Source organism: Hydra vulgaris, chromosome 11 (assembly GCF_038396675.1).
Source record: "Hydra vulgaris chromosome 11, alternate assembly HydraT2T_AEP".
In the NCBI taxonomy this organism is placed as follows: domain Eukaryota; kingdom Metazoa; phylum Cnidaria; class Hydrozoa; order Anthoathecata; family Hydridae; genus Hydra; species Hydra vulgaris.
The window spans coordinates 9822364-9894452 of NC_088930.1; the positions used below are offsets into that span (position 1 = coordinate 9822364).

At 27.9% G+C, this 72089-nt stretch overlaps 1 protein-coding gene across 1 annotated transcript; it reads right to left on the reverse strand.

The window, feature by feature from the left end:
* Positions 1-23559: 23559 nt before the first annotated feature.
* LOC136087183 (uncharacterized) lies at positions 23560-51753 on the reverse strand. Its single transcript, XM_065809678.1, has 4 exons — positions 51607-51753; positions 51219-51315; positions 37525-37704; positions 23560-23838 (listed from the first exon to the last, which is right to left on the reverse strand). Exons 1-4 carry the CDS (start codon positions 51721-51723, stop codon positions 23609-23611), a joined length of 624 nt encoding a protein of 207 aa, XP_065665750.1. The 5' UTR covers positions 51724-51753; the 3' UTR covers positions 23560-23608.
* Positions 51754-72089: the final 20336 nt, after the last annotated feature.

Sequence of the window (72089 nt, forward strand, 5' to 3'; positions counted from 1 at the left end):
TTTAAAACAAAGAGGTTTTTTAAAAGTAGCAAAGTTGCTCATAATACCCAGACCACTTGGTAATATGAGCACTTTAAATTAGCTCAAAATATAACATTAATTAAGTAATTTGAGCATGCTCAAATTACCCAGCGTTTTTCACAAATATGACATCTTCAATTAAAGTCAAAACAAAATGTTTCTATTGATTGTATTTCAAACAAAAATGGATTGGATTTTTAGCTAACATATTTTATTTTATGAAAAAATTAATTTTAGCACCGAAATTTCGCGCCACAGATATATTAATGTGTGATGACTTTTTTTAAAAAACGCAAAAAATTTAATAGCATTTTAATTAGTTGATAGCCGTTAATTACTGCATATGAATTTACGCTAGTTGTACTGATTCCTGTTATCACCACATTAAATCGAATTTTTTTTTTTTAATTTTATTTAGGTGCCCCAAGAAATCCTTATGGTCTTAAAAACCCCTGTTCCATCTGTGGTTCAAACCCCACCTCTGGGCAAAACTTGCCCAGAGGTGGGGTTTGAACCACAGATACTTTGTTTCTGAGGCAAGTGCGCTACCGCTCCGCCACTGCTGCTCATTTGAAAAAATTTGATTGAAAAAATAACAAAGCAGCTTTAACTTCCTTGCTTACATCTAAGAAATCTTTCGGTACGCTCATATTACCCTAATCTATATACATATATATATATATATGTGTATATATATATATATATATATATATATATATATATATATATATATATATATATATATATATATATATATATATATATATATATATATATATACAAAAATTTTTAGTTTAAATAAACATAAAAAGTTTTCAAGTTAGTATATTAGCAAATTGAACTTTAATAATAAATTTTTAGTAATAAAAGTAGAACTAGATTTGATCATGTGACTATAAATAAAGCGAAACAAAGCTTTTCTAGACCAGGGTTTATATATAGTGATATATATAACAATAGTGATATATATATATATAAATATATATATATATATATATATATATATATATATATATATATATATATATATATATATATATATATATATATATATACATATATATATATATATATATATATATATATATATATATATATATATATATATATATATATATATATATATATATATATATATATATATATATATATATATATATATATATATATATATATATATATATATATATATATATATATATATATATATATATATACATATATATTAGGGTGGGTCAAAAAGTATAAAATTTTAGCTGCAAAAATCAAGCATACTATAAACGGTGGTCCCCCATTTTCTGAATAAGATAGTATAAAAATTTTTCAATAAGAAATTTTTTTAGTGGTCCCAAGTGACCCTTGAATATTTAATGGGCCCCTAATCTTATCTTACGAAAATTGTATCAAAAGAATGTCAACCTGGTACTAAAAAAAAGCGAAATTTTATAAAATTATTAAAAATAGTGGTTATTTTTTATAAAATTTTTATTTAAAAATATTTACAAAAAAAAACCTTTAAAAACTTACCTTTTTTCAAAATTGTTAAAAAACAATCATTTATATGCAATAAAATTTAAAATAGTTATATTTATAAAAAATAACAACAAATTTTGAAAATTTTATAAAATTTCGCTTTTTTTGTGTACAGGTTGATGTACTTTTAAAATAAATTTTGTAAGATAACAGTTATTTAAAGAATATGCGAAAACAGTTATTTAAAGAAGTTGCGAAAACAGTTATTTAAAGAAGCAAAAGATTTGAGAGCCAAAGGTAAATATGCTAAAGTTGTATATAATAAACTTGTAACGCGCGACTTTTAAGAAATTCTTTTATTTTAGAGTTATTGCTTTTATCTTTATTATTTATTTATTTTTAATTTTTATTGATTTTAAATACAAAAATGGATTCAAGTCGCTCTAAAAATTTTGACATTTTTAAATTTAATGATTTTATACTTAACAAAAACTCCGATCCGGATCAAAGTTATTTTAGTGAAACAGATGCTTTACAAAGCAACTGCAGCTATTTTTATACTTTTGAAATAAAAGAATTTCTTGAGCGTGATAAATTTAATGCAGTTCATATAAATATAAGAAATTTAAATAAAAAATTTGAAAATCTTTGCAATAGTTTTGAGGAAAATCTAACTATTTTTAGTGTAATTTGCCTAACTGAAACCTGGTGTAGTTCTGCTGACTCAAATTTAGATAATAATTTTAAAATACCGGGCTATAATTTAATTTCATTAGGGCGGAAAACAAACAAACGCGGCGGTGGTTTAATTATTTATGTAAAAGAAAACCTACGGTATTTTGTTAGGCATGACATGAGTATTTCTGACGTCAATATAGAGGTTTTAACGATTGAAATATTAAGCAATAAAACTAAAAATATTGTAATTAGCTGTTGTTATCGCCCACCTACTGGCGAAATTAATACATTTAGTTCATTTTTACATGACGATATTGTAAATAAAATCAACCACGAAAAGAAATTACTTTACATATTAGGTGATCTGAATTTAAATTGCTTTGAGTATCACGTCAAAAAAGACATTAATGGGTTTTATAATGGCCTATTTGAAAATGGAGCAGTTCCTCTAATAAACAAACCAACAAGAATTACTCAAACAACAACTTCCTTAATTGATAACATTATAACCAATGATATTTTTAATAATTCGCTTAAAAAAGGCATTATTAAAAGTGACATATCTGATCATTTCCCTATTTTCTTTTCAATAGATATTTATGCGAAAATTTTATATAATGAAAAAAAATCATTTAAAAAACGACTTTTTCATAATAAAAACCTAGAATCTTTTAAATATCAACTTTCTTTAGTTAATTGGGACATTATTAACTTTTCTGAAGACATTAATTTAATATATAAATCTTTTTTTTAAATTTTTTATGAAATTTATGACATCAATTTTCCCAAAGTAGAAATAAATTACAAACATAAAAAAATTAAATCGCCATGGATTACTAAAGGTATTCTAAAATCATCTAAAATTAAACAAAAACTTTATATTAAATATTTAAAATTGAAAACAACTGAGAGTAAGACCAATTATAAAAATTACGTAAGACTATTTGAACGCCTAAGGAAAAATTCAAAATTAATATATTACACTAATTTACTTGAAAAATACAAATTAAACTCTAAACGCACTTGGCAACTAATAAACGAAATTACGGGTAACACTAAAAAAACATCGCAATCTTTGCCCTCAGTTATTAAAGTAGATGATAATTTTATTCTTGATCAAAAAACAATTGCTTCCGAATTTAATAAATATTTTGTATCTGTAGGACAAAACCTAGCCGAAATAATTCCAAACCCTAAAAAATCATTTAAGGCAACATATGACCCTCTAAACTCGTATCTAAATTTTTTTGATTTGTCTTTTGAAGAGTTTGAAAGTGCTTATAAATTGTTAAACTCAAATAAAGCAGTTGGTCCAGATGATGTCAATGGGAACGTTATTATAAACTGTTTTGACGTTTTAAAAGACATACTTTTCCAAATTTTTAAATGCTCTATTAATCAGGGAGTTTTTCCTGATGATTTAAAAATAGCAAAAATTATTCCTATATTTAAAGAAGGAGAAAAAACTAATGTTAAACACTATCGTCCAATTTCTATCCTCTCTGTTTTTTCTAAAATTTTAGAAAGAATTTTGTACAACAGAATATACAATCACCTTTTATCAAACAAATTATTATATAACATGCAATATGGATTTAAAAAAAATAATTCAACAGAGCATGCAATTATTCAGCTTACAAGAAGTATATCAGACTCATTTAATAATTCTAAATTCACATTGGGAGTATTTGTTGATTTAGCGAAAGCGTTTGATACCATTAATCATAAAGTTCTTGCTAAAAAATTAAAATGTTGTGGTATAACAGGCAATGTTTTAAAATTGTTAAAAAGTTATTTAACTAATCGCAAACAACTTGTTTACGCCGATGAAACATTATCATCAAATTTGTTAAATATTACATGTGGAGTTCCTCAAGGATCCATATTAGGACCTCTTCTTTTCCTTATTTATATTAATGATTTATACAAAGCCTCGGATTTAATAACAATTATGTTTGCTGATGACACCAATTTATTCATGTCACACAAAAACATTCCTACTTTATTTAGTTGCTTGAACATCGAGTTAATCAAAATATCTGACTGGTTTAAGACTAACAAATTATCTCTTAACATTGATAAAACTAAATGGGTTCTTTTCCATCCTCTTATCAAAAAACATAAACTGCCAATTAACATGCCTCATCTTGTTATTGACAATATACAAATTAAACAAGTAACAGTAACCAACTTTCTAGGTGTTTGTATAGATAAAAATCTTACATGGAAAAGTCACATTAAAAACTTATCAAGTAAAATTTCAAAAAGTATAGGAATATTGTACAAAGCAAGAAATGTTTTAAATAAACGTACTTTAGTACAATTATATCACTCATTTATTCATTGTCACATAAACTATGCAAACATTGCTTGGGTTAGTGCAAAGAAAACTAAACTTAGACCTCTTTATTGTCAGCAGAAGCATGTAGCACGTCTCATATATTTTAAAGACCGTTATACTCATGCCAAGCCTCTATTATTTGAAAATAAAGTTTTTAATATATATGAGCTTAACATTTTTAATATTCTTTGTTTTATATTTAAATGTAAAACCAATTCATCCCCTATTTCTTTCCATAATTTGTATTCATCGAAAGATAAAAATAAATGCATTTTGCGGAATGATAATTTTATTAAGCAGCCCATTTTTCAAACAAATCTTTTTAAATTTTGTATTGATTATCGCGGACCATTCTTATGGAATAAAATAGTTTTAAAAAATTTTACTAAGGACTTTATTCATCAAAGTAACTACTTTTCTTTTAAACGAAAGCTTAAAGAACTCATTTTTACAATTGAAGATGTAACAATATACTTTTGATATATATATATTTTTTTTACCCCCTATTTAACTATTGATTTATAAAAATTATATATGCATCATTAACAGTTGTAATATATAATAATGTATCTTGTATTTGTAACGGAATATTTTAAGTTTCTTACTTCGTTAACTTATTTCTTATCTTGTATATATTTTATAAATTTTAACACGATCATTTCTTAGCGGTACTCGACGACAAGACCGTATGGTCTTCTACGAGTTCCCGCGTTCTTTTATTATTTAATAACGATTATTATTATATATATATATATGTTTTTATTATTATATATTTGTATTTTAAATATTGTAACGAAATGCTTATTTATAATGTAATAAAAAAAAAAGAAAAAAAAAAAAAAAAAAGATAATATTAGAGGCCCATTAAATATTCAAGGGTCAGTTGGGACCACTAAAAATATTTCTTTTTCAAAAATTTTTATACTATCTTATTTACGATATGGAGGACCACCTTTTTTAGTATGTTTATTTGTGCAGCTAAAACTTTGTACTTTTTGACCCACCCTAATACATATATATATATATATATATATATATATATATATATATATATATATATATATATATATATATATATATATATATATATATATATATATATATATATATATATATATATATAATGTATAGTTAAATATTATCACAATGTTATAAACTTATATAATTACAGATACAACTTATAGTTATATATAGCGTTGGATATTTGTAATTTATAAAAATAATAACATAATTACTATAGTGCTAAAGAACGTTCAGTTTTTTCGCACTAATTGATCCAACTAATTGCGCAGTGCACTTGCCTCAGAAACAAAGGATACGTGGTTCAAACCACACCTCTGAGCAAGCTTTGCGACATCGGTTAGGAAGAAGGCGTGAACTTGCTAATAAATGTTTCTCCGCAGTGCTCTGTGATAAGACTATAAGGACTTCTTGGGGCACCTGATTAAATTTTTTTTTTTTTAAAAAGTACAATTTATTGATTCTGCTATTTGATTGATCGCGAATAATACCTCCAATAAATTAACGGAACGTTAAAACTTTATAGCTAACTAAAGTTTTGAGGTTGACAAGGTGTAACAGTAAAAGCGAAAAGAAAATGCCGAGAATCAGTGGACAAGGAATTTAAAAAAGACGTCTTTTGAACGTTCAAAAGACGTTCAAAACGATTAAAAGACGTCTTTTTTACTTCCCGAGCCCACTAGGTAGCAACATCAGTAAAAGTTCTAAACGAAATAAAAATATCTTCACAAAAAAAAAAATACATTTGTCTCAACATATGCTTGCTACATTTAGATTTTAAAATTGACTCTAAAAATAAGTTGGGCGTCAGTATTATAACGGTTGAACAGTAAAATTTGAGATTTTTTTAACGGTTTTTATTTTTGAATTTTTTTTTGTGCACTGATTCATTTATTGTTTCTATTTTAGAGCCCACTCTCTGTAGCTGCTGCTGGCAAAGTTTTATGAAATATTCTTACTATTTTGTAATCTACATCAAAATGAATCGTGAAAGTTTAATTGATCGTGTGTACAGGTATTGTGATTCGCTTTTCAAGGAAGGTAGAAAATTAGCTTAGTAAAAAAATTTTTCCTAATATCGTGCAAAAAATGATTTCTTATTTGAAGCAAAAAAAGCAACTTGTTTTAAGCAATTTTTTACTTAAAACAAGCAATTTTTTACTTGTCGGTATAATAAGCAACTTTTTACAAATGAAGAATTTTCTTACCAAGCAAGATTTTTTTCACGAGGCAAGAATTTAAAAAAGTTTGACTTTATAAAAAATTCTTATTTAGTAAAAAATTCGTGCTTAGTAAAACAATTTTTCCTTTGTAAAAAAACCCTTTGTTAGTAAAAAATTGCTTAACATACTGACATGAAAAAAACCGCTTGTTTTAAGTAAAAAATTCCTAAAAACAAGTTTTTTTTTGTTCAAAATAAGAATTCATTATTTGCAGTGCTGCAACTTTTATTAAAAAATGTTTTTTGCAAACTATAGTTATACCAAAATATAATTGAAAATATGTTAATATAAATTAGTGTAGTAAGTTATACTTATACCACATACTAATGTGATATTATAAAAAAAAAAAATATTGTTGAATTATAAAAAACTGAAACATTAACTATAAAATATATATATATATTACGTATAGTTTCACAAGTTATACTTGTCATTATTTTTAGTTCTTTTTTAACATTTTGTTTCGGAGCCTAACCTGCTTGTTTGGGAAATTTCCAGTCGTTGGCACCCGAATGTATGCAACTTAATGTAAATTAAAACGTGAAAGAGTTTGCGACAAATTTTATTGTATACCTTTGTCATTGATAACGAATAAGTTTGAACTCAACTTTTCTTTATCTTTTATTTTAACGTTGATGCTGTTTCCCATTAATCCTGTGCAAACTTTAGTCTAAAACAATGCGAAAAAATAAATCTTACCTAATTATTGAAATTTTTTTGTTTTCATATCAATTTTAAATATTAGGAAGAAATTTAAGTTTAACAATTAAACTTAAATATTTAAGACTTTAATTTTAAATATAACTTTATTACTTTTTTTTTAAATATTAAAAAAAAAAAGTCGTAGGTGATTATCTACATAAAACCTACGTGAGTATCTACATAAAAAATAAAAGCGTCTTTTAAGTTAATTTAAACGTATTTAAAGTTCGACTTACTTTAAAGTTGGCATTGATCTGCGAAACTCCGCACGAGTAGTAGGGCAAAAAACTACAGAACAAGTCTGTCGAAGTTAAAAAGATGACAAACAGACCAAAAACATAATTCTTTGGTATTGGTGACATTTTTCGAAATCTCGAATATCTTTTTCAATTCACAAATTGCACAACTGATGTCAACAAAAATATTTATTTGTCGCGCATAAATGATTTTCAGTACAATAATTATGTTCTTCAGCGTTAAACAAAGAAGATACAAAATAGACTTAAATAGCTTAGTCTATCCAATCAATTTGATTGTCTCAGTGTAAACAATTCTGCTGAGAGTCTCCTAAGTGTAGAACAAAATACATTTAAATAATTAATCAAAATTGTATATATATATATATATATATATATATATATATATATATATATATATATATATATATATATATATATATATATATATATATATATATATATATATATATATATATATATATATATACATATATATATATATATATATATATATATATATATATATATATATATATATATATATATATATATATATATATATATATATATAATATTTTAATTTAAGATTCTCAATATTTGGATTAGCGTGTGGATCAATATTTGGATCAGCGTGGATCTCAATATTTGGATCAGCATAATTTTTCATCGATAAATGCTAACTTACCACCGTTTAATGAAAACTTTTTGTCGTTTTCTCCGAGCCACTCCTCGAATAGTTCAGTGGTCAACCAGCATTTTTTTTGTGCACCGTAATGGCATGGAGAGCTTCTGATTCTTTTAAAGCAACTGGTTTTTGATTTCCCAATAACAAACATTAAGAGTTTTTCTGCACACACGTTAGCTGCAAGTGAGTCGAATCTAGCAATTTTTACCTCCTTTACATTTCTCACTTTTAATTTGCTTTAATTAAATTAAATTTAATCAAAGCTTAACAGAATTAAAGATATCTTTAGTTTGTTAAATTATATTTGAGGAAGAGTAATTTTCAAACGATTTGAGTTTTGAATTTTAATTAATAAAAAAAATTTATTAATATAAAAAATTTATTAATATAAAAAACTATAAAATTAGTGGAAATGTTTATTTATGTTTAATTATATTGATATATATGACGCAAAGGTATTTTACGCAAGGTAATTTATGCAAAGGTATTTTAAGAGCGTTCAAGAATTTTTATTGAAAGCTTTGCTATCATATGCTTTTATATGCGAATAATAATACAAGCCTATATAATGCGATTGACAATAATAATACAAGCCCTATTTAAGTAAAGTTTTTCTTGTTAATTGAATCTAAGAAATTAATACAAATTAATAATTACTTCGACGTAACCAGGGTACGACAAACGGATGATTTATTAGTAAGTTGATGGAGAAAGTCTAAGTGAAATTGAAAATCCGTTCGGCTTATCATTATTACATTATTCCCAAGATTTTCTCATTAATTGAAACTCAATAACGCTAAAAAATTCAAGAATTTCGCTTTAATTTTTTAAAAAATTTGAATAAAAATGCCAAGTGAAAAATAACAGCTTAGAACTCAATTTGTTAATACTTTTTGACGTTTCGGAAAAAAAATTGAGGGTTTAAACTGAAATTCATGAATTGAATTTTTTTAACCACATGAACCTGTTTTAATTAAAATATACACATTTTTTTAAAAATAAGCAATTTTTCCATTATTAGTAATTGATTTTAAAATTACAATTAAACTTTACAATTAAAATTATTGAGTTTTAATTGTTTTAGCAACTATTTAAATTTATTGTCAAAACAAATAATTAAAATTATTAATAAAAATTTTGAACAATTAATGAAGTTTTTAAAAATTGTAAACAACCTGTGAACTGCATAAGCAATTTGACGAGTTCTTAAAGGCGACATAAATGTTTACATTATTGAAAATATTTGCCACCCGTAGACGCCGCATGCAGAAGTCAAGAAGTTTTACCATTGCTTTTTGTTTTATAGTTTTATATTTTTTTTAATTTATCAAACAAATAAATTGAGCTATATAATACAATATCTCAAAAAATAGTTGTTCTGGACAGAAATACAATAATAAAAAACAAAGGAAAAGCAACGTGCCGTAAAAATCTTTCTAAACAGTCCGGATGCTTCAACTTATTTTTATAATTTTTTAAATATTTTTTATTTTTTGTAACGATTTTCAAAATGAAATGGACTAAAGATAATATGTAAGTAAAATAAAGTTTTGTTTTAAAACTATGATTTCTACACCTTTTCAAGATGTGATTGAGAACTTGAAAGTTGCTATTAAGAAAAGTAAGATGTAATTAAGAAATACAACATGTAATTTAGAAGTCGCAATACGTAATTCAGAAACACAACATGTAATTAAGAAATTTTAATATGTAATTGAGAAACCTAACATGTAAATAAGAAATCGCAATATGTAATTTGAAAAACAAAAGTTGTAATTAAGAAATCGTAATATGTAAATGAGAATACATTATTTGTTATTGCGAATTCAATGTAAGCTTAAAGATCATTAAAAAAGATCTTCTTGGACATGCAGTTTAATAAGTTAATAATATCAAATTACAGTAATGCAGTAATGGAATGGAAAGATCGTTGTGTTATTTGTCAATACACTACGAATAGAAAGTCTGTTATTAAATTAAATCCGTGCAAGCATTTATATCACCAAATTTGTTTGCAACCACTTCTGGAAATACCAGAACCACCTTGTCCAATTTGTAGACATGAAATACATACAACTGAACAAGTTGAAAGAAAAAACTTTTAGGATGTTTTATCTTTATCGAATGATAGAAAAAGAGTAATTGAATGTGCTGAGCAAAATGACGATTGGGTGACTCTGGCGCAAACTTTAGGTGTCAAATATTAGACAGCATACAATTGGGTCCGCAGCGGAAATTTAAACTTCATTGGAAGAGGTGGTTTTTGAACCAAAAAAAAATTAACCGATGATCAAATCGAAGAAACACTAACATGGATTCAAAGTGACCGTCAGTTGACATTGGTAGCCATTAAAACAAGGATATTAAGACACTTTAATATTAGCGTCAGCAAAACCACAACTGCCAATTACCTCGAAGGTAGACTATTTTCATTTAAAAAAGTGCACAAGGAGCCTACTGCAATGAATAGTAATGAAAACAAACAAAAAAGAGCTGAATATCTTAGAAAATTAACGAAAACATCACAAATGGTCATTAGATAGTTTAGTTGGATGAAACAAATTTTAATCTTTTTTGTAGAAAAACGCAAGGACGTGCCAAACAGGGGAAAAGAGCAAATGTTGTTATGATGGAAACTCGCAGAGGATCATTTAAAGCAGATTCTTGTAGCGAGTGAATGTTGGCTTTGTTTAACCAGTGGGTTACGTCGGAAATCGTTTAGAGGATTTGGTCGTCGTAACAGACAATGCTCCATGTCATGCTCGTTTGGAAAGGGTGTTTGAAAATGCACCGGCTCAGTTGTTACGATTAGGACCCTACAGCCCAATGTAAACCCTGTGGAAGTTATCTGGTCCAAAATAAAAATAAATGTTAAAAATGTTATTTGCATTCCACCTGTATTCGGTGCTGGGATTATGGAACAACAAATGCAGTATTTAGAAAGAATTGTTACTGCGGTAAATAATACGAGAATGGGAGGTGACTGTGCACGCACTGTACAGCATACGACCACGCATTACGCAACGATTTTAAATATGGAAGACGTCCAAATTGGTGCTTAACTGAATATTGCAATGATTTTTAATAATGTTAATTAAATTTGAATTTTAAATTTTTATGTAAATAAATTATTTGTGTTTTATTTATTATTCATCTGAAACCTCAATTAAATTTTTTACAAACAAAAATAAAAGAAAGTTTTAATTGACACCCAATAAGATTTTTTCAGTTACCGCCTAAACCTCAAATGCCTTTTTCTTGAATTTTTATATTTTATTGATATCATAATATTATTTCCAGCCTTAAATTACAAGTATATTAGGACTACAAAGTTCAAAATACAAAAAACTTTGTATTCTTTATACCTTTCTTAATTACAACTTTTATCTTCTAAATTACATCTTGCGGTTTCTTATTTACAACTTTCATCTTATAAATTTCATCTTACGTTTCTTAATTACTTTCAAGTTATCTTAATACGTTTCGAAATAACTTTCAAGCTCTCAATCTTGAAAAGGTGAAGAAGAAAAGCATTTTTTATAAGTTTTGAAGTCAATCGTAATTTGACTTAAATAAAACAAATAAATTCACAATGGGGCCCATGTGGGATACCCATGCGGTCCCAGTTGCGTTAAAAATACATTCTTCTTCTTCCATCACCTTACTTATGAGCTTAACAATACATTGCAAACCGCTCCGATCAATTCAAAACGTTGATACAAAATAAAACCGTTTATCATGGATAGTTTCACTGTTTAGGTATGTTTGATTATTTTCAAAAGTTGGGCAAATAATAGATACAATGGGCCTTGACTTCATCTCAAGAAGGCTTTGTTTTGTCAGAGTTTGTTGCTCCCACGACTAATAGATGACCCTGAATATTAAAGAATAAGCATATATACAAAACATATTTATTTAAAATGCAAAATAGCCCACCTCCAGCTCCTATCTCAGACATTTTCCAAGCAATGATATTTTCCGAAATGGTCAGAAAAAACAACATTGACGAAGTCCAAAAGTTTTGCTAAAATTAAGCAGTAACTGAAAAGTGGCTGTTGATATTGGTTTCTTTAAACAGAGCTGGTATTGTAATTGCTCAATATTTAGCTCTTGAAAAAATTCTTGGAGTTACTTTTAGTTCATATATGGATGAGTAAGACAATTTAAGCAAATAGCTTATATTGTCTTACTCATCCAAATAAGAGCTTTATAATAAATAAAGCAAATGTAAAATAAATAGATTTTTATTTTTATTTTTTATATATTTCGTCGTTAATAGTATTTACAATAACTATGTACTAAGGGTGTTGTGATTAATCATTTTGAGAAATTTTTGATTAACGATTAATTGGTTTCAAAAAAAACGATTAATCGATTATTAATCAATTAATTTATGAAAAATAAAGTTTCCCTTTAATTACACAAGAAATAGTATTATTTGAGTTTTTTTTAAATATAAATTAATTTTGTTTTAAAGTAATAAAACAGTCCACTGTAATAAGAATGGTTATAATATTATAATGGTTAAAAGAGGCAAAGAATTCTAATTTATATAATTATTGAAAACATAATAAGTTTTATAACTAAATCGTAATACATTAGTGAAAAACGTTTCAGAAGTTCAAATATAAGTTTTATAAGAAATTTTTAATATAAAAAAGTTTAAATAACATTTATTTCATGTCCATTTTGTTTCTGTAAAAGATATGAACGAAGAAAGCATAAAGAATCATTTCAATAGTTTCATCATTTAAGGATGTTCTCAATTTAGTTACAAAAAGCCCTGCCGCACTAAAACATCTTTCAGCTTCAACCGACGATGGTGGAATAGTTAACAAAGCATTGTACATTTGTTCCAATAAATGACTTCCACTTCTTTTGTTAATTTTTCAAAAATGCTCATTTCTTTTTTAATAGATGAAACGTTGTTTTGAAAATTTACTATAGTTGAAACATAGGTGTTTTTTTTTGACAAAATGTGATTCAATTCTTCTTTTTTTGTTATATTTTCAGTACATTCATGAGTAGCCTCATCTTCTTGATTTAAACTATTTTCATTAACATTCTGATCAATGAGAAATAAACGATGAACAATTTCTTTAATTGTTAGAGCAATTTCGTTTCTTGTTGGTCATTTTAATATTGCATTTTTTTTGTGTAAGTGCTTTTAGGTAAGTGTTGGGATCATCTAAATATTCTAACAGCCCTTCTACATTAATAATTCTACGTTCAAATATTCTTTTACTTACTGCTTCATAGAATTTCATTCCAGTTTCACTTGGTTGAGTTTTCAATTTAGAAAGTAAAAATTCAAATATTTTTAAAGCATCAATTATATTGCAATCTCGCCTTCCCAATGCAAGTGAACTTACCTCAATGATTTCTAATGATTCTACAATTTCCTCAACCTGCTTAATTTCACAATTTGTTGGATATAAATGAATAACTGACAAATTTATTAGTACTGATTTTATTATTTCTTTTAACTCCAAGAACCGCTTTAACATTGCCAACATTGAGTTCCAGCGTGTACGTACATCAATTATCATCACTTTTTCCTTTCTCAGTTTTTCTTGACACTCTCTTTGCAGGAAATCATTTTTTACAGGTGATTTTCTAAAAAAACGAGCAATTTTTCTAATTTTATTTATTGCTGATAAAAAATCTTGAACAAATTCGATTTCATAATTGAAAGGAGCTACTTTAACCCAACTTTGTCCTTCGCTTTTTTCAAAATCTTCCTCATCATCATCACATTCGCCACTTATTGAAGAGTTATCAAGTTCTGTTATACTATAATATTCAAAATATTCGTCATCAGGTTCTACTAAATTTGTATGATTAGCATATAAAACATCTACCACAGCCAAATGTTTGCCATGACTATGACAAATTTGATGATAAATACCCATCAATCGTCCCGCTTTTTTCATTACAGACGAACCATTTGTTATAACAGCAATTATATGGTTTTTGAGCTGCAAACCGAACTCGCCTAGTTTTTTAATAACAATCTGAACTGCCTTGGTAGCTGGCATTGTGTCTTTTACTCTTATCATACCAATACTAATCACAATTCCGTTTTTCATATGGATATTCATACACATATAACGTCTGTTTTTTTTGGAACTCCACTCGTCTAATGATAATGAAAATCTCTCATCATCTTCTATTCTCTTTTTTAAATCACTTTTTAATTTTTCTCTAATCTGGTCAGCATACTCAAGTGTAATACTTTTAATTCCTTGTCTTGTTGATGGCATTTTTAAACCTTGAGCTTTCCATCCTTTGATAATTTCTTCACTATTTGCTAAAGTTGAAAATGGTATTTTATCTATCTTAACTTTGCAAGAATTAACCCAGGACAAGAATTTTTTTTTTGAAAATAGGATGAAACTATCTTTTGAGAATTACTTTGTGCAACTAATGAGCTTCCTGAAGCAGGCTCTAATAGAAAGTCGTGTTTGTGTTGCATGTGGTACATTAAGGATGTAGTTGATAAATGCGATTTAAATTTGGTGTCACAATGCTTGCATTTTAAAGTTCGTGAATCGTTTATATTTTCTAATAAATGAACCCAAACCTTAGACTTTCTTTTTTTTGGCTTCACCCATATATCATTGCTGTTGCATATATTGTCAGATAAATCCTAAAACTATAACATACTTTATAAAAATCTTTCTAAGTACACTATAATTCAAATCAGAACACACACTCCCACGAAAATACATTAAAAAAGATTATTATCAACATACCATTATGAAGAAAAACACGAGGATTCAAGTTTTTCTAAAAGTAATAAATGTAAATATTCAAGATGTTCTTGAAAATTATGGCTTATTTAGTTAGTTCCGTGGTTTAACATGAAGCAATTACTAAATCCAGTGTCGACGATCCGGTGTTTAAAGACGGAAAAACTCTGAAGTGCTTATTTTTATATAAAACCAATTCCTAATATAAAACGTCGATTAATCGTTCTAATTTTTCAAATAATCGATTAATTAATCAATAACAAGTACAATCCTTATAAAAAAATCTTCACTGACGTTGTCTATCACGGCGTCATTGTCGGCATTGGCACAGTAGCATTAGCTGCTATTGCTAAAAAGGTTAAACTAACAAAGCGCCCTGAGTTTGATTTTTAATCGACAAACCTTGGCAAGTTTGGTCTTTTCTTTATTGGGGGTAAACTCATTTGACAGTAGCATTAGCTGCTATTGCTATAAAGGTTAAACTAACAAAGCGCCCTGAGTTTGATTTTTAATCGACAAACCTTGGCAAGTTTGGTCTTTTCTTTATTGGGGGTGAACTCATTTGACAAAGTGAAGTTGATATGGGATGGATACCAGCCACCATTATGAAAAATGATCCTCCTCCAAAACAATACGTTAAATAAATATAAATATCATATATAAAGAATATGACAGGCATCGAAGCCATTTTTTTTGGGGCAGTTGCAAACGTTGTTAGCTTTGTCGGAGCCCTAGCGATTTTTGCGCCATGGTTGCTTGACGAAATAAAAAGACATAATGAAGCCACAGAAATGCTTCAAAAAGTGCAAGCTGGATGTTAATATTTTTCCCGATTACAAAACATTTTATTTTAAGTTTAAAATATCTCCATTCCACAAAAAATTAATGGAACATATCTGTTCCCTTTGTCAGGTAGTAAGACAAAGATTGATATTTTGACCTGCGTTGAAGATGGTGCCAACTGTGAGTTTGGATGTCACCTCTCTGGAGTCTTCGTTCCTTGGAAATAAACAGGATTTCCAGTTCTAACCCTCCATTACCTGAGTGACAATGTTAATTAGTTTGTAGAATAGTACATTAACCTGAGTAAATCTGAGAAAAAGGTTAGAGCTAGCTATAAAGCATCATGCAAGAAGTTAAGCACTAAACTTGAACCTAACAAGTTGCAGTCTAGTTATCTCTGTCAATATAAAACAGTCACATAGTTCAATCAAAAACTTTTCTATTGTTTGATTTTATAAAACCTCTCAATTAATTGAGGAAATAAGTAAAAAAATGTAAAGTTAACTGGGTTAATTACATTTGCTTTGATTATTTTTTAAAACACATACTAGTATTATTAGTTTTAAAAAAACGGTTGTTTTTATGAAGATCAGTTTTGGGCAAGTTTGGATATAGATCTCCTGAAGAGAAGTCTGAAATTTAGTAGGTTAATTAAAATATAGGACAATTTGGATGATGAGGCCTTTATTCGTGATCAGATGACAAGCAGGGAGATGTTGGTTGGTGAAGTTGATGGAATGTTTGAGTTTGTTGCGCAGAGATCAGAAAGACAAAAGAAGCTTGAGGAATCTGTTTGTGTTAAAATGCTCCAGGAAAAGACTTCAGAACAAATTTTAATTATCTCTTCGGATATTTTTTATAAATTTCCAGAACTGCGATTGGCATAGGCAGTCAGTTCTCATCAAGCAAATACTTTAATTACTTCTGTTGTAGAGCAGTCTGGTGCATATACTACTGTGATCAAAAAGTAAGGTGAATTTTTAATTTAAACTTACCGCCTTATTCGAATCGTCCAATCTTTTTTATTTTTAAGTTGGTAGGAATGTCATTAACATTTGCGCCAAATTACATGTCAAACTCATAATTATTTTTTTTTGTTTACGCTTGTTTCTGAAGTACCAAAAGTGCATTCGGCGATTTTCACGATGTCTAATTTTGTTGAGCAAAGAAGTGCTATTAAATTTTGTTTGCGGAAAGATATTTCTGCTGCTGAAACGTATCGAATGTTGCAAAAGGCCTTCGGTGAAGAGACTATGTCTCAAAAAAATGTTTACAAGTGGTACAAAGACTTCAAAGAAGGCCGAGAACGTGTTGATGACTTGGAACGCTCCGGACAACCATCGACTTCGATTGATGATCGCCACATCAACAAAATCAAAAAATTGGTGCTTGCAAATCGTCGGTTAACCATTCGAGACCTTGTTGACATGGTTGGAATATCATTTGGGTCGGTGCAAGCGATTTTGAAGGATCATTTGGGCCTCAGAAGACTCAAATCACGTTTGGTGCCGAAATTTCTCAATTTCTTTGAAAAAGAGCGTCGCGTTAAAACGTGTGAAGCAATGCTTTCTGACTATCAAGACGTCTACAAACAAATTATTACTGGCGATGAGACTTGGGTCTACGCATACAACCCTGAAACAACCGACCAATCGAGTGAATACTGTGAAAAAGGCGAGCCGAGACCGAAGCAACCACGTCAAAGTCGCTCAAAAATTAAGGTCATGTTGACTGTTTTCTTTGATTATTGTGGTGTCGTGCACTACGAATTCCTTCCAACTGGCCAAACTGTCAACAAGGAATATTATTTAAGCGTTATGCGACGTTTGCGTGAAGCTATTCGCAAAAAGAGACCGGAATTATGGGCCAATAACTCTTGGATTTTGCACTCTGATAATGCGCCTTCGCACACAGCACTGGTTCTTCGTGAGTTTTTCGCCAAAAACTCTACCCATGTTGCTCCACAACCACCGTATTCGCCCGACTTAGCACCGTGTGACTTCTGGCTGTTCCCAAAGCTCAAGAGACCACTCCGGGGAAATCGTTTTGAATCCATTGAAGAGATCCAACGTGAATCGGCACGCGCATTGAAGGCTATCCCTACCGAGGACTTTTCGGCATGCTTCGAAGACTGGAAAAAACGTTGGCAAAAGTGCATTGGGGCCGGGGGGGATTATTTTGAGGGGGACGATACAGATTTGGAAGAATAAATAAAGTTTTTCATTTTAGAAAAAAATTCACCTTACTTTTTGATCACAGTAGTATAGACAAATTAACATTATCTAAGACTTCTGGAAAAATAATCTCAGACAAGATTATACACCAGGGCGCTGCTGCACTCAGAACTAACCTAGAAAAAAAAGTAAAAGAAGCTGATATGTACATTTTTTGATATTTCATAATTATTGCACATCTTGACGGAAAAATTGTCAAGGATTACACAGGCTTAACAGATGAAACTAATGAATCTGTGTTCTTATAAATCATGAGGGAGAGACACATCTTCTTTGTGTTCCGGGATTAGCCGGGATGTGACTGGTGAGAGTTGTTGGATTCATATAACATTAGTGATTGGATATATGGAATATGTTTTGACACTACAAATTCAAATACTGGACGCCTCAAAGGGACTTGCACGAAGTTAGCTTACTATCATGACCAACAACTGCTTATGTTGGCATGCAGACACCATGTTGGAAAAGTCTACACACACACACACACACACACATACACACACACACACACATATGTATAAATGAAAAAACTTGAAGAACAAGAATATTCTGAGAAATAATAAGGTAAATTTAAAAAGATTTTGTGTGATTCAAACAAATCAATTGCCAAATTTTGTTAAAGGTTTGCAAACATACAAATTAATTTTTTCAGACATTGGATAAGAGAGGGGAACAGATCGGAGGTGTGAACCTGCTCTGTAAAAGTTTCACAAACCTGGAGCCATATCCCATGTTGCTGAGTCAGTACTGAAGTCGTGGAGAAACCATATTTGTTATCTAGAATTTTCCTTGGCATTAGTAATCTTGGCTTCTAAGGAAGTAATAACTTTGCGCAGATGGAGGAGATGAATAAAGTTATGTTTGTCACAGAAAGAAAGCCATTCGGAATAGATAAAGTAATGGTTGAGATGCCTCCAAATCATGTTTATTGGAAGGAGAAGAAGAAACCTCCCTTATTAACCAATTTCATCAAAAAGGAGATTTAGAATCTGTTCAACATTCTAGACCTTACTACGGAGCAGTGTAGTTGGATGGAACTACCGTATCAGTTTTAATATCCGTTTCTCGGATAAATCAAGTTTTTGTAACCGTTTCTCGGATAAATCAATTTTGTTAATGATTGCTCTGAGCTGGCTGTCAAACTCATCCAGTAGAATGTGAAGAAGGCCAAGAGTGAAGATAAACTGTAGAATCTCCTCATGGTCAAGAATGCTCGGAATAAACCAGTTTTCAGTGAATTTTGGTTCAGCAAACTGGTTTATAACATCATACAAAGAATCCGCTAACTCCGTGCCTCTAACTCTAAAATTCTCTATGGTCGGCGCGATAGGAGTGTGTGAGAGGTGTGACCCCCCCCCCCTCCCTCCTTCAAAGATTTTATTGTTTATTTAGTCGACAGATTTGACCCTTTTTGACAATTCAGTCAGCAAATGAAGATATATATATTAATGATTTTAATGTATCAAGTTAAGATACAAAGTTTCTTGTTCGTTTAAGAGTAATCAATATAATGTAAATTGTTTACAAAATAGATCAGTATTAAATTATATACTGTTAGATTATTTGAAAAAAATACGACTTTTTGATGCTACTTAAAGTTTCATACCTTTCGACAATTATCAGTCATATTTATTCTTTAAATCAAGAAAAAACCGTTTAAAAATACAAAATACAGAAAATAACGGAGAAAACAACAACAAAGCAATGGAATGAGATCTGACGTCAAAACAAAACAATTTGTCAAATTGGGCGAGGATTTCACTTTATTTGTTGAACAAATTTTGATTTTAGAGAATAGAATCAGTGGCATCCCAAAGAGAATGGCATTGGGTGAAATATGAACTTTTGCCAACTAGATTTACATTTTATTAGAAAAAGACTAAAAAAAAAAAAGGTCCCTGTTTTTAAATATTTGCCGACTGAAAGTCTACATAGGTAGATATAGCTGATATTTGCCGACAGGTTTTTCATAGTCGGGGGTTAGACACCCCCTCCGCCCCCCTCCCCTAACGACGGCTCTGAACAGAATTTCATATTTTTTGTTTATGCATAGTTTGCAGAACTTCATGGTAGTGTTGTAAGCATTGCACAGTTTAAATATTTTCTATTTAACAACTGGATTTAAATTTGCATTTTTTAATTTCCAAAATTCTTTTTAATAGTTTAGTGTCATTTTTGTGTTTAGAGTTAAACCAGAAGATCCGGTTTTAATCACAAATTTTCACATCGCCTTAATTTAAATTTACCTAATATCAAGAACCGAAACGTAACATCGTTTGGTTTAACTCTTCTTTCAGCAAAAACGTTGGCACTAATTTAGGAAACACCTTTTTAACCTTAATCAACAAACACTTCCCAATAAATCACAAACTTCACAACATTTTCAACAGAAACACGACAAAAATAAGTTATATCTGCATGCCGAATAAGAAAATTATTTTAAATGCACACAAATCAACACATTATAAACAACGAAATTCCACCTAAAGCCAAATGCATCTGCCTTAATAAGAATACCTATCCTTCATCAAACCAATGCTTAACAAAAAACATTATACCAACCTAATATAAGTTAAAATGGTCCTACTAACATCTGTCAATAAATTTTACATTAATACACCATTTAAAATTAGATATGCTAATCATATAAAATCATTTAACATTATTAAATACAAAAATGACACTGAACTGTCGAAATTAATTTAGGAAAATAAAAAATGCAATGTTGTTAAATGGAAAATAGTAAAACAGTGCAATGTTTACAACCTTACCACAAAGTTCTGCAAAATATGCATAAACAATAAATATGAAATTCTATTCTTCAAAAATCAAAATATCTATTAAACAAAAAAAGCGAAATAGTATCTAATTGCAGACATCAAATAATTATCTTCTCGCCCAATTCTGTACGAGTAATTAAGCAATTTTCTAATTAAAAACTGTTTTGTTTTGACGTCAGAACTCATTCCATTGCATTGTTTTTTCCGTTATTTTCTTTAATATGTATTCTTTAACGGTTTTCTCTTGGTTTAAAGAAAAATATGACTAATGATTGTCGAAAGGCATGAAACTTTAAGTACTTCACAAAATTGTATTATATATATATACATATATATATATATATATATATATATATATATATATATATATATATATATATATATATATATATATATTTTATATATATATATATATATATATATATATATATATATATATATATATATATATATATATACTACATGTTCTACAAATACAATCAGAGCTTCTAAATCAATCATTTATATATATATATATATATATATATATATATATATATATATATATATAAATATATATATATATATATATATATAAATATATATATATATATATATATATATATATATATATATATATATATATATATATATATATATATATATATATATATATATATATATATATATATTCTCAATCAAACATATATATTCTGAAAATAAATTTTCACGGCTATTTACAAATAGTATTGAAATACTAATCTCAAGTAAATTCCTTAAAATAATAGTTTATTTATATACAATTAATCTTTAAAGTTAATTAAAGGAAGATCACAAAGATCTTATCCTCAGAAGCCTTCGTATTTAGTGACAGAATCTTTTCTTATTTCAATATGGTCAAACTGGAAATTTGCTAAAAGGGTAGAACACGTTTTTCGGGAAAGCGGGTGAAAAAAATCCATTTTGTTAACCTGACATTTAATGCTAACTTGATACATTTAAATCAATTAGGTACAATTTGAAGTTCCTTGTGCTCTTAGAAGTTCTTTCGTGCAATAGATGGAGGCAATGAGGCAAGGGCTAACGTATCTAAACCTCAAAAAAGTTTGGCATGCTGGACTTCTCCGTAAGCTTGCTTCATATTGTGTATCTGGTAAAGTTTTTGAGATTATCAAATCTTTTTAACCGCTTTATTAAAGCCATTTTTGCTGATGACTCAATTTTATATTTCTGTCTTGACAAAAAGTCTTCTCTTTTCGATTGCTTAGAACAGGTTTTGATCAAACTTCTGTAACAGATTGGGGCTTGCAGCAGCTTGTGAATTTTAACTCCAAAAAAAAAGTTGTTTACTGCAAACAACTTTCGCAAAACATTCCTATAATAATGAATGACAAGCCTCTCACTGAGTCCACTTCTTTAGGTCTTCTTAGATTATTGCTCATTGCTGACCATATAAAAAAACCATAGATACAAATGATTAAAAAGTTGGCATCTGCTAAGGTTGTTTCTCTTTAACGTGGTTGCCACTATCTTACTGGTGATTCCATTATTTACAAAGTTCTTATTTGTCCTAGTGTAGAATACTGTTGTCATGCTTAGACTTATTCTTCAAATAATGCTCTTTCTTTTTTAGAAAAGGTCCAAAAACGAATTGTGTATGCAGCAGGACCAAGAGCGGATCAAGACCATCTAGAAAAGGGACAACTTTTGGGATTTTTATCGTTTAGTGGATTCAGCCCATTTAGTAAAGGTCGAGGCGGGCATTTTTAAGGAGTAAAAGCTTACATTTTTCAATTTTATCAAAATCCCATATCACTTTTAAACACGCTGTTTAAATTACTTTTTTCAAATAACATGTCTTGTTAAATTTAAAGTAATTAAAAAATAAATTTAATCTTTGGAGGAAAGGGGCAATCGCCTCCTGTAGACCCGCCCCCGAGTTGGAACTGCTCTATCTGTCAAGTTTAAACCTCTTAAGTTTTTTACCCACATTTCAATTCTTTGAAATGTGGGTAAAAAATCTCCTCCATCATCATGTTTTCTTGACTCATACAATCTGTTGTGTTAGTTCACTAACTCACAAGCCAGTTTAGCTTCTAAGAGAATGCCCGCGAAACTGCAGTATTTAAGTAGTAGTGGCATGTACTGAACTACCTATCACTCTTACTCTCTTGCTCTTAATTTAGTTAGACTCAAAAGTTATTCCGATTATTATAAGTTAGACTAAAACGCTGACTAAATTTAGACTTATAAGTTAGGTGACTAGTTTTAATTATGTTTGTTTATGCGACACATGGTCGCAATTTTAATTATACTAAATTCCTATTCGACTGCTTTTAGTTTAACTTAAGTTAGTCGAATAAGTTTAGTTAAACTAAAAAGTTAGCCGACTAGTTTAAGTAATTCTTAAAAGTTAGCCGACAAAATTTAGGAAGACCAAATTCCTTATTGACTAATTTTAGTTAAACTAAAGAGTTAGTTGAATAAATAAAGTTATACTTGAAGGTTATTTGACTAATATTAGTTACTACTGTTTTAGTTTAGTTACAATTTTTAGTTTGGTCACAACACTATTTAATCTACCCCATTAAACAAAAACAAAAAAACCGATTTTTATAAAAACTGACCCAACATAACACAAAATACATGTTAGCCTAAAAATCAATATAACACAAATAAAACCAAAATAATATACAGATTAGCATATATAATATAATTCTGTTTGGATCGCTCGGTCTGGTTGGTTTGTTTGACTGAAACTCAAAACTTTCATAAAATCATTAGTTTCAATAAGCATAACAATAAAAATGTTGCACAAATGAACGGTATAGCCATAAAATGTCTCGCCATAATAAACTTCGTTCTTAATACCGTAATAAAGATCTTTCCGAAAAATCCCAACTAGGTGCTTCATTAATGTCACATAAACTGAAATTAAAAAAAATTATGAAAATAAATTAGGTGTACTAGCGTCTACTGAATGAGACATAGTGTGATTGAGCGTATTTTTATTAATTGAAATACAACATTGAATGCGAAATTGAATGCAACATTGAATGCGACATTAATGTACATGATCCGACTAATAGGATGACATAAATTTAAGTCTACATTAATTGATGATAGTTACTCACCAAAACCCTTTAGTTATATTGCAAACATATAATAATAAAAATAAGTTAAGTAAAAAATGAAAATTTATTTCGAAAATTTTATTGCTTAGTTTTACTTTTTTTGATTTAAATTAATTATTTTGCTTTTAATTATCCAAAAAAAAAATTATTAAAAAGAACACACGAAAATATCCATCATCTTGAACCTTTCTTTTCATGCCAATCGTGAAATATCTGGTGTACATAAACTTTATATATCATTAATTTTTATAAAAGATGAAACTGAAGCAATAACAAATGACGCTATCATTCCAAAAATTTTTATTTTTATTTTAATAAACTTCCAAATGTTGAGGAAGTTTATTAGTAGCAATCTAAAAGTTAAAACTTAGTACTACATCACTCATCAATAGTTTCTGTCTAATTTTGCTATTAAACTTTTTAGGCGTTGCGAGTGTTTTAAGTTCACAAGTACTTTTGATTAATAATTTTTGTCCCCTTATAGATATTGGAAGTTCAGTAGTCAAAAAATGTTGTGGGCTGAATATAACTGTTATTTAAAAATGAATTAAAGGTATACTGAACAAAATTAGAATAATTTTTTTTTTTTTTTATAATTCACCTCCCCAAGGCCGAGAAGGCCACTACAGATGAAGATGCTACTTGTGTTTATAACCCTCTCTCAACTCTTTAACTCCGAAACACGAACCTTGACGAACAAGGCCGCTGCGCGGAGAAACAAGTTGAGCGCGGTACTACCAGGGACGTGGCGGGAATCGAACTCGGAACCTCTTTTAATTAGTTGATTAGTTTAATTAGTTTTCAATTAGTTGAGTGACGCTTCAAAGCTAAATTGCTACTTACTTAGAATATTGTCAGTATCTATAACCTAATGAAATCTTATATACATATTGCACTCTATTAACTTTGGAAAGCTTGATAGCATGCTTTACGACGCATGCTGATGCTAGATCTATAAGATTATAGTCTACAATTGGATAAATGATTAAAAGATAAAGTATATAATCGGAAACAGTAGTGTTATCTCTCTACTTTAATATTAACATCGCCATCGCGACTTTAAGTTTATAATGTATAGTCCCTCTACTTTGAGAAAGACTAAATATATGCAAAAACAGTATTTTGAAATAAAGTTTTTATTTCGTAACTACAACACTGCTTACAGCATCAACTCCAAGGCCTTTCTTTTAGAAAATACATAGCATTAAAATGATTATTATACCAATATGTTTTACTAATTTTTACATTTGATTTAGTTTAACCTGCTGTTGTTCTTGTTTGATACGCTATTATTTGCTTTTAATTTTTCCTAGCTTAATTTACTAAATTTTTGCTGTCATCATCTTTCAATCTTTCAAGTATTTTAAGTTTATTGTGACACTTTTCTTCGAATTTAGACACGTCTACATTTTTTCGTTTTTTTGTGCCAACGTATGATATTGCCGCAAGCACAAGGGACAACTACAATTGTTATTTAACTCTTTTTTGAATTTCTTTTTGATTGGCCGGAATTATTACAATATTGAAGATAGTTTGAGATAATGCTATAATATATGCTGATTTTGACAGAATGTGTATCAAATGTGCTAGTAAACGTATTAACAAGATATTGCTTTCTATGCAAATAAGTTCTATTCGATAGACATGTTTTCAAGTACCCTTTAACGACTAAAATATGAACAGTTTTTTTTTTTTTTATCTGAAAGCATTTATTAAGCAAGGTCAATCTTCTTTCTTCACTGATGTCTTAAACATGTACTGAGCTGGCATTAAACCTCGGACTTCTAAATTTTGACAAAGCACTTTAACCACTTTAAAACTGCTGCTCTTCTAAAATACGATAACTACAGATATGGGCTTAAAGGATTAGTCCATCTACTCTATAGTGCACCCGTTAATTACAGAAAACATTTTAATTTAAAAAACAAAATATATTAACATAAAATTATAAAGAAATCTCAGTATAAAATATGTTTTAAAATTTTGTTTGGGTTACTCGAACTTTTACCCTCTACTCTTGAGGCATTAAGACAACAAAAAAATCACAATACTAGAGATTTATTTTATGACAACTAGCCGTCATTACCGCTTTTCTCACATCACTAGTGAGTTTGGTTGTCATACTCTAAGATTATAATGCTTGAATTAAACATGACTTTAATGTATATGAAACATATAAAATATTTTCCAATTGATTGGTAACTACGCAATCGCCTAAGCAATACGTGTTTGTTTAGTGTTGGGCAGCATGCATATTTTTGAATTTATAAGTAACTATCTATAATATTTAAAAGTGGGCGGATCTCTTTAGTGATACCTGTTTATTTATAATTAATTGACTATGAAAAAATAATGAAGATTATAAAACTAAAGTTTTTTTAAATGACGTGGACGTACACGCCAGGGAGCCAAAAACGTCATCTCACTAGTTACCAACTTTATTAGCCTAATTTGATGATTCGTTAAGCGTATCTACCAGAGTTGCTTTAAGTTGTTACAGAAATCACGTGTTGAACTACTATTATTTATTTTGTCTTTGCTAGGCAGTGCGAAGTTCTATCAGTTTTTAGGGATTCCGGGATGCGAACTTCAGGGTCAAAAAACAAGGACTCCTTGAATCAATTTTTTTTTGTATATGGAACTTTTTTTGAGCCGATAACCGGAGCTTTTAGGGATGAAATAGTCCCTGAAATGCTAGAGTAGACTTTATAACGTTTCAATTATGCTGTAAAAAATTATAATTTTTTATCAATTTCATTTCTTTGTTCGAAAAACAATCTTTGCTCAAAAAATATTTCATTAAGGTAAAAGGTATTTCTACTAATGTACTTTAAATAACGAATTTGTGTATACAAGGCATAATGCGGTAGAGGTGTAGTGGTAGAGTGCTCACTCTATGAGCGAGAAGTTCCAACCTTAATTATGGCGCTCAGCTTGTTTTATACTTTTAATACATTCCTTCTTTTTTAGCGTACAACTTTAAAAAAATATAAGAGGCAAATATCTAGCTATCACTGCACATGTGTCCAAAGGTGTACACTGACAACTAGATATTCGCCTCTTATGAGCGTGTTATGTATGCCATAAACACGCTGCACATTTTTAATAACTTAATAAATGATATTTTTCGAGCCTTTGATAAAAAAGAGTATACATTAGGTATTTTTATAGACCTTAGCAAAGCCTTCGACACAGTTGACCACCATATCTTAGTAAAAAAACTAGTAAATTACGGAGTTAAGAATGCAAATATAGTTTGATTTAAAAGCTACTTGTCTGATAGAAAGCAGTATGTTTCTTATGATGGTAGTAAAACTGACAATAGGACAATCACTTGTGGAGTTCCTCAAGGATCCATTTTAGGACCGCTTTTGTTTTTAATTTACATTAACGACTTAAGCAGAGCTTCGAATATTTTAGACTCTGTTTTTTTTGCTGACGATACCAATTTATTTTATTCCCATAGTAACATAAAAACTCTATTTAAAACAGTCAACGAAGAACTGTTAAAAGTAACTGAATGGTTTAATACAAATAAATTGTCATTAAACTTAACCAAAACTAAGTATACTTTTTTTCATCGCTTTTATCAAAGAGACGAAATTCCTCTAAAGCTCCCAAATATTAGCATCGGGAATCAATTTATAAAAAGAGAACACTCAATGAAGTTTCTAGGTGTTCTTCTTGACGAAAATATCACCTGGACAAACCACTTAAAACTAATCGAAAATAAAATTTCTAAAAATATTGGCATACTTTATAAGGTAAAACCTTATCTAAATCAAACTTGCTTAAAATATATCTACTTTTCTTTTATTCATTGTTATCTCAATTATGCTAACATTGCTTGGTGCAGCACCAATAAAAAAAAACTAAACAAACTATTTAACAAACAAAAACATGCCGTAAGAATAATATCCAACGCAGACCGTCTCTCTCATTCACAACCACTATTTATTAATCTAAAAATCTTAAATGTTTACCAAATAAATATATATCATCATTTAATTTTTATGCATAAAATCAATAACGATACGATGCCAAATATTTTTAAAACGCTATTTAAAAAAATACAGCACAAATACCTTACTAGACATGCAAAAAATAATTATGTTCAAGCTAAAAATCACTTTGAAGCCACTAAGTTTTCCATCACAACTAGAGGCCCACAACTATGGAGTAAAGTAATTAGAAATGACATCAAAACGCTTGCAAACATAAATATTTTTAAATCAAAACTAAAAGAAATAATTTTAATTAATCAAAACATGAAGGACTTCTTCTAGAGCTATATTTATTTGTTGGCCTTTAAAATATTGCATAGTATATTTTCATTTTATTTGCAAAGGTTTAAAAACTTAGTTCACTAAAAAACTTATTTTTTATTTTCTTTTTATGAAAAACTAAAGGTCTTGCTATAGAAGTTTAAATTCTTTTCATTATATTTCCTAATTAAGAATTCTTAATCGCAATAATTAAAAACATTTATATATAGGTTCAAATATCATTTTTGTCTGTTTCTTTTTCATTTTTGCTTTGTGTTCAATTATATTTGAAAATAAGTTTTATAATTTATTATCTCTATTTTTTTTTGTTTGTTTGTTTGTTTTTTGTTTTTGTCTTTGTTTTTTTTTTTGTTTTTTTTTAAAAAAAAAATATGAAAAAAATAATAAAAAAAAAAATAAAAATAAAATTTTTCTTTTTTTTTTTGTTTCTTTTCTTTCTTTTTATATTTGATAACTTTTTTAATGACAAGATTTGATAGCTATATTATTTACGGATTATTGGGAGCTTGGCGATAAGACTATTTTGTCTTCTTCTTGCCCCCGCCATGTGTATATTTTACCAATACGAGAGTTGTAATTATTTTTAACGGCAAACTTATAACTTTAAAAAAAAAAAAAAAAAAAAAAAAAAAAAACGCCGGAAGGCTTGCCATATACAGCGTATTACCATGATTTTGTGCTCTTTTTGGTTAATAGCTACATACTATTGGATAAACAATTTTTAATTATTAAACTTATAGAAGTTGATAACGGTACGTTAGAAAACGTTTATATGCTGATATAAAATTAAAAAGTCAATTAACAATTTTTATGACGGGCGGAACACCGAATACAAACATGAACTCCTGGACTCCAGATTCCGACAACGCTTTCCTGATGCAGTAGAATACCTGTAAAGAGAAGCAAATTGTATACTGAACGATTCAGCAGCATTTTTGAGTGAAAATTTGCTGTTTTGTACTTTGGCGTCTGCAAGTGCGGCTTGTTCTTCGGTCTATGGTTTCTCTTATTGTTGTTCTCTTTGCGTGCAAGTTTTTTGAAGCATATTTTACATTAAAACAGATTTGATAATAATTGATTTAAAATTTATACGAAAAACATGTAGAGGCACTTTGGTTAGGTAAGAAATAATATATTAACAATGAAAAGATTCGACAAACTTAGAAGGATTACATTTAAGTTATTTCTTGATGTCTCTAAAACTATAATGCACTCTCTATACTAAGATTGAGAGGTATCAGCTTACATACAGGGCCGTGCCTGGGCATTTTGCCGGCTGCTTGCTAGTATGAATGGCCGCCCTTCGAGGTAACAAGAATCAAAGAAAAAAAAAATCAAAACTTAATTTTTTTATTTATATTTACAAAACTACATATAACAAATTAACCCAACGCGATTTTATGGAAGCAAATTGTTCAATCGCTTCTTAATATTTAACGAATCAGCAATGTCACTTTCTATTCCAATAATTGAAACATTACTGAGACGTTCTTGTGTCATGGATGTCCTCAGGTAATTTTTAATTGTTTTCAGTTTTGAGAAACTTTGCTCTCCTGAAGCCACGGCAACTGGAATTGTTAGAAAAAGTTTTAAACTCGTGGCGACATTTGGAAAAGACGTCTCCAAATTGTATTTATAAATAAAAATTATATAAAAAATTTAGAAGTTGTTCGGACTGCTTTTTTACAATTATTTTCAGAGAAATTATTTCTTTATACAATTCCGCGCCATGATATCCAGGATTCACCATCTTTAAATTTATTATGAAGATCGAAACAACTTTTTATTTCTTCATCTTCCATATCAATAAATTTGTAGAAAAATCCAAAGCATTGTTCGAAAATTGACAAAGTTTCAAAACGGGCGGTGAGAGATGAAATAGCTGTATCTAGTATTGCATAATAAAATTTAATTTAAAATTTTCTTTTGGAGTAAATTGAATATCTTCTTCTTCTTCATAGCTAAATTGTTTTCGGTGACGTCGGCGACGTTCACTAATTTCAGCAGGGAAACCCGATTCTGTTTCAACTGCTTTACAAATTTCATTACAAATATTCAAATAATTTTCGAAATATCTATCATTTCTAATGCTTTTAAAAAACTTCAAAACTTCCATAATTGACTCAGTACATGAACTGATATCCCAAAACTAATGACATGTAATGAACGCCGGTCAGGCACTGCCCTGCTTACATACATAAAAAAATTTTTACCCGCTCTTTAAGCAATAAAGTTTTTGAAATTGTTAATACCCAGCTTAATAATCATTATAATTAATAAAATAATAAAATAATAAATAATAAAAGCCTCATTTACTAAGTAAACAAATAATGTATTTTACGTAAACCCGTATTTATTTATCTTTTACTTTATTTTGTTACTATATAAACAGCTTACAAACATTTAACTTTAATACTTTCATAAATATAAATTTATATGTATAAATTTATAAATAGTAAGATAAAATTTAAGCTAACGACAGCAGCAGGTAGAAGATTGCAGTCTAATCATCAAGCCACTTTCATTTAGTTTTCATGTAAGAAAAAACAATATTTAACAATATTAATATTCATAAATAACAAAAAAATTAAAAGTTAAAGCGAAGCCATATACTTTACGATCTTATAAATAAATAACAAAACTATTTATTATATTTGAATAATAATTTGTATTATGGTGCCGAATGGGATAAATTATTCTTAGTTTGATTGTCAGCAGAAGCATGTAGCATCTCTTATATATTTTAAAGACCGTTATACTCATGCCAAGCTTCTATTATTTGAAATGAAACTTTTTAATATGCATAATATTTTTAATATTCTTTGTTTTATGTTTAAATGTAAAACCAATTCATCCCCGATTTCTTTCCATAATTTGTATTCATCAAAAGATAAAAATAAGTAAATTTTTGCAAATGATAATTTTATTAGGCAGCCCATTTTTCAAACATATCTTTTTAAATTTTGTAAAAAATTATTGCGGACCATTCTTACGGAATAAAAAAATTTTACTGAGGATTTTATTCATTTTTAGTTATCTTCATTTTTACCCACTATTTTAACATGAAAATGCAAAAATTGATAGGTATCATGCGCAACTGTAATCTATATATATAATAAATATAACGCATCTTGTTTTATAACGGAATATTTTAAGTTTCTTACTTCGTTAACATATACTTTATCTTGTAAATATCTTATAATAATTATATCCGCTTTCTTTTATTTTTTAAAAACGATCATTATATATATATATATATATATATATATATATATATATATATATATATATATATATATATATATATATATATATATATATATATATATATATGTATATATATATATATATATATATATATATATATATATATATATATATATATATATATATATATATATATATTTTATAATTATATATTTGTATTTTAAATATTGTAACGAAATACTTATTTAAAATGTAATAAAAAGTACAAAACAAAAACAAAAAAGTTAGAATGTTATTATTAATTTAATCTTCAAAAATAAGAGAAAATGTTGGCGTCAATCAAGTCAGATTGACCAGTTTGACTGCTGGTTTTAAGGAATTTAATGACTTAGAATTTTATGTTATTGTTTTTTAAGGAACCTCTTTAAGGAATAAATTTCTATCGTCACGGTCGTCGGGATAAAATGAAAAAGCCAGCTTTTCCAAAGTGAAATCTTTGGAATTTTAAAGTGGTGAAAAGATTACTTCGTTCCATATTTGTAATCAATAATGAAAAACTGATTTTCAAAGTATTTTGATAGTAATTCGTTTCGAGATTCAAATATAAATACTAAGGTTTGGAGGAGGTTCAGTTTATAGTTATTATGAGCTCCAATTTATCTAATTAATGTTCGGGCGTGGGCGTATCTGTTAACATTGCATACAATGTGACACGCTTGCTTTTGCTTTATGTATTGCAACATTAATATAATATTGCAATTGTTGATATAACTATGAATAAAGGAACAATATATATTTTTTAATAAAGTTTTATTTAGGTGTTTTATTTTATGCATGATGTCAATCGACTTGAATACTTTATTTTTGAAGTGCAAAATATGAGTTTTTCAATTAGGATTTTCGTGAAAAATTATTCCCAGGATTTTCATAGAGTGGTCTCTTTCTATATCAATGTTCTATATCAATGATAATTCACCACCTTAGCTTTCCCCAAGCTCATCAGCTTGGGGAAAGCTAAGGTGGTGAATTATCAGAGTTGGATGGTTTGTGAAAGGAGACATATTTGGTTTTGAGGATGTATGAGGAAAGTTTATTAATTTTAAAATATTCATTAAAGTTCTTAACTGAGTTCTGCAGCTCTTGACTAAGTGTAAAAAATATTGTTTTTATATTGGAGTGAGTAAAGAAATTATTCTTATCATCAGCAAAAATAATTAAATTAGGAATGTCTCCGTCATTTTTTATTTTATTTTTACTTTTTGTTCAACTCTCCGTTGTAAAAACAAAATAATTGTTGTTATTATTTAACCATTAATTAATGTCAATAATATTTAACTTAAATGTCAAATTAAATTATGATTATAATTGGGTTTTGATCTCTATTCCCGACCTAAACCTAAGTCTCGACAATTACAAAACACAAAGAGGTATAATAAACTAGCTGGAGGAAGAACGAAGCCAAAAAACGTTTAAAATTGTGGTACAGTCTTAGTAGTATAAATATTTCAACGACAAGTCAAAATAACGCCTTTTATTTAAAAAGAAAAATTTTGGAATGTAGTTTTTAACTTTTGGAAGCTGTAATTAAAGCGGCTTTCTCTCTGAAAATTACTGGATAATTTTTCAACAACTGTTTAAATCAAGAAGTAATCACAACGATCTACGTGAAGTAATACTTTTTTGAATACCTCGAAAGTATATTAAAGTAAAATATCAAAGTTTAAGACAATCTCTACTACTTATTTGGACAGATGTGATTCTAGGAATAAAATGATTGGTGAGGGCATATCCTTGAAAAGTACCCGATTGCTTACTGCTCTAAAGATTAAGCCCTAGCAAAGATATTGATGATCAGGTCAAAAGAAAAATGAAAACATTCAGAATCAGTTCCCAAAAAAAAAGACTTGAACTTTTTCAAAAGATTACTTTGTAAAAGTTCAAGTCCCTTTTTTTTTAATTTTCTCACAGAAGCTGATCCATGATTTTTGTCGCGACAGATTTGTAAGAATAAAAAAAAAACTTAGAGTTTTAACCTAAAGTTACTTCTTTTAAACAACAAAAAATTCTGAACTTGCTACTGTTTAAACAAGATCTTTTCTTTTATAACCTTGATTCACAGGCCTCGGCGGAAGTTCGCCCACACTTCCCTAAAACGGTTTACGCGAGCAATTTACGGCTTTCGCAAAAGTATAATTTTTTCGTAAATATAAAATTACTCTTTTTTTCATTTTTTAGAAATCGATTAGAAAAGTTAAAAAAACTTGTGCAAACTACATAGAAAAAAAAAAGACCAAGTTTGAAATGAAATGTTTTTAATTAGATTGGATTAACTGAAAAAATAAATTGTAACAATAATAAAATTAAATTTTGTATTTAATAAGCAATTTATTTAATGAATAAACAGATAGCTCGCACAAAAACCGAAAGCTCTTGTAAAAAGCCGTTTAAAGGAACAGCTCGCATGGCTCGCCATTTTCGTTTTAGGAGAGCTTTTCTCCGCTCTTGTACTCATTTACTCCTGCCAAGGCACAGTGGGCCAGAATGCACTTTTACTGGACAAAATTCATAACTAATTTAATATTAGAGCTATATTCACTAAAATTAGTATGAGTACTAATATGATGTCTGCGCTTTTTATGAAGGTAATATTTTTTTATTTCGTTGCTATGGATACCTTTATTTTGCTTAGCAACAACCTACTTTTGTTATCTGCAGATATTTTATAAGTGCTATATTCACTAAATTTGGCATGAGTACCAATATGAGATCACACTTCTTACAAAAGTGATAATTTTTTAAATTTAGTTGTTATGGATACTTATATTGCTTAGTTACCGGATACTTTCCTTAGTTACAAAGTGGTAAATTGATATTTGAATATCTTATCGGATTTTTGACCCACCTATATTGAATAAAAATTGAGTATTTAGGTAAATAATGTTTTAGGAATAATAAAAGCAAAAAATAGTGCAAGAAAACGTTATCAATTTTAAATAACATCAAAAAATTATAAAACAATAATATCGTTTGAAGATTGTTTAAGTAATTGTAAAACATCTGAAGGAAATGCTTTATGATTTGTTTGGTGTGATGTTGATTTACGCAATGATGAATTAACAGGATCACTGGAAACTAGGAGTCTATTGATAAGATCAGTATTTGTTGCTTTTCTGGATGTTTTTCGGCTGAAATTTTCGCGATAAGATTTAAAGTCTTTATTTCTAGCCTCTTGAGCTTCCTCTGACATAAGTCCGATGGGTAATGTAAGGCTTTTAATTATGTCATGTCCATGTATCAATACTTTGTGAACTGATTGAGCCATGTAATACCATGGATAAAGGGACACATATAGTCTAAAAGTGTCAAAACAATAATCCTTGAACTTTAAGCAGTCTATTTCATATCCTGAAGAGAGCGTTACCAAGATAATGTAAAATCTGAATATAAGGTTTTGGTCAATACCCAGAATTTCAGCTGTTTGTTCATATGCTGCAAAAGCACGCTTTGAGGTACTGCCATCATTACTTGTTCCAGAACCACCACTTTTAGGGAAATCAACAACAAGTCTCATTTTGTTCATAAAATCAGTCTGAATCTTTTGTTTAGCTACAGATGCCTTTTCTTTGTGTTCTTTAGATCTTGCTTGCCACTTTCTTGTTTCTTTTTTATATGCAATGTGCAATAACATCTCAAAAAATCGAATCCATGCATGAAGACTGGAAAGACCATATTTGAACTCTCTGTTAGTATAATCTATATTAAGGATATCAAGACTATTCATATTTTTTGGAGAGACACCACACACTGAACAGCATTGGTATGAGTTATTTTTTTCAGATAATATTGTTTGAACCTTCCCATCAATCATTGTAAGTTCAATAATACAATTCACTTCAATAGAAGATCCGCAAACCTCTCAAAAAATCATACCCAAGCTTTCTATCTCACTTTTAATGTACTGATCTTCTTCAATCACAGATTCCTTGGATTCCATTTTGTATGCAAATCTTATGGGTCTACAATAGGCTGTGGAGGACGACTTTTGATTTCTCCAAATAGGCACCTTTTCGTTGCTGTTGTTAAATCCAGTCAAATCCAATGGGACAAGACAAGTAATAAATAATGATTCTTCACGCTTTAAATCTCTGTTAATGTCGGGTTCTGATAAAACTTGTTTATAAATGCTTTGGCCAGTAGCACCATCAAAACCAGCCTTACACGTTAGGGTCATTGTTTTTATTGCTTTGTCGTTCAATATCAAGTGCCTTAGCACAGGTTCCTGAACTGCACAGATTCTTTGCAAAGTATGAGTCATTAAATCTTTAAAAGGAACTGAAGCTGAATAGTCCTCCACTGTTATGTTTGCAGGATAACATTTCAATTTTGCATCTCTGACATCATTGTAAGCGGGGTAGATGTTATATTCTTTCTCCAAGGCTCCGCTTCTAATCAATTGATAGGAAGCTTTTGTCAGACTTGCATCAATTATTAAAGCCAGTGCTTTGTCTGCTGAATATTTAGTTGCTTTATCTGTATTTGATATATTTAAAACATTCTTGGCAGCAATAACAACAGATTCATCTCTAAATTTTTTATTAGCAGCAAAAAATAATTCATTGGATGAATGAGATTCAATTAAACAAGATACACGCCGTTTTTTAGTTTTATTAGAACTATTATCAAATGCAACTGGTTTTCGACCACGTCTACTTGCAGTTGGTTCATTGTCTTTTTTTCTGACAATTAAATATTCATTAAGCCAGTTCACAAACTTCTTTTTAAAATTTTTCACAGTATAGTTTGCAGATTTCCACTTTTTTTTATACAAGTAAACAAATCGTTGAACAGCATGTCTAAAATCAACGTCTTTAAAATCAGCAAATTTTGGCTGAATAAATTTTAATATATCTTCAGTAATATTTTGTTTTGAAATACTAAGATTGTTTTTTTGGAAAAATTATGAATGTCTAAGTTTAACAAAACCATATCTAAATAATTATTGTAACAAGTATTTTGTATTTAAAAGTAAAATGTTATAATATATATGCCGCCTGGACTACTAATACTTGTTAGTAATTAAGTTACTACAAGTATTAGTAATTAAAATTAAAAGTAATTAAATTACTGTCAGTGTTAGTAATTAAATTACTAACAACTACCAAAAATATGTTGTTGCTATGTTATGCAAAGTAAGGTATCCATAGTAACCAAAAAAAGTTAACCTCATAAGAATTCTGAATCTCATTTTAATACATACCCCCAATATTGTGTATTTAGCGCAAGTAAAATACTGTTAAAACAACGTTAATGTAAAAATGAGTTGTTGCTATGCAAAATTTAGTACCATAGCAACCAAGTTAAAACATACATAAAATCTGAACGGGGATTTAAGGGGACGAGCAAGCAATTAAAACTCGATTGAAGCATCATATAGCTCAAATAAATATAAGACAACATATGGCAAATTGTGGTAATTATTAGTTATTGTGCGGCAAAAAATAAGTTTCTTAAGAAATTTTTTTTTTTAATCTGTGATTTTCAAAGTATAACTGAGATAACATGCTATGACAAATTTATTTCACACATTGGTTTTTCTTATCTCTAAATACTCTAGAATAACATGTACTAATTTTTTGTTTCAAAAACGTAGATGTAATTGAAATATAACACAACGTTGATGTCATCGTTAATTACTTATTTATAATTTTTTATTTTTTTTATTTTATCTCAATATTCAAATGCTTAGAGTCCTGGTAACTAAGGGATTTAATATAAATAAATTATCAATAGATTTCCCCTAATATATGTAGATACTAAAATTAAATAGGTTTTCAAGATTAGACAACTAAAATTTTTCCCATTTTATCCACCTACTGGCCCACTGTGCAAGGCCTGAATTTCGGATATGAGATAGCTTTACAGGTCAAAATATAAAAAGAACAAACAACTGACATAAAGTAAAATCAGTAGCTTATAAAAATACTTACAAATGCAAGTTGTAATCAAAAATTTGCCATATTGCCATATATTATATTCATAATGATTTTCCTTTAGCCAATCTAAGTAGTTAATTACAAAAAGGCAAACATATAAGAGTATGGAAAAGTATGTTAGAGTGTGTTCTTCCAAAGGAATAACTTTGTTTTCGATAACAGGCTTAGATGTTGCTGAAAAGTAAACAGTAAGTTAAATGCAATTTAAAAACAAAAGCGGATATAGGAAAGATAAAATGTTTAATATCTTTAGCAACTTTTTTAGAAAGTGCCATTTATATATTGATTAGTATATTGATTTTCGTATAGCAAAAACTCTGACTATTGGTTTTTATACATGTAGTGTCAATGTTCTTAAGGAAAAAATGTCTATTAGTCTATTAACACTTTGACCGGTTTCTATTGTTTTAAAAGCTTTTTTAAATAAAGTTTGTCGCCGGCACTGAAAGACTATTTAATGAAATTTAAATCAGTATAAATAAATTTAGTTTAAAATAGCTACAATATAAAACTCGTTTAATGAAGCCCCCTCATACTTGGGGTTGGGGACACAGATTTTAGAATTTTTTTGTTCCTAGGCTTTAATCACAGAAACCTTTTGAAACCCTTTTTATAAATCTTTTATGCCGATTGCAATTAATCAATATTTTTCGAGCGGGTTACTCTACATAAACGCAACTTTATTAATTTTTGTTTGCTTAAACAGACATTATCTTATGTTTGCTTGAACAGCCATCATCAGGAAATAAAGCTTGAACAGCCATTATCTAGGAAATAAAGCTTGAACAGCCATTATTTAGGAGATAAAGCTTGAACAGCCATTATCTTTTTGTTTGCTTGAACAGCCATTATCTATTTGATTTGATCTTTAAAATGTCTTCAATTTAGATATTTTATGGAAAATAATAAAATTAGGCCTCTGGTAATTTTTTTTTTTGTAAATTTCTTCTAATTGAGGAGATAATGGGTATCGAAATTCGGACTTTTTAAAAATATTTGTCCTTGGAGTTCAATTGCAACTTTGAGTAGTAATTTTTGCAACATGAATTTGAGAGACATATTTCTTATTTATTTTTTTGCTACTTTTAGTAGATTTCTACAGTAAAATAAAAAACTCAACATAGCTGTACTTTTTATTGCCAAGAAACCACGGTTCAAACCGTTAAATTTAAAAATTAACTTTAAGCATTAAAGGTCATTACTTGCACATAATTTACTTAAGGTCATTACTTGCACATAATTTACTTAATTGTATTTGAAAACTATTGGGGCATAAATTGAATTTATAAAAAAAAATATGGGCATGCAAAAGCGTGGCAAGGAATACGCTGCTAAAATCATTCTTTTTAGTTTTTCTCTTATCACATGATAACTTGAAGATACTTGAAATCGGTACCGAATTGATAAGATACCGAATCGGTAAAGGTAAAAAATGGAACTATGCAAATGTGACATTCTATACCTCAGTTAAAATTGTTAAGCCCTTCAGTTCGACTTTTAAAACATTATTTTTTCCTAAAAACTACGTGTTGATAGAAGTATTAACACTTTTAGGTTTTGTACACAATTTGGTTGTGCCTAATTTTTTGATAGTTTAAATCATTAGGAGAACACATCTTATCAGAAAACCACACTTTTCAATAAGTGCAAGGCTATCTTATATCAGCAAAATGAAAATCTTTCACCTAAATTCTTTTGATTATTTATTATTATCCCAACCTGTCATTAAAGAAGGAATTGAAAACTTTACAAACATCACTAGATGGGCATTACCAAGAAGAAAAGTGTTCAGATATCCTGCAAAACCAAAAACATTCTTAATGAATATTTTTATGTCTGGAGTTGAACGTTGGAAGAGAATCAGGGCAGATTCACCAGCAGCTGAGGACAAAGTTAAAGTGAAAATGTGAAAACTTAACAAGTTTGATCACTATTCTTAAGGTAAGTAAATTAGCTTGTATATTAACCAATATCTAAAGTATGTATGATATAAAATGTGACTTTCTTCTTTTCTTGGGACTAAAGATAAATATATTACATTTTTTTCATATTTTCTTTATGCTTTAAGTATATTTTTAGATAGAGTAAACAAAACAGGAACAGGAAAGCTGCCCAGCTGGCACAGACGTCAATCAGACGTCTTACGGACGTCTTTATTAGGTTGCGACGTCTCAGACCAAAATAAGACGTCCCTGAAACGTCCGGTGAATACGTCTTTATTAAGACGTCCTAGTGACGTCTACATAAGGATGTTATTAGTACTTCCATATTTAGATGTCCTATTGACGTCCCAAAGAGACCTTCTTTAGACGTTCTAATTATCTTAGAAACAAGTTGTCTACAAGACGTTTAAAAGACGTCTTCAAAAAAAAATAAACTTGGCGCATCAATTATTATGCGCTAAACTGGTTAATTAAAAATCTCTGATTTGGTTGATTATTAATTCTGTGTTATATAAAAAAAAATAAAAAAATAAAAATATATATATATATATATATATATATATATATATATATATATATGTATATATATATATATATATGTATATATATATATATATATATATATATATATATATATATATATATATATATATATATATATATATGTATATATATATATATATATATATATATGTATATATATATATATATATATATTATATATATATATATATATATATATTATATATATATATATATTATATATATATATATATATTATATATATATATATATATATTTTATATATATATATATATATATATAATATATATATATATATTATATATAATAAATAAATGATTTGAAATTTTTACACACATACCTAATATATATATATATATGTATTATATATATATATTATATAAATATAATACATATATATATATATTAGGTATGTGTGTAAAAATTTCAAATCATTTATTTATTATATATAATATATATATATATATATATATATATATATATATATATATATATATATATATATATATATTTATATGTATATATATATATATATATATATATATATATATATATATATATATATATATATATATATATTTATATATATATGTATATCTATATATAATGTGTATAGAAATTTTTCTATTTTTACAGCATAGATATTACTAATTTTTGCAGAGTAATCCTACTATAGTGGCAATTAGATAACTATTTGTTGTGACATATTTTTTCTTGAATTCGTTAAATGCTTTTGATGTTATTAAGTTATTTGGTAAATTGTACCAATAAGGCACTATATTTGTGTGGTTCTCCTCTGATAATTGAAAATCAATCTTTTACAGCTGAAAAAAAAGTTTTTGAGTTTGGATGATACCAGTTTACTTTGTTTAAATAAGTTTTTATTTTAAAATATTGGATGAGGTGCCCTCTAATTCTTCTGGCTTTGTGACTTTCTAACCCTAAGCTTGATAAACGCATTTCATATAAATTGGGATTTAATCCAGGCACAAGGTACGTAGCTCTTTGCTGAACTCTTTCAAGTTTTTTTATTTCATTTTTCAAATGTGGGTTCCAAACTGTTGCAAAATTCAAGAATTCATAACATAAGCTGAATATAGTTTAGTAAACAAGTCAGTTTACCAGAATATAAATTTCTGCTTTAGTGCACCTAGTTTTGAATAAGCTTAATTGGTTATTGTTGTTATGAGGTCATTTCATTTCAGATTAATACTTATTTTAATACATAGGTCTTGTTCCTGTGTTGTTTCATTTAATTTGATGATTGTTCCATCATGGGTTGTATATATAATTATTCAGATTATTATTTATGTGGATACCTAGGTCTTGTTCTTGTGTTGTTTCATTTAATTTGATGATTGTTCCATCATGGGTTGTATATATAATTATTCAGATTATTATTTATGTGGATACCTTGGTCTTGTTCTTGTGTTGTTTCATTTAATTTGATGATTGTTTCATTGTGGTTTGTATATATAATTATTCATATATAGGGTAACAGGGGGTATTAACCCCATGGGACATTAGGCCTCATTTCCTCTGTTCATATAAAGAAATGTCTGGTGTTATTGTATTAAGAGAGAGGGACATTAAGCTCTACATGATAGAGACTAACTAACCAATAAGGTAAATTTTCATAACCATTCTGGGGTTTTTAACCAGTGACATTGATTTTTAATTAGAATTTAAAGATAAGTGGTTTTTCCATCCAGTTTCCAGTTTCTTTCAAACTTGATAAAAAACTTTGCTTGAAAAATTATTTCTGCATTGAAATTTTTATATTTTCCATACAAATACAAGTACATATAAACTAAGTATGTACTTTTTTAAGTTTTTAACTATCTGTGTATGTTATCAATTAGTTAAAATACTGATATTTGTAGAGAAAATGAAGGTAGAAATTTTAGCAAAGTAAAATGGCAGTTGTATGAATGTTCAAGAGATTGTTTATAAATAGCCCTAAAATTCACTTTAATACTAAATTTCTATTTAAGATTTTAAATGGATAGCATTTCTAAAAGAAATATGGTTCTTTTGAGTATTAATTAGTTTAATTAGTTTATAAAAAAAAATGTTTTAATTAGCAGGGGCTTAATGCCCCTTATTAATGCCAACTATTTAAAATAGTGATCAAAACAATTAAATAACATTGACCAGATAAATAAAATTCATATTTTAATTTTATAAATATTACACAAATATAGCTTTAATTGAAAACAAAAGTTATATTTGTAGAAATAGTTTAAATTTTTTTTAAATACAGTTTTGATAATAAAGCTTATTGCCCCCTTTATTTAGCAGAATGGTTTGGAAATACAAAAAGAATAAGAAAGGAGGCTAAAAAAATCTCTGCAGTTAGCCAGAAAATGACAGATGCCTACAATTTTGTCATATGTAAGCAGATGTCTGCTAACCAGGAATCCAAGCACTATTAAAAACAATTTCCAGCACTTGTGCTCACAATGTTTCTACCTCAACATCACTTCTACGTGTAATGCTGTCAACATCATTGTCATCTGCAGCATCTTCATCAGAATCATCACCTTTATCTTCACCTGAAAGTGGCTAAGAGAAGATGCTGCAAAAAAAGACAATGCTCCAAAAAAAAAAAAAAAAACAACAAAAAGAAGAAATCTTCCAGACAGAGATTATGGGGACAGTAATGAAGGAAAAAAAATGGGCACAGTAATCAAGATGATGACAATGTGTCTAAAGTGTGGTATTTACAGAGGTCAAAGAGGTATTTACAGAGGTCAAAGAGGGTGTGCTGTGACTTATGTGATGGTTGATACCAAGTTAAATGTACAGAAATTTTCAGATAAAGCATGAACTGGATCTGTGAGAAATGTCAACAAAATGATGTAAAAATATAAGTTTTGCTGGATAAAGCTTTTGTGCATATAGAAATGTGTTGTCTTATAACTAAAAAATATTTCCAGTTTGAATTTAATATTTATTTACTTATTTCAAATAGAGAGAGAAAAGTTTTTGAAAATATGGGGCTTAATGCCCCCTATTACCCTACATTATGTATAGATTATGCTATAATGTATAAATGATGCATACACCCATATATATATATATATATATATATATATATATATATATATATATATATATATATATATATATATATATATATATATATATATATATATATATATATATATATATAAACATTAAGTTCAGATGAACTTAATGTTTTGAAAAGAAAAATTGCAAAAGGAGATATCCAATATCTCACTTTTGTTTGCATGAATTTAATCTTTATAGTTTAGATTATCCATAAATTACACAACGCTAAATTTCATCAATGAACAAAACAAAAAAGATTATAACTTTTCCCTTGCAAAGCCTCAAGTCATACAAAAAATCAAAACAGCTCATTAAGTTTCATTAAAATCGCTGCGTAAAAGACCTTAACATCTCTTACTCCTTTTTTTTAAATAAATTTAGCCAAATTTATGGAAGATCTCTTGTATGTTATATATTATTATAATATTTTTTTTAAATTGTCATGAACATTTTCAATGTTTACTGCATTGTTTCTTTTTAGGCAAAACAGTTATCATTAATTGGCGGTAAAAATCCAGCTGATGCAATTAAAAATGTTTGGTTAATTAGAATAAATATTATAATTTTCTATAATTCAATAAAAACTTCAAGTTTTAACATTTATGTTTGACAGTGTGACATTTATTATCTTTTTTATATATCTAGACTGACAACAGACACTATTTTGTCAGAATACAGCATGAATGGTCTATAAAAGAAAAAAAAGTTTAAAGAGTTGACAAGTCTATGTAACGCTTTCACTGGTATTCTCATTAGTTTATTGTTATGTATTATTGTAATTTCTAAAATTAAAAACGATGTTTTAACATAAAAAAAAAAAAAAAATTTAGTTTCTTTGGCTATGCAACATGACATGTATTTAAGTATATCTTATTTTATGATCTTATTATGTGTAGTTGTTTTTATTAGATGCTGCTTTAATGTCAAATAAAAACTTAACCAAAATAGATGCCATGCAACTTATTGGGAGAGTGTCTAGGCATTCTTCTCACCGATTAAAGAGGACATCCATTAATCTATATCGATCAATGATGACTTAATTTACTATTATCATCTTTGGTATTTTATATTTATTTTGCATTATTCAGTAATTTTCTTTTATTTATAATAGACTATCGATTATACTCTACAGAATATATAAGTTTTTAATTTGAAAAGTGTAACTTTGTTTGAAAAATTATTTTAATTTTTTGTGAAACTAATAACTTTGTTTTAAATATCAAATTACACTTTATTTACTTTGATTTCTCTTTATACCTTCCCTTACCTAGATTAAATCAAATCTAAGGTGTGTATTGTAAATCATTGCATTTTTATATAACTTTTAAAAGAATGTCTTGGTAAAATTAGGACGTCTGAATAAGACGTCCTTAAGTCTTTCAAATGAGACCAGGCTGAAAAGACGTCTCTAGGACGTTTTAAAAAGACGTCTTTAAGACGTTTTAAGGACGTCTAAAATAGACTTCCTTAAGTCTTTCATTTGAAACCAACTAAGGACATCTTATGGACGAGAAATAAGACGTCTTATGGACGTCAAAATGCCCGTTGGGTGGTAACCACTTTTGTAAAGAGCTCAGTCTAAATGGTGACGGAATTGATCCAACTAATGACGCAAGACATGCAACTCAAAATAACGATTATGATTTAAGTGACGATATTCAGCTGATAGTAAAACAGTTTGCTGTTAATTTTAAAATTGGTGGTTAGGTTGCTATTGAATGTATTTCATTTTTAAATTTAATTAGAGTTCTACTTATTAAAGATGTTAAGTATCCGTTGCTTAGCATATCTATACCGTTGCTAGACTAATTTGTTGGTTAAGAATGTGGCAGAATAAGACTACTTCTAGAACTGTAGGCTTTTTATCGCTTGAGCACATAACCGAATAACCTATAAATTTCACGGCAGACCTAAGGCTATGGTTGTCATGGATAACCTTACAAAGCGCATTAACCGCAAAATCTTTTCTTGGCGGCTTACTCTTTTTCAGGCTCTTGCATGCGCATTTTTTTTGTGTATAAAATCAATTTAAGCCTTAATGGGTTTTTAAAACAATAAATGAATTTATGTGCAAGTAATAGCCTTAGAAGATAATAACGCTTAAATGCGGGTAAAATTTCAAATTTAGTGGTTTTGAACCGTAATTTCTAGACAACAAAAAGTTTTTTTAAATGTAAGCATATTGAATTTTAAATTTTACTGTGGAAATCTACCCAGAGTAGCAGAAAAATAAATAAGAAATGTGTCTCTTAAACTCTTGTTGCTAATATTGCCTAAAAGAATTCACTTTTACTGGACAAAACTAATAATTCGTCATATAAAAAAGATTTAAGAACTATTTTTGCATTGTTTACTAATTTGAGGATTGCGGTTTCAATGGTGACATTAGTTTCAGTTTCGGATTGCTAGGAATACCTGAATTGCTTAGCAACCACATATTTTATTGACCTTAAAAAATGCGAAAAAATCGGAAAAAGTAATAACTTTATTGGATTACTCTCATAAATACCACTTGAGCATTTTTATACTACAAATGTAATGATGGATTTTTTATTTGGTTGATAATGACTCCTGAAATGTCTGGCAACGATTCATTTTGCATAGTTACTAGCTTAAGCAACTTTTCTTAAAGCATCATTATTATAAATTAGGCTAATATTAATGTGACAGTCTGATTAAAAATTATTTTATGCATCTAAAAAAATTAGCACTTTCCAAATTACTAATTTTAAGTATTTTTATGCAGTTCCAGGGCTTTTATATTTCATGTAACTACTACATAATCTACACTTGATTCAGAAACAAAGGATCCATGGTTCAAACCCCACCTCTGGGCAAGTTTTGCGACAACGGCTAGAAAGGCGAGAACATCCAATTAAATGCTCATCCGCGGTGCTTTGTGATAAGACCGTAAGGACTTCTTGGGGCACCTAAATAAAATTAGAAAAAAATCCATATAAAAAGGAACCTAAAGCTCAAACCTTTTTGTGTATATAACAGTATAAAAGTTTTGATTTAAAATTATATTTCGAATATATTCTAATAATTGTAAAATAGCTTTGCCCTCTTTTTCTTTACCATCTTGGTGCAAACTACAACCTGATACAAACAATCGTTCTTAAGACGAAAAGCCCTACTTAAAAGCCCGGGTGAACAAAAAAAAAGCAATTGCTTCTACTCAGTAATTGGTCAGTTTTACGTAAATAAAAACTGTAGGAGTTTTGCACAAATTTTTATTCACGTAAAGTTAGGCAATTTACTTAAAAATTTCTCACCTTAACATGAATAAAACTTACGCAAAATTTCTAAAAATTTTATTTACGTAAAACTGACCAATTATTAAAAAAAGCAATTGTTTTTTTTTATTCACCCGGCCTAAAGTATTGAAATTTACATGGGGCTAGTTAGATACTACAGTTAAATAAGAGCAGAGTTTTCTTTATCAATTGAAACAGTTAATAGATTTTTCTTATTATCAATTACAAATTGAACTGATATTGGTTTAATTAGTAGCCATTGTTTGTTATTCTCTTCAAAACGAATATTAGAGTTTTTTTTGCATATATACCTTTGTCGAAGATGCTTTATGAAATTAGACAGGTTATTATTGGTAGTCAAATTTATGCCATTTACAACTGCATCCAAAATATTAGGATTAGCTAAGTTCAAGTTTTCTTGTATTATATATGAATAAATATCAATATTTTTATGTTTTAACTACATAAAAATATGAATTTCATTTACAAAATATTATAAATAGGTATTTTAAGATATATAAATGTTAAAACAAGTTTGTAACACTAATCTAGTCTTGCTGAGACCCAATTATTACATAGCCATTTAGAAAAAAATACATATAATGTTTTCGTCGAATGAAATCGGATGCATCATATAACTTGTAAAAATCATTATTTGAGACCAGGCGGACATCCACGGATTATTAACCAAATTTATATTGATAATATACATATTGAACTAGGTTTTAAGTCTCAAATTACTGGACCGCTTTGGACCACAAAAGTATTCGACTATATAAGTGAAATTTTAACTTAAAATAGCACTTCAAATACGCCGTCATTTAAAATCATTTTATTCGACATAACTTACTTGCAAAATGGTGTTGTAATAACTCATTTGAAAGGTAATACTTGATTTTATTAAATTATGCCATAAAAAGAGAGATTTTAAATTTAACATCTATTCCACGCTTATTAGTAACACAAAAAACATCAAATTAAAAAAAAAATTTGAAAAAGTCTTAAAAATTTTTTTTTTTATTCTACAGCTTAAAACCATACGTCATGATATACAAAAATATTTACATTTTATAAAAGCTGAACGTTTCAGCTATAAAATGGTATATAATAATGTAATTTTTGAAGATGTATTTTTTTTACTTTTGTCCGTCACCTGGCCCACTGTGCAAAGTAGCAATCGCACTTTATGCACAAATATTTTTACAAAATGGGCCCAATTTCGGGACCTAATATCTCCGTAATTATAAAAATTTATGAAAAAAAAATTGACCTAATTTTATTGGTTTTTACAAAATGTTTAAAAATGAAGACAATTTAAAGGCATCACTTTGAGAATTCGTCAGATAACGTCCAACCATCATAGATATTTTTCATATCACCTATTGCCTATTGGTAATATGATGCAAGGCGTTTAAGTCATTACGATACAAAACAAATTGAGTTGCAAAAACTACGTTTATTTCTGTTTTAATTTCTCCACAAAATATAATTTATATAGCAAAGTATGTAGTAATATACTTGCAATATATAAAGTAGTTTTTTCAAAATAATAAATAGAATAAGAGAAAATACTCCTGGTATAAGTAAATACTCAAAATGTAGTTATTATATTATATTATAGCTTTATATTATATATATTATATATTAAATATATTATATATTAAATATTATATATATATATATATATATATATATATATATATATATATATATATATATATATATATATATATATATATATTAAATAGTTGTTATTATATTATAAATCTACGTTAACATTTTCTTTTTTATATTCATTCGAAAAGATGTACCAACCACGGTACGGCACTCACGTGACGACTAATAACTACTAGTACAGAATATTGGTGTATATAAATAATACAGAGTATCATTGTCTAACCAAGTCAGTGCGTATCACACATGGTGTGTTTACACACCTTCGGTATCACATCGTCACGCTGATGAGCCCCAGAGGGCGAAACACGTCCGTGATTGTGATACGCACTGACTTGGTTAGACAATGATACTACGTATTATATATATTTATTCATAGTTAAAAATAATAATAATGGAATAACCTACTTTTCTCGCTGTGGTGTTCTTCAATACCTTATTTAATCTGTATATATATATATATATATATGTTTAAATTAAGTTTTAAGATTTAAATTTTAAGGTTTATTTTATTTTATGATAATTTAACCCAACCATATAATCTGTCTAAGTAGTTTATTAATAGATAAACCTTAATCTTTATTTATTCTTTTTTTAGAAAACTAAAATAAAGAAAAATAATGTCGGGTAATAAATTGTTTTTATTTTAGTCTGTTAAATTGTCTTTTGTAGATAATTTATTAAAATATGGTGGAAATAGTCACTAATTACTAATAGTATTAGTGATCATCAGAGGCGATTCTACGAATAAAATGAGGAAAGGGGGTGAATCCTTAAAAAGTACCGACTAGCATCTTTAAAAAAAAAAAAAAAAAAAGATCTTCAAAACTAAAATTTACCCGACTGAATTGTGTCAAATACCCGACTAGCCAACTAAGTTCGTTAAAAAACCGACTATAACTTGAAAATCGGTTTCTTTTTTGGGGAGAGGGCGGCGTAGCACAAACAACCCCCCCCCCCCTTCTCTCTAAAAATCGCCTTTGGTGATGATGTTCTTTTGAATATAAGTAAGTCTCATTCCATTTGTTATAATTTATATTTTCTTATTTTAGATCTTTACAATGTATTTTTACAATGGTAGCATCAGGTAAATTGATTTGTAGTGTTTATATGTGATGTCTTTGCTTTTTTTACCATAATAATTCTTGCTATTTTAGATTTACTATAAAACACCTATACAAAAAAGGGCTGGCATCCTAAGCAGATAGGATGTGAGCCTAAATTTGGGGCGAAGACTTTCTCATCCTTTATAGCAAAATATGAAGGGAGGGAGTGGTCGGTAAAAATATTATGCTACATCTATTTTAATTGACTATAAATGTAGTTAAATGTTTTTGTAAATATATAATTTTCTGTTTATATATATATATATATATATATATTTATATATATATATATATATAAATATATATATATATATATATATATATATATATATATATATATATATATATATATATATATATATAATATATTTATATATACACACACACACACACATATATATATATATGTATATATATATTATATATTTATATATATATTATATATTTATATATACACTAAATAAAGTATTATTTTTAAGATTTATGGTTGTTACTAAGTATTTTTAAATTGCGCTTATACTATTTCTACAACCCTTTGATTTTATTACTGATTAGGAAAGGAAAACTTTAAAGTTACAATCAAGGAAACTTTGGACTATTTTGATATATAACTGCAATATCATGCTTGCAGCAACTATTTTGCATTTTAAATCCCATCGAATTAAATACAAAAACCGTTTAACCTATAGCAGTATAGTTTACTCAGCGCAATCAATATAGTGTGAACACAAAATTAGATCATCGAAAAAAAATGATGCAAAAAAACTTTAAATCAATGGTGCACATGCATTTTTTGAGGAATAACTTTCAAAATATGTCAAAACGTAGAAAATAAGGCGTTTTACGAAAAAAAATGTTCCAAATAAGGCAACTCTCCCCTACTTTTATTTTGCATTTTACTATTTTGGTAAAAAGCTTCTCATAAATTAGAATCTTAATTTCTTTAAATTAAAATAATTTTTCTCACCTACCAATTAAAAGTAAGGTGAATATTAAAAATTAACAAACTGTAGTATGTTAGAAAAATAATTGACAAAAAAAACGCTTAATTTTTAAATTTACCTCCGATAAATTTAAAAATTAGGCGGTAAAGTTTTGAGGTTGGAAAGGCGAAAGTTTTGAGGTTGGAAACAGAAGGTTGAGGTTGGAAACAGAAGGTTGAGGTTGGAAACAGAAGGTTGGGGTTGGAAACAGAAGGTTGAGGTTGGAAACAGAAGGTTGAAGTGGGAAAGGCGAAACAGAAAAAGTGAACAGAGAATGTTGAGAGCAACAGTTGCAAAAAAATTTAAACATTTTTTACATTTGTTTTAACAAATGCTTGTTACCTTAAAATTTTAAATTTTTATTAGCAGAGGCGATTCTACGAATAAAATGAGGATGAAGGAGGGAGTGGGATTAAAACTAAAGTTTACTCGACTGAATTGTGTCAAAATACACGATTAACCGACTAAAGTTGTCAAAAAAACCACACTAACTTGAAAATAACTTTATTTAGGGGAGGGGGAACACTCCTTCCCCCACTCCTACCCAAATAAAATCGCCTCTGAGTAGATATATTGTTTATCACGTATACACAAATATTACGTAATTCAACGCATTATGGAGTTAGCTAATTGTTAAAAAAAGAAAATTTCAACGGAAAAAACGTTGCAAAAAAATTCTAATTATTTTTACGTTTTGTGCAAACTTTGCAAAAAAAAAAATTTTTAAAACAGCAAAATTTTTTATAAAAAATGTTTTTTTTTGGTTACTTTTTATATAGCAAAACATAGTTGAAAATATGTCAGTATAAAATAGAGTAGTAAGCTATACTATACCACATACTGATGTGTATACTTCTCATTTTTGTCACCCAAATGTACACAACTTGACATGTAATTATTTTTTTAATTAGTTGTTTTGGCGCTCCAAGAAGTCCTAATGGTCTTGCTATTTTTGGTAATTGGTAAGAAAGCAGGCATGAACTTTTAAGTTAAATGCTCCTCCGCAGTGTTCTGTTATAAGGTCGTAAGAACTTCTAGGAGCATCTTAATAACCACATTGAAAAAAAAAGTGAAAATTATTTTGAGTGTGCAACAAATATAACATACCGTTGTCATTGATGTTGTGTAAGCTTGAAATCAACTTTTCTTTATCGCTTATTTCAATCATAATATTGTTACCCAGTAAACCAGTGCAAAGTTTATTCTGAAACAGAACAACGTGAAAAAAATAATCTTATTTTATTGTTTGAAAGTTCGTTGCTTTTACATATTTTAAGTGTAAAAGCAGATAATATAAAAGAAAGAAATACACAGGTTTACAGTTAGTAATCTTAAGTATTTAATATAAAGTTTTAAAACTTTTGTTTTAAATATTACAACTTATATTGCTTTTTTGCCTAATATTAAAAAAAAAAATTAGTAGGACGCGTTAATCTATATAAAAAAATGAAAGCGTTTTTTTACTTAAGTTATATGCTTTTAAAGCTTTACTTACAAAGTTGCCATTGATCTGCGAAACTCCGCAAGAGTAAAAAGGTAAAAAGCTAAACAGCAAATCTGTCGTAATCAAACAGCTAACTAAGAAACCAAAAGCATAATGTACTGAAGACATTTTTCTAATGTGACTCGATATCCTTTTAAATGTGTTATTCTCAAAATGTGCAAATGATAACTTTTTGTCAATAAAAGTATTTATTTGTCACGCATAATTGATTTTCGGAACAATAATGACTACGACTTATCCATTGATGCATAACTTATAGAACATCGTCATTGTTTCAAGTCTATTTTGTATCTTTTTGTGTTATGATAGTTTTAAGTCTATTTTGTTTATCTTTTTTTGTTTTTATAGTGATTACAATTTTTATAATTAAACTTCAAAACCCCTGTCGTCGGCTTTATTAGTGAAAATCTCGAGGGGCTGGCATCAAATGTTTACCCTACTGGGTGACATCAACCCCAGCGACGCCACGATATGTATCTATTAAAGATATGAACGCAATTTTGTTCTGGGTAGTATTGATTACGTATATATAATAATGAAACTCAATAATGGTATTATTTTAGATGATAAATCTTACTTTAAACTCTATTCAAAAATACGTAACAGTATGGGGGAGAGTTGAGGGGGAAAAAATGAAAAGGGAGCGTGACAACAAATATTTGAAGTTTAAATTATCATAGTTTACTTCGCTTGAATTGCAAGCAATCAGATATTTTTCAATAAAAATTAATCCATTTTTATTTATATATACTTTTCAAAATTTTCTTATTAATTGAAACTCAATAATACTTCAAGATTTTCACTGGTTTTCAAAATAAAATTTTCAATAAAAATGCCAATTAAAAACAAAAAGGTTATAACTCCATTTATAAAGACTTACGGACGTTTTGAGAAGTTATCTGGTTTTAAATTAAAACACAATATAAAGTTGAAAAACTTTCAAAATAAACAAATTTTTATTTATTAGTTGATGATTTAATATTAATTTTGAGTTTTTAAATTATTTTAATCGTAATTGTTTTAAAAGCTATTTAAATTAATATATAAAAAAAATGTTTAAAAGAATTAATAAGTTAAAAAAAAATTAATGAAACTTTTAAAAAGCGTTTACAACCTGCTAGCTTAGATTTTGACGAGTTCTTTGACGAGTTCTTTGATGCGACATAAACGTTTATATTGTTAGTAAAATATATCATAGCATTTTGAAAATCGTTACAATAAAAAACCACGCAGAAGCCAATAAGACTAATTATCACTGCGCTTTGTTTTTTACTTATTCCAAATTTTTTTTAATATCAAAGAAATAGTTATGACAAATTAACAAAATACAAAAACAAAAAAAAGCAAACAAAAAAACAAAAAAAAACGAGCTGATTTTAGTTATTTTTATAAGATTAAATTTTTTTTTAATAAAAATTATTTTTTCTGACAATTTTTAAAACGAAATGATTAATAAATGATAATTACAAAGTTCATGTAATGACGATAAGATAATCTGAGTTAAATGAAAATAAGTTTTAAAGCTATGACTTTTAGAAGAAAGGCATTGAAAATTTTTAATAATTATTCGACTTAATTAAAATAGACAAAGTTACTTTATACACATTAGGGTGTCTTGATTTTATCTTTTTATTTTTGTGGAATTTATATGATGGCTGGTTTCATATTTAGGGCGATTAGAATCAGGGACGGGATCCAGGATTTTTATTGATTTTAGCAGAAATGCCATAAATATTTTTTTCCTTCTAAAAAAAAAAGGTCCTCGTATTTTCACATTTGCCGACAGTGCTAAAAGTCGATGTTTAGTGATTCTACTACAGTCTTATGACAATTTATTAATGCCATCTACATTTTTTCTGTATTAATGATTTCTTGGGGTTATAAAATGCAGTAAACAATTAAAATGTATTCAAATACTTTTTTTTTTTAATTGATTAACATTCATATACACAATAAAACCAAATAAATCTATAAAATAATGACAAAAATTAAAACCCTAATGATAGACACACATTGTATCAATATTTTGTGAGCCCGCCTTTGGCATCAATAATTGCATGGACGCGTTGAGGCATGCTTTTAATACATTTTAATGACATTTCTTTTAAACGTATATCGTGGTTCCAATAATATATAATTTTTTCAATCAAATTAACTTTGTTTGTGATATTTTCTTTTGAAATTTTTCTCTTCAGGAGTTCCCAAACATTTTCTATTGAATTGACGTCTGGAGAGTTACCTGGCCAATCCAATAATGGAACTTTTTCTTCAGAGAGGAACTTTTTTACAGATTTTGCAGTATGGTAACGGGCACCATCTTGCATAAATATAAATTTCTCCGTTTCACCAAACCAATCCCTTAATTGTAGTAACAATCGATGTTGCAAGACATCTCGATACTGGTCTTGCCTCATAATGCCCTCTACAACGTAGAATCGACCCAAACCTTTTCCGCTTATCACGGACCAAATCATGACAGAAGCCGGATGTTTCACAGTTTTTATAACACAGCCTTCGTGATATTTTTTCGATATTTTACGGCGAACATACTGAGCTTTGTTTGTCATCACTTGGAATGTGCTCTCATCACTAAAGCAAACCTGAAATAAAATATTGTTTTATAATTTCTCATTCCATGTGTGTTTTCATATAAAAATATTAAAATAATTTAAACACAAACCTGTTTCCAATCTTCTACTGTAAAGTCTTTATACTTCAGAGCCCATTTCAATCTATTTTCTTTCATTTTGATTTCTTTTTTTTTTTTTTTTTTTTTTTTTTGCCGTTAAATAATACATACAGTTTCGAAGCACATAAATAAAAATAAATATTGGCAGGGCAAGAAGAAGACTAATTAAGCCTTATCACCGAGCCCTATTCTCACGTATTTACAAAAACCGTAATATTTAAATATCTGTAGTTAACAAACTATTTATATAAAAAAATAAAAATAAAAAAGTTAAATAGATAACAATTCCTTGTCATTTAAAGAAAAGATTGTTAACTTTGGCTTTTTTACTGGCCGTCTACTGTTATAACCGAGATCATTGAGTCTTTTCTGCAATGTTCTGGTGGACATTTGAATTCCAGAGGCTTGTAATTTATTTTTTATGAAAGAATTAGTAGCAGTCCTATCCTCCTTTATTACTTTCGACAATGTTCTTTCACCACGAGGAGTCAAAATTTTTTTTTACTAAATTTACCTTTCCTTTTCGGTGAACAGTTATCACCCATATCCAATTTTTTGACAACTCTCTGTACTGAGGTATGTGAAATACCACATTTTTTTTAGCAATTTCACGCTGTGAAAGTGTTTTTTCATTTATCAATGCTTTTATAAATTCAATTTTTGTTGGTGAAAGATCTCCTTTTTTACCCATTACTAAAAAATACAAGATTGTTGAGGTTAGAGTTGTAACATTATCAAAAATGACCTTTCTGTAATAATAATATTAGAAAATCTTTATTTACAAGTTTAAATTATATTAGTAAAACAAATAAAAACTAAATACTGCACTTACTTCTTCAGAATTCTAAAAGAAAAAACCGATAAAATAGACAGAGAAAACAATCACGTGCTTGTAAAGCTGACAGTTGAGTATTAGTGTCGTGACAAGATGGCTTCCAGAAATGTCATAATTGACTTCTTATAAATAATACATTTAAAATATATTACATTGCTTTTCAATTGTTAAATTCAACTTGAATAAGAAAATATGAAAAAAATATTTGTGGCACTAATAAATTGTCATGGGACTGTATATGGTCAACATGTGTCGATTCGCTTCGTCGAAAATTCATTGATAGGGGAGGGGGTATCACACCTATTCGCGTCGGCCTTGGATGTTCAGTGGCTTATAGTAAACATGTATACATGAAGTCCCCTAACACTTTTTTCTTCCTCCGTCCGTTTTGAGCAGAAGAATATTACTTGCTTTACGCAACGTTAAGACTATCCAGTTAAACTGAATACTTTTTAACGATAGTTAAATGATAGTTTACTTGGCTTTTATGACTTTTAATTATGACTAAAACCCGGACCGAACCCTTATCCTCAGCCGATGTATTTACATTTAATTCTTGGTATTTCTATTGCAGTCGATGTATTTATGCCAAACAATATAAAATAAAATTATCATATAAATTTATATATTTAAATCAAAAAAATATTTGTGGTTGTTAAAACACGTTTTGGTCTGTAAAAAAAACTGGGGGTTAATATTTAAAAATGAAAACGACAAATTTAATCGGAATTTGTTTAAAATTTGTTGTTAGTAGTGTTAGTGAAGGTCTTGGGTTTCCTGAAACATGATTGGTGGTCGCAATGCATTCCTGAAGATCGGGGATTCCCACATATCAACTACTTAATTAACTATTATACCACAAATTAATCGTGGAGGCAAATATAGACAAACAAACAATTGGTTATTCTCAATGCAACTAAGGCATAGAACAAACTTGTAAAAAAAAAAAAAGCAGATTATAACAAATCCGATTGGTTTTTAGTGGCAAACCGAACAACTTTTTATTTATTGGTACCGTAAGCCGTTTTATTTGTTGGTACCGTAAGGGGTACTTTGAATAGCGGGTAAATTTGAATACAAATCTTTTTTTTTTAAGTTGACTAATTTATGGCAAGAATTGCTATATAAAACTGTTCAAATCTTAAACATCAAAGTATTAAAAATAGTTTATATTTTAATTATTTAAAGTTTTGCTTTATTTATTGGTTGTTATTGTTCCTTAAAAAATGAATTAAATATTTCGGATATTTTTCTCAAAAAAATTAGTCAGAATACTTTGAACACTGCCTCAGCTAGTGTAGCAGCTTGTTGTCTAAGTTCAGTGGTGCACACTGGATTTTTAGATGTTTGAGTTTTGACACTTACAGACATTGTGCAAACTCCAAGCTTGTGTATGTTTATGCTTATATATAAAAAAAATGTTTTGCAAAAAGTTGGGATGATTGGAGCTTGGGAACAAAAATCTCCTAATTTTTGGGCCCACCCAGCCCTTAACATGTAAATAAATTTCAAATTTTATGCAATAATCTCTTATTTTTCAAAAACTATGATCATATAAAGTTTTATTCCCCTCAATTTAAGGGGGTTGTAAACATTGCAGGGTCATAAAAACTGAACACTAAGAGATTATTGCATGAAACTTGAAATTCGTTGATGAATATGAATTTAGATAAAAATAGTAAAGAAAATATTTTATAAACTCGTTGCTCCCACGTTAAGGGCCGGGTGGGCCCAAAAATTAGGGTTTTTATGTTCCCAAGCTCCAACCACACTAATTCTTTGCAAAATATTATTTTTTGATATAAGCATAAACATACAAAAGTTTGGAGTTTGCACAATGCCTGTAAGTATCAAAACTCAAACATCTAAAAATCCAGTGTACACCACTGAAGTTGAATAATTTTTGTTTATAAATTTATTTAGCATATAAAATCTAAAGAAGTTTGTTAGCCTACTATACTTATGTTTCATTGTGATTGCATAACATACTTTATTCTATGTTTTTTGCCTGTGTGGATATACTTTTTTTGCAGAACACTAATAAATTTTAAATCTTGTATTAAAAATATGTGATATAATATGTGTGCATACATTCAATATTGTTTTGAGTTAAATTTGTTGAAAGTACTATTATTTATCCTTAAGTTTGTTTTTGCTTAGCATTATTATCATTCTTTTATTTAAAAAAAATTGATACAAGTCAGTATATATATTATACTGAGTGCCAGTTTTTAAATTTTATGATAACAGTAAACATTATTAGATGTTCCTTGGGTGCAAGTTGCCACTTTGTATAATAAAGTTTAAAAACTTAATCCAAAAGCGCATGGAAAATCCATAGTTTTTATAAATATGTAAAAACTAGCATTTGTACAGCGTGTTATGTTACGTCAATGATGTTTAGTGCCTCTGGACAAATTTTTTTTTTTTCAAATTATTATTATTTGCCGTATATTAAAATTTACAATGAAATAAATCGTTTTAATAAATAAGAGAGCTGGAGCAAGCAGAAGACATAAACTGTCTTATCATCGAGCACCATTTACATTGAAAAAATCGTCAGTTTATATACAAAAATGAAAATTAGCTAAGTACATAATAAGAATTTTACACACGTGAGTTACAAGTTAAATATTAATATAATGTAAATATTAGTGTTGAAATATAACGCAATATATCAAAGATTAACAACGACATAAAAGTATTTAAGTTTTTTAACAAAAATAAAATAAAATAAAAATAAAACTGCAACAAAAGAGAAGTAGTGTCAATAACTATTTTTCTAGATAATTTATATTACTTATGTATTAATTTTAAAAAAGATATTTTTAATCAAAGTCATTTTGTTATAAGAGACTCTTAGATTCTTTCCTGAATTGTTCCAAAGAGATCTTTTGAATATTTTTTTTTTTGTAATAAATTTTGAAAAGTGTTTCCATAAAAACGGTCCACGGTATTGGTTGTGGTATGAACTTAGTTTCCAATTAATTTTTGGTACAATAAAGTTGTTAATTAAAAATTTAGTAGGATACTTGTGCGAGATTTCACTAAAGTAAGGCTGAAATAAAATTTTAAACATGAATTGTAGAACTAGGTGTATATTAGGTTTATTGATACTTAGGGTACCAAGCTTCCTTAAAAGAGGTTCGCAATGAAAAGTTTTGTGTGCACCAAATACAATCCTGCATGCGTGTTTTTGTTTGCTATAAAGTTTTTTTAATTTACTATAATTAGTACTACCCCATACAACATTACAGTAAGAGATAAAACTACGAATAAATGAAAAGTATATTTTTTTTCAAGGAAGCAGTATTAAGATATGGCTTAGTTTTATATAATATGGAAATATTTATAGAGATTTTATTTTCTATGTATTTTATATGTGGTTTCCATGACAAATTCTCATCTCGTATTACTCCTAAAAAATTAACGATTGGTTCCCTTTTAATAAATGTTTTATTGATTAAAAAATTAGATAATTTTGGAGGAAGATTATCACCTTTTCTAGGTTTGCAGAATAAAATAAGTTTAGTTTTTTCTACATTTAACAAAAGCTTATTACTTGTAAACCACTCGTTTATTTTTAATAGTTCTTCATTAAATATATTAAAGAGAACTTTTATGTTTTTGTTGGATTAGAAAAGATTGGAGTCGTCTGCAAACAATATAACATTTGAAATATTTGATGCTGAGTATTAATCATTTATATACAATAAAAATTATAATGGTCCTAAGATTGAACCTTGGGGCACACCACAAGTTATGTGTTTTTCTTTTTCAGTTTTTTTATAAATAATACATTGTGACCTGTTCGCCAGGTAATCTTCAAACCAAAGCAAGTTTTCATTTTTTACTACATAGAGTTCCAGTATTTTTATAAGTATCTTATGGTTAAAAGTGTCAAAGGCTTTTGACAGATCAATAAAAACTCCTAAGGTAAAAAAGTCATTAATGCATCTGATACCTGATCAACCAGTTCAATTTCCGCATGGTTAATTGAATTATCTTTTTTAAACTTAAATTGTTTACTATACAGCAAACTGTTTAACATCAAATAGTTATAAAGTCTGTTGTACATAATTCGTTCCAATAATTTTCAGAGGCAAGGTAAGACGGAAATAGGTATTTAGTTTGAAATATTAGTTTCGTCACCAGATCTAAAAATTGGTGTGATTATGGCAACTTTAAGTTTTTTTGGCACAACACCTAGTTTTAATGAAAGGTCAAAAATATGAAATAATGACGGTTCAATGATATCGAAAACTGACTTAACAACATTTACACTAATATTGTCAATGCACTTTTATTACTTTTAAGACTATTAAAGGCATTCCTTATCTCGCTTAGATTTAAATTAGATTCTAACATAATAGTATTACACGGTTTAATATAAGATTCAAACTCTATGGTACTTGGCGGAATTTTACTCGCCAAGTTCGGCCATACTTCAAGAAAAAATTAGTTTAGTTTTTCAGCTTCTTTTTTTTTTTTTTTTTTTTATCATAAATCATTTCCCCGTCAATTAAAAGCTTTTAGGGGAGATTATTTTTTACACATTTATTTTTACGAATTATTTGTTATATTATATTCCACGTTTTTTTAGTGGCGCCGTTAGTTTTTTCCAGCTTCTTTGCATAATAAATTTTTTTATAGTGTTTTTTTGTTTTTTCAAATAAGTTTTTATAGTTTTTGTAGTTTATTTCATTTTTATATATTTTATGCCTTAAATATTTAACCTAAAGATTTTGTTTTTTCTTAGACGATTTTATTAATCCATTGGTCATCCAGGGGTTTAAAAGAGACTTGGATTTTATAATTATTTTTTTAACAGGAACTGCTATGTCATACTGTTTACAGAATTGTGCTAAAAATAGCTCATATGCATTATTGACTTTATGGGATTGTAAATTAAGATTATAGTCGACATTTTCTAATAAAAGAGTTCGAAAATACAATAAGGAGTTTTCATTGATCTGTCGCGTTAAAATTGTAGAGTTCGAGAGGGGATTATTTTGGGTAATCTTATCAGTAATTAAGAATATTGGAAAGTGATCTGTTATATCTATTATATCAGTTTTAAAAATTGTTAGTAACTATACTATCAAGTAGTGATGGTGTAGTCTTAGTTCTTCTCGTTGACTTATTTATTGTTGGTATTAGGTTATATTGGATTGTTGGGTCATTTTTATTTGAAATATAAGTAAATTTAAGTTAAAATCGCCAGCTAAGTAAACATGTTTCCATGTTAAACTAGTTTTGGTTAAAAAAACTGCTTAAATAAGTTTTAAATTTTCTTAAACTACCGGATGGTTGTCTATAAATAGAATTAATTACAATATTTTTGGTGGTTTTGTTTATAATTTCTATGCACAGCGACTCACAATTTGTTTTTCATTAACATTAAGATCATTACGTAAAATAAAGTTAATTGATTTGTGGACAAAAGTACTAACACCACCACCAGCGTAGTTAAAACGCGGTTGGTGAACTGATACGTAATTGCTTAATTCAAAATTCGAATTTTTTTCATTGGTTTTAAGCCAAGTTTCCGTGACACAAATTATTTGAAATTCGTGGTTTAGTTAATGCAATAAGAGTTTAAGATTTTCAAAATTTTTGTTAGTACTTCGAATATTTACATTTAATATAGAAAAGTTATTTTTGTTCTGACAGAGATATAGAGTAGATTCAGAAATTGAATGATACTCGCTTTCTAAATTTTTTCCATTAAAATAGTTATCATCCCTAGCATTCTCACCATTAAATTAAATGAAAATTTGACCTCTACTTTTAAAAGTAAAATTTAAAATAATTCATTAAACAAAGTATCTTATAAAAATTAAAATAAAATTCTAGTATATATAAATATGTTACAAAAATAACATTTTACTTTGGTTCGCAGCCCAATCCCCAATGATCAACTTATCGTAGGAGATGAATGCATATTTTCCAGCCGCTCGTTCAACTTTGATCTAATCCCGTAGAGCTTTCCTATTTGTGACAGTTTCGACACAAAAATCTTTATTAATATAAATATTTTTACCTTTTAATTGAGATGTTTTTTTTAGAATTTCAACTTTATCTTTATAATCTAACAGTTTTAACACAATTTTTCATGGTTTGTTTAAATCTCTCTGACCAGTTCTATGAGCCCTTTCAATCCTAATATTTGTTAACCCCAAATGCTCCTCAAAAACTTTACTGACTTTTTATTTGCTGTCAATCTACGTTTCACCTTCGTTTTCTTTTAACCCGTCAACCCTTCAATTGTTTCTGCGAGATCTATCCTCCATCTCTCTTAGTTTACTTTTTATTTTAAGATAGTCGGAATTATGATTTTGCTTTTCGATATGAGATGTTTTTTTTTTCCTGAGAAGTAATAGCTGTCTTAATTTTTTCTTCAAAAAGGTGTTCGTGAAAATTTAAGCTTCTTTTGATTTCTTCTACGTCTTTTTCTATTATTTTTATTTGTTTTACATGATGATTAACCTTTAGATCTATCTTATTTTATCTTTAGATCTTATCGTATCTAATTTTCGTATATATCGTATATAATTACTATATATCGTATATAATATATCTATATATACGTATATACCGTATATAAGTATAATTACTATATATCGTATATAATATATCTATATATACGTATATATCGTATATAAGTAACTATCGTATATAATTTTCGTGTTTGCGCTTAATATGCTTAACACATTTTTTTCCTGATGCTTCATCATTTCGTCTATTTCGTTCTTAAATTCTTTAAACATTTTTTGCATCGTTTTTTTTACTTGATCCATTGTAATAGCCATCATTAACCAATATGTCTTTATTTAAATATATATATTTATGTATATTTGTTTATTTAAATAATTGAAAACAACTTAAAAAACAATTTTTTTTTTAAATTTTCAAAACAACCACGCTGCAGAAACACGTCAGTTCACTTCCGTATCAAAGCAACAAAAAGTCCCCAACTGCTCTGACAATTGATTCTGGTGACCATCCACCATTTTGATCATTGATTCTGATATATATTATCTTTGATTCTACAGTAAAATAATTTATAGTTTCAAAGTATAAACATACGGTTTACTGATTTAGCTCGTTCGCTGCCGAGCTATTTTAAACTATGCTTTATTTCTTTGCCGAGCCATAATGTCTGCAATGATTAATTTTGCGCGGTTTTATTCTGTTTTGCGCGGTTTTATTCTGATTGGCAAGGCTATATATCAACATTTCAATAAATAAAATATTTTAATCTAAATGATTTCTATAGTATATTTTATTCTGAATATAACTGACAAAAAATAAGCACTACGAGTAAACTCGTACTTTGGCAATGGAAAAGAAATTTTTTTCTCCGGTGCCGAAATACGAGTATACTGGTAACACCGTAATGAGTATAACTCATTGCAGTGACTAGTAATGTAGCTTATTTGATGCATTATTATTATAAATATTTTTTCAACTTTTTTGAACATGCACACGCACATTGGCAGTTATCATGAGTAAAAAAGGTAATTTATATTTTGTTTTCTTAACTCTAAATTGTTGTGTTTTTTAGACTAGAAGCTAAAATATATTTGATAACTACTGCATGTTATTAAAAATGTAAAAAAAATTTGAAGTACACAATAAAAAGTTTTTTAACATATTAAAAAGCATTTATAGTATGCAGTTTGAATTTTTTACACAGTATACTAATTAATGTGTTTTATAGATAAGTAGTTTCTTTTTTATAAATAGATAAATTATATTATATTATCTCATATTAGCTCAACACAGATATTCCATAATTGAATCAGCACATATGATTATGGAAGATTGTGAATCTTCCATAATCATAATCGTCTTCGCGCTTGACTGCATCAGAATCAGGTTCTGAAGATAATAACACTGAAGAAAGTGATGACGATCAGTTAAAGACGTTCTTCTAGCAGCCACTGCAAAAGATTTTTTACAATTACAATTTACAATAACTTTTACAATTTGTTTGAACTAACAAAGCAGATGATAAAGTAAAAAACACATTTACATTTGTGGTACTTTAAGAATTGACCGAAAGTCAAAACCAAAAGAATGCACTAAAGCAAAACTGAAACAGGGAGATGTTATAAGCAGAAGCAGAGAGGATGTAGTGGTTGCTAAATGGAAAGACAAAAGAGATGTGCTAATGATTAGCAACTTGCATTCGTTGCAAATAATTTAAGTGACAAACAGGAATGGAGAAAAGAAAATGAAACCCAACATTATTAAATATTACAATCGATGTATGTCAGGAGTAGATAGAGCGGATCAAATGGGATCATATTATGATTGCCTTAGAAAGACAAATAGATGGTATAAAAAAGTAGCACTTCATCTCTTTGATACTTTTTAATTAAATGCTTATTGTCTAAGCAAATATGGAGTAGATAAAACAATTTCCTTGCTTAAGTTTAGAGAATTACTTGTTACGAATTTAATGAACGTTTGAATGAAATTGTGCCTCGAATCACCAATAATAGCTTCCACAATAATACCACCGAATGAAAAGAAAAAATTCCCAACAAAACCATGTCGAGTCTGCTCTAAAATAAAACGTAAAGAAGCACGATATGAATGAGCTGTTTGTGAAAATAGACCTCCGTTACCTATTGGTGAATGTTTCAGGCTGTATCATTCAAAAGAATAGGTTTACACTTGAATTTTCATGAAATAAAGTTAAGACAATACCAATATTTTACTTTTATCTGTTTTAAGCTATTTCTGTCTTTATACGCATATAAATTAGGTTCCCTGGATTTTTAAAATAAAACCTTAAATGCAATATTTTTCTGTAATCAAATGTGAAGCTAAGAAAAAAAAAAAAAAAGAACAGACAAAGCCAGTCATGCACAAATAATATTTGAAATAAGTTAGTATAACTACGAGTTTATTCGTAGTTGGCAAACTTATGACGCCGGCCTACTACGAGTATTCTCGTAGTTGGCAAATATCAAAGTCCCGCTAACTACAAGTATACTTGTAAATGGCGAATAAATGACGCCAACTTACTACGAGTATATTCGTAGTTGGCAGCGAACGGGTTAATTTAACAACATCTTTATATAAGATTTACCAATTAATGTAAAATTTATAATGATTTATAATTTATAATTTAGAAATTGCATGCAAATCAAAAGTTTTACAATTAAACTTTTTTATACAAGTGATATTTCACAATTAAAATTGCGTAACAGTATATTGCAACAATTATTAGATTTTCAAAGCAATATAAATAGTTATATAAATTCCATAGTAATTACAAAATTTATTTTGGAAACCACATATATTTTTTGTATATATATATATATATATATATATATATATATATATATATATATATATATATATATATATATATATATATATATATATATATATGTATATATATATATATATATATATATATATATATATATATATATATATATATACATATATATATATATATATACGTTCTCGGTTATTTACCGAGTTATTTTGTAATAAATATATTGGTTTGTTATGTATAATTTTTGTCCGTTATTATTTCTCTGTAAAGACTTCTATTTTAGATTATATTTATTTCAGAGTTTTTTTATTGTAAAATAATCTTTTGGAAATGTAAATAAATTATACGAAACATGTCAAGAATAAAAAACATTTAATAATTAAAAATATATATATATATATATATATATATATTTTCTGTTTCAATTTTTTGTAAAAATACTATATCTTACGAGAACAAAATAACAAGGCTTTTAAAAGAAGATCATAATGATCTTATCATCGGAACCTTTAGAATATTAAAAACAAAATAGTACAATAAATCATACACTTTAAAAACTGAAAACATAAAATTCAAGAATGAGCATATTAATAAATTTGTAATAATGAATCTGTAATAAAAATCACGTCTGTAACAATAATAACCACAAATCTGTAATAATAAATTTATAAAAATAATCCATCCAAGGGCTCTATGAAAAGATTAAGGTGATATTGCATCATTGATATCTTCTTTGAGTCCCCGTCTCTTTTTAAAATTATTTATTTACTGATATTTACCATGCCAAAATTCATCTCTAATTTATTTTAACAGCGAAATATAAAATAAAATTTAAAAAAAAAACCCTTAATAATAAATCTGTAATAAAAATCCATTATAATAAATTTTAAAAATTTGTTATAAATCAAATAAAATAAATCTGTTAATATAAATATTATTATGAATCTCATAAATCAAGATTTATTTAAAATTAATACTTAAAATGTCATCCAAGAATAAAATCTTTAAACTTTAAAAACAGAAAAACAAATAAAAAGATCAAAATTAGGCAGAACTATTTTATTCCAAAGGTAAGGTGCACGTTAATTAATACAAAATTTATTAAATTTTGTGCTGCAAAATGGTTTATTTTGCAAATCATTATTTCTTAGTGAGCACTTATTAGAAAGTTTCGATAGAAAAAGGTTGTTAAAAACAGGTAGGGATAAGTTGTTCTTCCACATATAAGTAAAACATAAAGCATTACAGACTTTATGTATGTAGACATCAAGTATATAAATTTCATCAAAAAAAGGTTTTGAATGAGAAGAAAGGTTTTGAATGTGAAGAAAGGTTTTGAATATGAAGAAAGGTTCTGAATGTGAAGATCCACACAACTAATTACGCGAATCACATGTTTCTGACGGTATTTGCGTAGTTTATACAGTAGTTTATACAGTTGTGTATATATGAGTAATAAAGCTGTGAAAGGCTTTATTTGTTTAAATAAGGTCGGGCTTTATACAAAATGCCAATATTTTTAGAAACTTTGGTGCTTACGGGATTAATATGGTTTTTCCAATTAGTAATCTTATCAAGATAAATACCTAGGAATCTTATAACAGAATCTCTTTTTATTACAGCTTCATTAAAAAAATATGAGGCATAGTTTTTAGTTGAGAACGTTTTTTTGAGAGGGAATGAAAAATAATCTATTTTGTTTTATTAGTTTTTAACGTCTATTTATTACATTGGAGCCATTTAGAAATGTATTTAAATTCATTATTAGCTGTTGAGAAAAGTTTGTAAACATCAGTAGGGGGTTGAAATAGATTGGTGTTATCTGCGTACATAATACTAATCAGGTTAGAGAATTTGTTTAGGTCGTTAACATAGATTAGAAATAGCAACAGTCCAAGAATAGAACCCTATGGAACACCACAGGTTATACTTAAGAATCCACTTTGAATGCCAATATAGTAATATTGCCAATATAGTAATATATATATAATTATATATAGTAACATATATATAATATACTATACACAACTTGATTACAACTTGTTAAATAGCTTTTAAATCACGGTAAAACATTATTGTTTAAACCGTAATATTTCATTTTTTGTATTAAAATATTATGTTCAACCATATCAAATGCTTTTGATAGGTCTATAAAAATGTGTATTGAAAATTTTCAATAATTATTAACTCTGTTAGACATAATACTTTCTAGGATTTTATAAAATATAGAGGGGATAGAGATGGGGCGATAATTTTTGATATTGAATCTATCGCCTCTTTTATGAATCTATCTTTATAGATCTATCACCCTCTTTATAAATCGGAACTATTTTGGCAATTTTTAAACGGTCAGGGCAAATTCCCTGATGTATAAATGGTTTAAAGTTTTAAAAAGAATATTTTTAATTTGTTCATAACAATCTATAATCATATTTCCATTTATTTAATCAGGTCCAGTTGCTTTTTTTTTTTTTTTTTAAGGATTTAAAAGCTTTCTTTAATTTTTGAAAGAATAGTTGGAATGATAACGTTTTACGTCACTTTTAGTTTTATTAATCCATTTTGAATAGTAGTTTTTATTTTAATTTAAATAAGTTTTTATATTCTTTGTATACTTTTTCGCTTGCAGGATTTTTTATTTTTATATACATTATAAACTTTTATTTAGTTTTTGATGATTTTTTGAACCCCCTGGTAATCCAAGGATTATTAAAGTTTTTAGTTCTTAATGTATGAGTAACATTTGGAAAGTTAGCATTGTAAAAAGAAATAAATGTTTTAAATAACTTATCATAAAGAATATTGTGCTACTAGACTTTCTCAGCCCCCTCCCCCTGTTTTTATGATTGATTATGATAGAATACATTATACTGATTCAGAATCATATAAAAATATATGTCTGAAAACTTGAGGAAAGTACTCTAATTTGATGTTAAAGTATAAAAAACCACATTATAAACGTTAATATTCTACCATCTTTTTAAAAAACATTGTATAACTTTTTTCAAAAATTAGGAATTTATTTTTTTAACTACGCGACCCGGTTTTTATTGTCGTCAAAGTATAAACATATTTAAACTTAATTCAACATTAATTCACACATAAATCTTTTGACTTTTTCGGTATCTCAGCAGAACATTTGAAATGTGCAAATTGTGATACTTTAACAAAACGGCTCATCAAATTTTTTAATTATGGATTATTTATGCATTAATTATGGATGGACACCATTATCAATGTCGACGTCAATTATTGTACCCCTTGTTAAATCGTACAAAAATCTTTACATAGCCCGAGAAACTATCGCGGAATTAGCATTATACCAATTTTTACAAAGGTACTAGGATGACTAATCCTTATTATATGTCCGGATATTAGAGATACTCACCCCTTACAATTTGGATTCAATGCTGACTGTTGAACGCTACATGCTGAATTTCTAATTAGCAAAACAATTAAACATTACAACAGCAACAATTCACTGTGTACCTATGCTCTTTAGATGCAGAAAAAGCTTTTGATAGCTGTAATTGGGATATCCTATTTGATAAACTATATTTCGATAAAAATTACCACTCTATATAGTTAACACTATCTCTTTGTAATATAACAATAGTACTCCTTTCTTCTAAAGCAAGGAGTAAGACAAGGATTGATTCTTTCACCTCACCTCATGGCCTACTATAATAACACGACCGGATATCTTGCTTTTCGAGAGCGAAAAATTAGAAGGGTAAGTTTTAGACTTTCTTAAGCGTCTTTTAAAGTTGTTTATTCAAATATTCATAATATGGTAAATACTCGTGCTGTAATTTACTGTAAAACTGGATATAAAAAGAGAGAGAATCAAATTGATTTTATTCCTGAAAAGCATTCTTTTTTTAAATTTCCAGAAAATAATCCTGACTTATGTAAACAGTGTGATTTTATTCCTGAAAAGCATCCTTTTTTTAAATTTCTAGAAAATAATCCTGACTTATGTAAACAGTATCAATCGAAAAGTTACGTAAGTCCAGTAAGAATTTTGCTATTTGTGCTAAACATTTTGAAGAAAAATATTTAAAAATTGTCAAAAAAAAATAACACTTTTTTTTGACAATTTTTTTTTAGAGAAAAACCACCTAGAAAGCCACCGTTGAAGTGTATCAGCATAAAATATATAATGGCAAATACATATTTTTAAAGTTAGAAATTAATCAACACTTAGAAATTTTTGAAGCTACAGAAACAATTGATGAATTTATGCATACTTCATCGTTTTCTAAATCATCTTATGTTCCATTGCCTCCATTGTTTCGAAATATTGTCTGTGTATTTGAAAAAAAAAGTGTATTGGAGAATTTTCCAGCCTATATAAAAAATTACGTAGAAGAAAATAGTTTGTCAATTGGTTTAGTAACTGAACTCAATGAAATAAAATACAAAAAAACCAGTTGATCTGCCGAAGTTTTCATCAAATCTTTTACAATATTCCCTTATTCTTCGATATACATCAGCGCAGGCTTATAAAATCTTATTAGAACCGTTTCCTCTACCATCATTAAGTCTTCTAAAAAAAATTATTAAAGGTGTGGTAAAACCATTAAAATCTAAATAATATTTATTAAACCAAGATAAAATTTATAAAGATGTTGTGCTACTGATAGATGAAATATATTTACAGAAAGAAGCGCAATATCAAGGTGATAGAATGATAGGATTAGATAATAAGGGAATTTTATATAAAGATGTAATGACCATCATGATTGCTACTTTGAAAAAAAAGTTTAATTTTGCTATAAAAGCTATACGAGAAGTAAAAAATTGAGGGTAAATGGCTAGCTGACCTGACCATATTGATGAGTGCATTACATCTCTACAAGAGAATGGTTTTCACGTTCATGGTGTAATTTCTGATAATCATTCCACTAATGTTTTTGCTTTTTCACGCTTGATGCAAAAAAATAAAAATACCAACCATGTTAGTAGTGTTACTCATCCTAAAAAAAAGAGAGCGTAATATATTTATTTTTTGATGCTGTCCATCTTCTCAAAAACACACCAAAACAATTTACTGAATTCGAAACGTTTTATATTTCCTGCTTTTCATTTTAATCAGTTTCATGATGTTATTAATATACATGCTGGTAAAGTATCATGGAAGTTACTTCATAATGTATGTGATAAAGATCAATTGCTTCAGTCAAATTTAAAAAAAGGTTTCAGATTATCTAATAGATATCTAAAAGATAATAAACAAAGTGGATCACTTGCTTTTGTTAATAAACAAAGTGGATCACTTGCTTTTGCAATACTTGATCCTAAAACTTCTATTGAAATTTCTAAGTTCTAAGCTATTGAAAGTTATTTTCCAGAAAAGACTGATCCCTCAAGCTTTTTAAAGTTGATAAATATATGGTGGACAATAAGCAACAGTAAGCAAAAATATAACAACAATTTTAGTATTGGAAAAGCAGCTATTATGAGTGACATGAAACCTTTATTTTTGAGGAAACTTGTTAAATAGATTGAGAATTGGCAATTATCTCAAGTTTTAAATTCTCAAAATTTTACATTAAGTAAACAAACATCAGAAGCTTTGGGAACCACTTTAAGATACACAGCTTCACTTAACACGTGAAAACTAAAAATCTGGACAAAATTAGAAATGGTATAACTTTTTAACGGAGTCATCTTTTCTAACAATTTAAAAAGTATAGTAACAAAAAATATCTAAATAATAAAAATAAATAGATTTATAAGTTTTTCATGCCATGACGACGAACAGTGTCTACTCTTGTAAATGTAGCGGTAGCAAGCCGATGTACACGTTCTATGTCGATTCTTTTAATTGAAAACTCTATCCACTTTTTAAGTTTGCCTAGGTTTTCAGCTTGCCAGTTTTTGTTGTACACTAATCTCTTAAGTTCAGACCAAAAATCTTCAATTGGACGTAATTCTGGCACATTAGCAGGATTATGCTCTTTTGGTACAAATTCAATATTTTTTGCTTTAAGATAACTCTGTACTTTAAGTGAATAATGCGACAAAGGTAGATCAGACCAAATAACAATATTGTCATTTTTATGATGTTTTCAATGAATTTCTCTAATCTAACAAGACACATCTTCATCGACTACTTGGCCTGTACACATCTTCATTGACTACTTGGCCTGACGGAGCAATGTACTGCTGAGAGAATTCCTTTGTAGAGAATGCAATCCAAGGAAGTAATTTTGGCTCAAATTTATCTTTTCTTTTTAACCTTACATCATTTGATGCTGCATTTATGTCAGAAGAGTAAAATCCAGCATTTCCAGAATTATTAGTGTTGCTCAAATAAAAATACGATTCATCGTCAATAATAACAATTTTTTTCCGAAAAATCGAAACCAACCAGCGACATTTTGAACGAACACCTGCTTTTTGAGCCGGTGTTCTTTTTGGTATTTTAGTTTTTTCACGCTAACAAATGCTAATTTTTTGGGGAATAGTTCTGCATATGTATGGTTGTGATACATGAAATCGTTCTGCAAGACCACGCTGCAAAATACCATCCTTTTGATCAATCGATTTTTTTATGGCGCTTTATCTCTTTTGAAGACATCTTTATTGCTTTGCGACCACTTCCGACTTTTCTTTCTAGTCCTATATTGTTCCCATTTCTTTTAAGTATATTATAAATAGTAGATTTTGATATGTTCTCTATTCGAAAATGATTTACAATAAAGTTTTTGTTGTCATCCGGATTAAAATCCGAAAATTCGTACACTTGTATTCTAAGGGAGTCTTCGTTATAAGCTTTTTTTTTCATTTTCAATTATTCCTAAATAAATTATTTTTTAATAATACATTTAAAGAATTAAATTTGCAGCAAAATAGAAGTGATTGCAATTATATAATATTTTTTCTTTGTATTTTTATATTAACACAAACTTTGTCCAGATTTTGAGTTGTTATTGATGATTTAATTCAATGTTATTGATGATTTAATTCAAGAAGGGTATTATTATTTTTTAGGATCACGCTTGCAAACTGATCCATTAGAACTAAGATTTTCAAAGTATCGTCAAATGAGTGTTGGCAGATTTTAATTGTTTTGCATGAACTTGAGAAGTCTGAGCACATATAAGTTTTAAAAACTTTACTTAAAGAGTCAGTCAATATCTGGGAGGAAGATGTTAAAAAAGAGAGTCGTGATATATCTTTACTTAAATTGTTTGATGAAAAAATACAAGAAATTTTACCAGATATTGAAGATTGCAGTTTAGATTCAGAGAGATTTGAATTTGCTACATTTATTTCTGGTTTTGTTGTTAAAAAGTTTAATAAAAAGATCAAATGTGATATTTAATAAAAAAGTTTAATAAAAAGATCAAATGCAAAACTTTTCTATTAGCTGAATCTGGTGAGCAACAATGCCAGTTTTTAGAAAAACTTTCTCGTTGTGGAGTAATTTTACCAGGTATTGATCTTACACATTATGTTGCCAAAGCATTTGCAATATTAGATACTGCCATTTTGCTTATAAGAGACTCAACTCTATCTGACCAATATGTTGCAGTACTTAGATTAAATGATTGTGCTACTTCATTCTTATGCAATGGACATCAAATTATTGGTGTAAAACTTGTAAATTGCGTATTGTAAATATTTATTTTAACAATGAACAG

Excerpts from the sequence above, each read along its gene's own strand:
- LOC136087183 (XM_065809678.1), bottom strand. The coding sequence starts at position 51,723 with ATGTCTTCAGTACATTATGCTTTTGGTTTCTTAGTTAGCTGTTTGATT. Across the intron at positions 37,705-51,218 it reads ACACAACATCAATGACAACG|CAACATCTAAGCCTGTTATC; the intron begins GTATGTTATATT and ends TTTACTTTTCAG. Across the intron at positions 23,839-37,524 it reads TTTGATTACAACTTGCATTT|TTTATGTGACATTAATGAAG; the intron begins GTAAGTATTTTT and ends TTTTAATTTCAG.